The sequence below is a fragment of the Heptranchias perlo genome, chromosome 18 (genome assembly GCF_035084215.1).
Source record: "Heptranchias perlo isolate sHepPer1 chromosome 18, sHepPer1.hap1, whole genome shotgun sequence".
NCBI lineage: Eukaryota > Metazoa > Chordata > Chondrichthyes > Hexanchiformes > Hexanchidae > Heptranchias > Heptranchias perlo.
Genome location: NC_090342.1, coordinates 24,877,635 through 24,936,050, shown reverse-complemented (window position 1 = coordinate 24,936,050; position 58,416 = coordinate 24,877,635). Strand labels below are relative to the sequence as shown.

Sequence of the window (58,416 nt, the reverse complement as noted above, 5' to 3'; positions counted from 1 at the left end):
AACTATTATTCTTTGTCAGATGTAACATATCAGAAACTAAGTTGCACTCAAAAACAACCAAGTTTTGTAATATGGAATTTTTTGTGAAATTCCTCTATTCTTTCATTATGCTTCAACTGGGCATGATTTTACAGATAAAAAACATGCAAAATGAAAATGTAATATTTGTTGTGACTCTAACTGGCAAGTCAGATTTCTATCTTTTGAATGCTTAATAATGCTAGGAAATTGCCAGTCATCTGGTCATCTGACTAACTACATCAATACAATGACGTGATAAAAAGTCTTAATCTGTATGCTTACTAGAATATTGTATTAAACATTACATTGTAACAAACATAATACTAAATTAAAAAGTGCTGAAAATATGTAGATCAGTCAGAATCTGAAACAGAAAGATAGGTTAATATTCTGTGGGGCCCTTCATCACATTTCTAGCATTTTCAGTTTCTCTATATACAAAACTATCTGTGTATACTCTATAATGCCTTTAAACATGTGATATTTTGTCATGTGATATTTTGTAATGTGATTGTGGTTGGAATTATAAATTTAATCTGTATTTAAATGCATTTGGAAGAAAATGTATGAACGTGAATAGTCTTAGTCAGGCCTTTACGTAGATACTGGTCAATGAACCCATTTGCACAGCTAGAAAAGTGGAATAACCTATTAATCACCAATGAATAGTACTTCTCCCGATGACCAAGTCAGATTTGCCATATGAAGAATTACAGGAGCTAACCCCCAACCCATTAATTCAAGCTGCAAAACATTGGTACACTGATGCACTACGTTACTAATTAACACCATATATATCGGAATATGATGAGCAAAGTGAAGTTACAAAATTGTTTACTTTTTATACTTGGAGGGAGTTAAACATGTCCAACATTGGTTATGATCATTGTCAAAATATTATCTGGGCTGAGTGGCTATTGGATATTGAAACAGCATTCAACCATATCTACAGTATGTTTTGAAATAGAAAGTATCTTTTTATCTGATGAACAAGTCAGATTTTTTAAAATTAGCTTGACTAGTAGATCTTATCTCTCATACAGGTCATTCATATGCAGATATGAATATAATGGGGCAGAACTTACTCAGGTCGGGACGCCGTTCCTCAATGGCGTCCTCTCTCTCCACCGCCGAATCGATGAAGCAAGTTCACGAGTGCGTAAAACCTGAAATCGTGAACTTGCTCCCATTGGTTCGCCGGTGGCTTGACAGCTGTGAATTAACTGCAATTACTGAAATCATTCAAAAACCGTAAACTTACCATCTGCCCAGCTAAAACGAAAATACTTATGCCAGCAGAAGGTGTGCTGAAAAATACCAGGTCTACAATACTTTTTAAAAGCGCGAAGAGTAATAATGACTGCAAAACAACTCAAAATTAAATTTTAAAAATGTGGAATGCCATATCAGTTCTTATTGTAATTTTTTTGATCATATCATTAAAAAATATTTAATTAAAAAGTTCAAAAACAATTTTTTAACTTTTAACTTCTGTCTCTTTAATTAAGTTCAATTATTTGCTTGGCTTTTTATTAAAAAAAAAGTTAAATTTTTTATTTACACTGACTTACAGAAGTTTATTTTAAGTGAATGATTTCGACTTGCCTGCTTGTTGGCGTGACTTCTCTTCCTGACAGATTCTGTGGGCGTGTCTTCCATTCTCTCAGACATTTCCCATGTGAATCAACCCACGCTGTTCAGAGGCTTGGTTGATGTTGCGCTTTTTTCAGAACTTCAAAATCACGCAGGTCTACCCCACGGATCCGCAATAAGTAAATTCGTACATCTTACTTGCAGGAGCTGCTGCGACCATTGCCACACCAATGTGAACAAGTTCCGGCTCAATAATAAAGATTTGGAGCCCAGAGGAATAATCCCACTATTCTTGACGATCCGGATTCTTTCCCCTCAGTCTGGTTCAGTAAAAACTGAAGTCGAATACATTTTAAAGTTCAACACAACTTTAATAGCAGGGTTCTTAGTCTGCAGCATTGATTTGGACTCCTGATAGAGTCCCTCTATGCTGGCAGAGCAAGAACAAAAACATACAGAAATCCACACGTTTTTATACAAATCAATAGGGGTTGGAACATACTTAACGAGGGTCAACACCAATCATAAGCCGGGCATAGGTTGCCATGCGAGGTTACATTATTTCCGGCCAATCATAAATCGTCCATGTGCTGATCATGCTGCTGTTAGACATCAAAGGGGATACTTCCTCACCTTCCAACTTGGAATGTTCTTCCCTGTCCCTTCTGTTCCTTATCTCCCAACCTGGAATGTCTTTCAACTTTGGCTAAGCTCGTTACCTATATTGATCTGCCATAAACATGGAGACATTCAGACCAGTCCTTGAATCACATCAAAGACTCTACATTGCTAAGACCATGCAAACCTGCTGACTACGCAAACATATGGCCCAGCAGGAGGCCAGGCCACCTGTACCAATCTCAGTTACTAACTAATTAACCCTTTCTAACCATTTTGCATTCTGCTTCTTTGCCACGTAGGCATTTTAATATTTTACCGAAAACTGACCACGTAGGGATTCTCATTCTTACTAATAGATGAGATTAGTCCATATAACTGATAGTATCTACTGATAAGCACCCACATTCTTGAAAACATGCAAAGTTTTGGGAGTATGGGCACTAGACAAACTTGTTCAGATCATATGAGTTCTTCACGTGCTACTTTGCACACCCAATTCACAGTGGGTCGGATTCTGCGACTGGTGCTTTTAGTGAACAAGAACTGTGCTATTGGAAAGCACAAGCCTCATTTCCAATGTACAAATTAGATCCCATGCTGAATTTCACACATTTTACTTGAACTGTGCTTCCAGCGTTCTGCTCATCCATGTAAAATGGCCACATGACTTATCCATAGGCCTGGCCTGTTTTTGGTTGTTTTCTTAAAGCTAAAATATTGTTTGGATAGTTTGAGTTTGAAACTTGTTTTCTGTCATTTTGCAAAACAGTATACTGATGCATTTTGTACTCAGCAATTTTTTTGCCTGTACCTTGTATCATTTTGTGCAGAAACCTTCAGGAGGGCAATTTCATGAGAAGCCATGATATGCAGGTGCAATGACACCACATGACGTATGTGTGCATCTATGAATACATCCAAACCTGTATTTCCAGACCCCAATAATTGTACGTGGGCGTGTTGAAGGAGACCTGTCTTCATTGTCTCTTCTTCATTACAGAAGCTGTGACAGGACTGTGCCATCTTGTCCAGATTGACCTTTGAGAACTAGGATGGCTCTTCCAGGAACTGTAAAAGTCAAAACTGCATTAAGCTTCTGTGCTACAGGATCCTTCCAAGCTATCACAGGAGATATCTGCCAAATTAGCCAGTCTGTTGTCCGTACATGCATGAAGCAAGTGGCAGACGCCATGTTTAACCAAGGAAAAACCTTCACATATTTCCCTTTGGAAAGGAGGCAGCAGCAAGAGATGGTGCAGAAGCGTTTTCATATGTAAGACTTTCCAAGTATCCAGAGCATTATAGCTAGCACTCATGTGACCAGTACATATCCCTCTTTGTGCAAAGGCATCACAATGCAGCATGCATATTTCCTCCACATCAGAACACCACCTTGAACACCTATGTGTTTCAGTGCAAGCTATTTGTGTGCCCCATTAGAAGTGTGCCCTACACCTTTGTGCAATGAAAGAATCTTGATTAAAAAAATGAAAGGTTTTCTCCATGCTTTGCATGCGATATCCCTGAAAGTACAACAGCTCACCATATATGTTTGTGCTGTGCCTTCTTTGCCCCAATAGTAATAATGTATGGAAAAGTGAAAACATTTACTTTAGCCTTCCTGTCACCAGAAAACTCCTTCATCATTTGCACCCAGGTGCCTCCGTTCATGCAGCTTGCACTTTAGCTTTTACAGGAGGATATCCTTCTGCTCCAAACAGGTCCAACCTCCTTTGTTACATTTCCTGCAGGAGGATCTCTGTAAATGTGGGAGTTTGTCCCACACATCTCCTTTGAAACATCTGTGTAGTCAAATGTTTGTGCAGCAATCACTAAGTGTGCTGTGAACAAACAGCAGTTTGGTATTGCAAAGCTCCCATCTCCTTCAATGATGAGCAATAGTCTTGTGTCAGCCTTGGCTCAGTGCCTTCAGATAGAAGGTCATGGGTTCAAGCCCCACTCCAGGACATAAGCACATAATCTCAGCTGAAACTTCAGTGCAAAAATGAGGGAGTGCTCTCCTGTCGGCGGTACCGTCTTTCAGATTAGATGTTAAACTAAGGCCTCATCTGCCCTTTCAGGTCGATGTAAAAGATCCCATGGCACTATTTGAAGACCCAGTGAGTTCTTCCAAAGTCCTGGCTAACATTTATCCCTCAAGCAACATCACTAAAACGTTTGTTATTTATACCTTTGCTGTACATGGGATGCGTAAATTGACTGCCGCATTTTCTTACATTACAATAGTGACTAAACTTCAAAAGTGCTTCGCAATATCCTAAGGTATTCAAAAGCATTATATAAATGCAAGGTCTTTTTTTCTTTCTTAAGAGCTGCTGCCTGGCCAGATATCCTACCCACAGCCATTTTCATGCAACCAATTCCCTACATCAATTGTTCCTGCATAGGAAACCTATTATAATAAGCAGAAGGGCTAACCTCACAAAATCCAACAAGGTCAGCGCCTCTAGCCAAGCTGTTCCAGTACAGCTACAACACTGGCATCTACCCGACAATGTGGAAAATTGCCCAGGTATGTCCTGTCCACAAAAAGCAGGACAAATCCAATCCGGCCAATTATCGCCCCATCAGTCTACTCTCAATCATCAGCAAAGTGATGGAGGTGTCATCGACAGTGCTATCAAGCGGCACTTACGCACCAATAACCTGCTCACTGATGCTCAGTTTGGGTTCCGCCAGGGCCACTCGGCTCCAGACCTCATTACAGCCTTGGTCCAAACATGGACAAAAGAGCTGAGGTGAGAGTGACTGCCCTTGACATCAAGGCAGCATTTGATCGAATGTGACACCAAGGAGCACTAGTAAAATTGAAGTCAATGGGAATCAGAGGGAAAACTCTCCAGTGGCTGGAGTCATACCTAGCACAAAGGAAGATGGTAGTGGTTGTTGGAGGCCAATCATCTCAGCCCCAGGGCATTGCTGCAGAAGTTCCTCAGGGCAGTGTCCTAGGCCCAACCATCTTCAGCTGCTTCATCAATGACCTTCCCTCCATCATAAGGTCAGAAATGGGGATGTTCGCTGATGATTGCACAGTGTTCAGTTCCATTCGCAACCCCTCAAATAATGAAGCAGTCCAAGTCCGCATGCAGCAAGACCTGGACAACATCCAGGCTTGGACTCGTAAGTGGCAAGTAACATTCGCGCCAGACAAGTGCCAGGCAATGACCATCTCCAACAAGAGAGAGTCTAACCACCTCCCCTTGACATTCAACGGCATTACCATCACCGAATCCCCCACCATCAACATCCTGGGGGTCACCATTGACCAGAGACTTAACTGGACCAGCCATATAAATACTGTGGCTACAAGAGCAGGTCAGAGGCTGGGTATTCTCTGGCGAGTGACTCACCTCCTGACTTCCCAAAGCCTTTTCACCATCCACAAGGCACAAGTCAGGAGTGTGATGGAATACTCTCCACTTGCCTGGATGAGTGCAGCTCCAACGGCACACAAGAAGCTCGACACCATCCAGGACAAAGCAGCCCGCTTGATTGGCACCCCTTCCACCACCCTAAACATTCACTCCCTTCACCACCGGCGCACTGTGGCTGCAGTGTGTACCATCCACAGGATGCACTGCAGCAACTCGCCAAGGCTTCTTCGACAGCACCTCCCAAACCGCGACCTCTACCATCTAGAAGGACAAGAGCAGCAGGCACATGGGAGCAACATCACCTGCACGTTCCCCTCCAAGTCACACACCATCCCGACTTGGAAATATATCGCCGTTCCTTCATCGTCGCTGGGCCAAAATCCTGGAACTCCCTTCCTAACAGCACTGTGGGAGAACCTTCACCACACGGACTGCAGCTGTTCAAGAAGGCGGCTCACCACCAACTTCTCAAGGGCAATTAGGGATGGGCAATAAATGCCGGCCTCGCCAGCGACGCCCACATCCCATGAACGAATTTTTAAAAAAGCCCTCCACACAACTGTGTCTGTGCTGTGGATGAGTACAGCCCCAATTTGGCCAATATTGCAAAATTGGAGTTATGGATTGAGAGTCTCCTCTCTCTTTATTGGTGATTACAGAATCTAAGTGAAATTAGCTTGGGCCGTCTCAAACTATTTCTCAGTAAATGGGAATCTCCAGTATAAAACGTCCCACCATCTTATTCAAACTGGGCAGATTTAGTGAGCTGACTTCAACAGTGAATGGAAATATAGCACTGGACAAATAGAAGGTGTCGTTTTAAGCTGGAAATAATACATTATTAAGGCAAGCCAGGAATAGATATAAGTCCCAAAATGACATTGTGTAATGTTGGATGCCGACACTGGAGGACTAATTTAGCAACCTGGCAAAAGGCCAGTTCAGATAGTGACTAGAATCAGGCTGACAGCAAGTTAGGCTTGCCTTGCTGGATTGCAAGGTCAACCCACAGACTCATTTTAATAGTCTCCCTGCACGTTCATGATTGATTGAGTTCTATTATGATGTAATGGAGAGGATTGATGACAGTAGTTCGGTTGGTGGTGTGCATATGGATTTTCAAAAGGCGTTTGATAAAGTGCCACTTGTTAGCAAAAGTGAAGCCCATGGGATTAAAGGGGCAGTGGCTGCATGGATACAAAATTGGCTAAGGGACAGAAAGCAGAGAGTAGTGGTGAATGGTTGTTTTCCAGACTGGAGAGAAGTGTACAATGGTGTTCCCGAGGGGTTGGTGTTGGGACCATTGCTCTTTTTGATATAGATTAATGACCTGGACTTTAGTATACAGGGCATAATTTCAAAGTTTGCAGATGACATGAAACTCAGAAATGTAGTAAGCAGTGAGAAGGATAGTAACAGACTTCAGGAGGACATAGACAGACTGGTGAAATGGGCAGACATATAGCAGATGAAATTTAACGCAGCGAAGTCTGAAGTAATTCATTTTGGTAGGAAGAATGAGGTGAGGCAATTTAAACTAAATGGTACAATTTTAAAGGGGGTGCAGGAACAGAGAGAAAGGGAAGGAATGGAGAAAAATACATTAACTTACCACCCCAGGTGACAGCAGTTAAATTGGTAGAAAAACTGCCTGGGAGTTATTCGTGCTGCTTTCGAAAACAGCTTAGGGTCACTACCAGAAATGTCATCATGATCTGAAAATCAGTCAAAAAGGTGAGATATAATAGGTATTTCTCTAGGGCCCAACATTCTAGATTCCCCCTTATAGCTTGTCCTTCATTCAGATAAAAAAGTATCCTGTTATATACTCCTTTCACTTGCCGTAGCTTTCCTCAGCAAACTTTCGTTAATATTAGCCATCTCCTTGGTAGTCTCCTTGAATTAGGATTAAGGTCCCTTTGTCATTTCACATAATAGGGCCTTTGAATTGTATCCTTGAGTCCAGTTTGCCTGCACCATCAGCTTTGTTATCAATAGGTAATCTTTTTAGCTGGTTGCGTTTCTCTATTACCTGCAAAATTCCAAGCCAGTGAGCTGGTTCAGCAAAATTTAAATTTCATTGATTTAGCCACTCCTTCTCACTGGTACTGTTCTGACAGATAAGAACATCAGAGGACTGGGAAGTGGGAACCTCTTGGTCCCAGGATGCAATAGCAGCAGAGTCTCATGCCCAAGAGGCAGAAGCAGGAGACTCCCATGCCCAGGAAGCAGGAGCAGAGGAATCCCAGGCCAGGAAGGCAGGAGAAGGAAAGTCCTAGGCCCAGTAAGTGGGAGCAGAAGAGTTCCAGTGCTGCAAAATGGGAGCAATGGAGCATAGGGATCACTAATCGTTAACAACAAAGTCTTGCGTCCAGAAACAAGAAACAGCAAGGTCTTGGGCTTGGGCTTGGAAAATGGGATGGGTGAGTTTATGGGACAGTAATTTTTTTACTGTTTATTTTGTTAGTTACCATATCAATATGGTTACTGTAGGAAAGGCTTCAATTACCCATCTGAGTAGAAACTCATCACTTCAGTCACATTGGAGAGATGTCATTCACTGGCTCTGGTTGTGGGAAGCGTTCATTTATTTATCCGTCCTGCTGAGAAACCTACAAGTTCACACTGGACGAATACTAATGCACAAATGTTTAGTATGTTCATCTATTGCTATTTTGGAAGAAGCTTTAACTTACTTAAAAAAATAGCTTATCTCCGAGGAGCTGGAGTATTGCTATTTAATAATGACAGGGACTTTGTACAATGTATTATATTACAGTTGAACTCCTATGGCATTTCTCATGAGCAGAAAATATTGTCATTTAGAAATGGATGTCGCCAAATGTGAGATACTGGCAAGCAGTGTGGTGAGTCCATCGCTGCAGCACAATTCCCATCCATGCCCTGAAATTCCACAAGTTACTATACTGGCATTTATGCCAGGATTGCACCCACCAGAGTATGCAGGGTCAAGAGAAGGGCATTTTACTTGCCTGGAACTGGTGGGAACCCATGCAACTAGGAGCACATCTCAGGCACCCCTCTCATCCCACAAGCCAGAAAGTCCGGCTCATTCTGGGGGGCGACGGGGGGGGGGGGGGGGGGGGTGGTGCCATACCTCCTAAAAGACGTAGCAGTGCCCCTAGCGCGGGCCAAAGTTATATAAATAATTTCACCTTCAATCTTTGGGAGCCCAGGCCACAAATACCAACCTGTACCCCTTCCACGGCTATAGGGGCCTACTTCTGTCCTTCAGGAAGCCAGTATGCCTCTTCTCACTCGGCATACCAACCACCAAATTTCCTCTAGGTCCCTGTGAGACCGAGAACAGAGGAACTCCCAATGTGGGCTATCCCCACTCTCAACCCTATCTGCTCTGACACAGGTGCCCTTTTAAGGGGTGGTCAGAGGTTCTGTCCTTTACCAGGCCCCATACATACTGGCAGCACAGGCCATAACCTGGCGTATCTGGGTCCTGGCCTGTTTCCCGGTCCTTTGCTTGAACTTCTGCCAGAATTGTGATGGGAGTGCAGTGGAAGGGCTGTGGAATTTTAGACACCCAATTTCTATCTGCTCCAAAATTACTGTTCAATCGTTGAAGATGTTGTGCATTATTGGACCTAAGCCATGAGGTACCCTTGTGGTTTTTCCTGGATAATTGCTGGTTAATGAGAAAGCCCACCAAATTCCAGCCTTCATGCAGATGCACTGTGCTCCTACTTATCTGAAACAGATGTTGCAGCTGTGCCAGGTTCTCACCCATAGGGGCTCTTCAAGGAACTTATTTTATTGTTTTTCTGCTGCCACAAAGTCCACTACAGCGGCCATTGTTTTCAGTGCTTCCCTGGCACTTAATGAATAAGAGAATGCCTGCCAGAGATAGCACAAATGCATTTTGTTCAGATCCAAAGGAATGCCAGCTATCACATCTACAAGCCCAGGCACAGCTACGTGGCAACGATTGAAGAGCAGTGTCTCTGGAGGCTGACGTTTAGCAAGCAGGTAATTACAGAACTGTGCCATCTGCTTCTGGAAGACCCGCAGACAAGCTAATGCACAGGGATGGCATTGTAAATGGCCAGCCAAGTTTTTTTGCCTCCACCCCCTTCCAGGCTAGCTCTCAGGCCATCAGCAATATCAGCCAATTTGTTGTCCATCAACACAGTAAACAGGTGGCTGATGCTTTATTCAGGAGAGTAAATGCCCTTCATCTCTTGACCATCAACAGTAGCATGACAGGAGGGACATTCCACCAGTCTACTGGCTTTCCTGAAATGCTGTGGTGATTGTTGGCATCCAGTGACCATCAGGTCCCTAGCCATAACTACGATGGGCTGCACGCACAGAAAGTGATTCTGCTCCATTAACATGAAAGCGTATGTCCGACAGCATCCCGATTGCTGTGGCTAGGTCCTAGCTGGTTTTTGGCACATCTACTGTCACTTGCACATGGATACTATATGGACTGGATGCAGCACTGCTTGAGAGATAGCAAGCTCATCCATTCCTACACCAGCCATGTCACTATATCTGGCCACTCCCTCAGCATGTTCGCTGATCTACATATAACCATACCTTAGAGCATGATTGAGCTCTGTGAATCCCTGCCCTGAGGTTCTCTTAATCCAATCACCAGACACATTAAAGCCAGGTAAAAGAGTCCCTTTTAGATTTGAGCCAACGCCTCCATAGGGATATTCTGAACATTCATGAGAGATATTCTCACTGTACTTGGGACCTCTGCTACTGAGGGCACATCCACGTGCCATTCTTGGACTTCTTCCACAGCACTGCTCTGGAATTCCTACCTCCTGTTGTTCTTGATCAGTTTAAATGCCACTGCACACCATGATGGGTTCAGAATCGGAGTAGCAACAAGAGGTAGGAGTCCAACAGCAACACAGTGGAGGGAGGCCAAGAACAGCGCTGATTTTTATCGGCAAAAGTGGAATGCTCATTAAGCATTGATATCCGCTTCAAATGCAGATGATTGGCCTATATGCAGCTTTGAAATGCATCATGCACCACATGCAAGACTTTTAATTATATAGATGGGTTTTGTTTGCGGATTTCTCCCGTTACTGTCGCAACTATGGGTTGTTAATCTATCAACAATAATCTCCGCTTGATTCTAACCCAAGTGGTTATAAAATAGCAAGTTTAATAAATTGACTTACAACAGAATTAACGTAAGAACATAAGAAATAGGAGCAGGAGTAGGCCAATCGGCCCCTCGAGCCTGCTCCGCCATTCAATAAGATCATGGCTGATCTGATCCTAACCTCAAATCTAAATTCATGTCCAATTTCCTGCCCGCTCCCCGTAACCCCTAATTCCCTTTACTTCTAGGAAACTGTCTATTTCTGTTTTAAATTTATTTAATGATGTAGCTTCCACAGCTTCCTGGGGCAACAAATTCCACAGACCTACTATCCTCTGAGTGAAGAAGTTTCTCCTCATCTCAGTTTTGAAAGAGCAGCCCCTTATTCTAAGATTATGCCCCCTAGTTCTAGTTTCACCCATCCTTGGGAACATCCTTACCGCATCCACCCGATCAAGCCCCTTCACAATCTTATATGTTTCAATAAGATCGCCTCTCATTCTTCTGAACTCCAATGAGTAGAGTCCCAATCTACTCAACCTCTCCTCATATGTCCACCCCCTCATCCCCAGGATTAACTGAGTGAACCTTCTTTGTACTGCCTCGAGAGCAAGTATGTCTTTTCTTAAGTATGGACACCAAAACTGTATGCAGTATTCCAGGTGCGGTCTCACCAATACCTTATATAACGGCAGCAATACCTCCCTGTTTTTATATTCTATCCCCCTAGCAATAAAAGCCAACATTCCGTTGGCCTTCTTGATCACCTGCTGCACCTGCATACTAACTTTTTGACTTTCTTGCACTAGGACCCCCAGATCTCTTTGTACTGCAGTACTTTCCAGTTTCTCGCCATTAAGATAATAACTTGCTCTCTGATTGTTCCTGCCAAAGTGCAGGTAGTATGCAGGTAGAGCAAGCAATTAGGAAGGCAAATAGCATGTTGGCCTTTATTGCAAGGGGGTTGGAGTACAAGAGTAAGGAAGTCTTACTACAGATGTACAGGGCATTGGTGAGACCTCACCTGGAGTACTGCAGTTTTGATCTCCTTATCTAAGGAAGGATATACTTGCCATTAGAGGCGATGCAATGAAGGTTCACTAAATTGATTTGTGGGATGTCCTATGAAGAGAGGTTGAGTAGAATGGGCCTATACTCTCTGGAGTTTAGAAGAATGAGAGGTGATCGCATTGAAACATAAAAGATTATGAGGGGGCTTGACAGGGTAGATGCGGAGAGTTTAGAAAGAGGGGATATAATTGCAGGATATGGGGTCGGCCATTCAAGACCGAGATGAGGAGGAATTTCTTCACTCAGAGGGTTGTGAATCTTTGGAATTCTCTACCCCAGAGGGCTGTGGATGCTGAGTCATTGAATATATTCAAGGCTGAGATGGATAGATTTTAGGACTCTAGAGGAATCAAGGGATCGGGTGGGAAAGTAGAGTTGAGGTTGAAGATCAGCCACGATCTGATTGAATGGCGGAGCAGGCCCAAGGGGGCCTCCTCCTGCTCCTATTTCTTATGTTCATCTCATATTTCCGCGTACTAGTCGCCTCACAAGCAACATGTGATTCCATGGCACACCTATGTGCAATAAGATTCAAAATATATAAGAGCAATTGCTCTGTTTTAAAAGTGGTTCCAATAGCTCACCAGTCCTTTATAATCAGATTCTTCATCCTGGTTTCTTTCGCCAATTGATGGCAACATATATTTGTATCTTTCATGTCCACTATAGCCATTCTTAAGCTTTCAGGTTATCTTCTCAAAAGATCAGGGGGAGGGGGGGGGGGGGCGGGTGCTGGCGTCTGGAGGTTTTTGCTTATCTCGCCCCTGCATGATCCCGATGTCTTGGGTAGTGGCTAGGCTATCAAATACAGTTTTCTCATTGTTCAGTATAGGCAAGGACACATATCTCCAAGAGAAAGCCATCAATTTACTATTCTCAACTACACTTTCCTGACTTTCACTAGATCGTACATTTATATCAGATTAATATCTTCTGGTAAATCATGCCCAGGTGGTTTATTTACCCAACATCACCCAGGGCGATGACTATTGTGAAATTCCCATTTGGTGGTGTAATTTCTCTGTTTCGATCTTACATTCTCAATCACTTCCTCTCATCCAATTTTACACATCCCATTATATTACCAATTCATCTCATTCATGACCCCTGGAGGAACTTTACTTTCCAATACAATATTTACAGTCTGGTTCGATATCTCAATTTTTTTTTTGTTTATTTTACTTAAATTCTTCTTGGACAGTTTTTCATTATTGCAATTTGAGAGCAGTATTGTTGGACTGACAAAATACTTCCCTCCTTGATACACAGCATTGGACAGGAACCATTTAGAATGGACTCTTAATCAGGTCTTCAAACTGAAACATTAATTCTGTTTCTTTCTCCACACATGCTGCCTCACTTGCTGAGCTTCTCCAGCATTTTCTGTTTTTATTTCAGATTTCCAGCATCTGCAGTATTTTGCTTTTGATAGACTGGACTCTCTATATTTTAAAATATAATTTGATTATCCCCTTAAACTACAGGTAAATTTTCCCTTCGAGTGCTTGAACAGCAACTCATATCAATTCCAGAAATAAATTATGTCCAGGCTTTGTGGTTTTACAGTAGAGACAGACGTGCTCGTAATTACTTTTGGCAAAACATTTTCAAAAGAGGAAAAGCAACTTGGTCAAGGCTGATGATTGCTTTTCCTTCTCTATGTAATTTTGAATTTTTGATAGGGCTTTAGTCTTAGTCCAAAACATCACCATGCTGTGACATTTGATATCTGCCAATGTCTGCAGATAAGATCTTAAATTCTTAACACCACTGGATCATTTCCTGCACCAACATTTCTCCAGCAAAGGTTGCTCCGTAATTTTGTGAAGCCATTTTTGTGTCATAGAACTACTCTTGGTAATCCTGCATCATCAACACCCATGCGGTCCCGAAAACCATAGTCCCCTGCTTTAAGAAGAAACACAGACAATCCATTGTGGCTCTTCTTGAGAGCCCAAGGGGTTAAAAACAACAAACAATTCATTAATTTTCTTCTGTCACCCTTTATCCCGGGACCAGAGAGAACTCCACACACGTTTCTGTGAATGAATCTAATTACCTCACTCCAGGAAGAATAGTCAGCAAAGGGAGCATAAAATTATGCCCAATATTTCCTTCTATCACGTGAGCAAATACCCACTTACATTAAGAAACTTATTTTAAATAAATGCAAAGGTTGAAAAATAAACTGACGCAGCATGCGTCAACGCAGCGTTCAGGTAAATTTTAAAAAAAACTGTGTCAGGGAAGATAATATTTTAGTACATTCATCTTATTTTTAGTTAGTCCAACATTTCCAGATTGTTGTCATAGAATCAGGAGATTAAGTTTCATTTCTACCATTTTTAATTGAAGGACACATTAGCCTTCATAGCTAAACAAAATCTTTGTAACATTACACAAGAGAATACAAAGCAAACGTTGCGAAAAGAAAGCACTAACACAGGCTTTTAAAACAAAGAACACAGTCCGCAGCTAGTAACATTCTACTGATTTTTACATAATTGCTTTACAGCCTCTGCTGTGAAAGGGCTCATTTTAACTCTTCGTCCCCCTGCACAATTTCTTTCCCTCTTCTCTTTTGCTTAGAACATAAACTACCTGTGTACTCACCATGGTTATTTCTTTCACTGTCTTTCCATCTCCCACACTGTCTCTCAACACTAGTTATTCTCAAACCCTTAGAAACTCAGGCCCACCGAGGGACACCATTATGTTAGTGGATTTCTCCCATTACTGTCGCAACTATAGGTTGTTAATCCATCAACAATAACCTCCGCTTGATTCTAATCCAAGTGGTTATAAAATAGCAAGTTTAATAGACTGACTTACAACAGAATTGCACTACAACTGTCTTCAATGTTACATTCAACAGTTATCATATTTCCTATTCTGTCAAAGGCATGCGTTACCCTAACCTTGATTTCTCCACGTATGTGTGGACTGTTGAGCATAAACCATCTGGTGCACTTGCCATGGTTTATTCTCCCACAGGCCTGAGGTGTAGCTACCTCACTCGGTCAGAACCACATCCTCCCCATGGGTTGTTAGTCTTTCAACAATAACGCACTGATGTCTACTTCAAACGCGGATGATTGGCCTATATGCGGCTTTGAAATGCATCATGCACCAGATGCAAAACTTAATTATATAGATAGGTTTTGTTTGCAGATTTCTCCCATTACTGTCGCAACTATGGGTTGTTAATCCATCAATAATAACTTCTGCTTGATTCTAGCCCAAGTAGCTATAAAATAGCAAGTTTAATAGATTGACTTACAACAGAGTTGCATTACAGCGGTCTTCAACATTACATTCAACAGTATTATAGTTATAATACAACTGTCTACAGATTACATTAAAAGACAAGCAATCAATACAACCTGATGGACTTCCCACCATACCCTCTTGAGAGCTCTAACTTTTGGGAGGGAGCATGCCCTAAGTTTCATAAGTACTGCTGGTCCTATCTCATTGTCATAAGTCCTCCCACCATGCTGACACCACATTAGCAACTCAAGATAAGCTGTTTCAAGTAATGTAGCTAATGACTTCAACCTCCATCTCGGTTTACAAGCTATTATGTTCCTGAGGAACGCATAATCTTATCTGAGTACAGAACCCCACCCATCACCACATAATTCAGCCTTGCACAGCCCCACCAATGTAGGTTTCATAGCAACATCTCTTGTAAAGCACCTTCTGACATTAATGTTATCTATTCTGTAGTCTTTTGATGTTCTGCTGTGTCAGCTTTCCTTGTTCTCACAGAGATGCTGAACTTTTGCCCTATTTTCTATGCTTGTTTTATACCACATTCTTACCTGTATTCACGGGTCAACACCTCCACAGCATGATAGATGGGTTAACACCTCCACGGTGTGATAGATGATGTTAACACCTCCACAGCATGATAGATGATGTTAACACCTCCACGGTGTGATAGATGATGTTAACACCTCCACAGCATGATAGATGATGTTAACACCTCCACGGTGTGATAGATGATGTTAACACCTCCACGGTGTGATAGATGATGTTAACACCTCCACAGCATGATAGATGATGTTAACACCTCCACAGCATGATAGATGATGTTAACACCTCCACAGCATGATAGATGATGTTAACACCTCCACGGTGTATCTTTACCTACCTGAAGGTCAACAGAAAGTAAGTTTGTGATTGTTTTTCAATGCCAACCTTTACCTTGCTTACCTTAGGTCAGAAGGTTAGCAGTTTGGAGACTGATAACCCCTCCCCTCCCCTCCCCTCAGCCAACCCCAGGTTAGCGCCTGCGCTGTCATTAGGTACCCGGGATGGGGCACGCGCCTATTTCGGTAAAACAGAATTGAATTTGACTGGCTCGCAGGCAGCTACTCCAACTGCCCATTGGCTGAATTGCTCGCTGAGCAACGGCGATTGGTGCTTTTAACGAGACAATTGATTGGCCGGCGGATATCACGGAATATGATTGGTCGAAGGTTTGTCCCGGTCGAATGCGATTGACGATTCCGCGCATTCTGATTTGTCCGTGTTAACGATTCGCTTCAGTGTAGCGGAAGTGCTTTGAAACATTGCAAGAGGGCGAGGAATACTTTGAGCAAAGTAATTGATACAATTTATACTGTCACAAGCGGCTCATTCTCCAAACTCCTTAGTGGCAAGAAATGGATTTAGAAAACAAAGTGAAAAAGGTAAGAGCATTGAGCATTTTGCTTTATCTCGTCAATAAAAGCGCCCGGAACCTCTGCCTTATCTGATCAAGAAAGGGGCAACACCCAGTTGATAATTTTGCATTACTTTACCTATTTAATAAAACATGCACTTGTCTTGGTTAAATATTTATATGCTCTAAATACTGACGAGAAAATGTATTAGAGAAGTTGCTAATGAATGGATGGGGGCGCATGGAGTGATAGGAAAGTCCTCCAGGACATTGAAAGGAATGTTGTAGCCTTGAGCAGCACATTCTTCTACACGAGGCGAACAGATATAAGACTTGCAACAGATCTACTGTAAAACGGAAGAGACTGGAATACGACACTTGAGGTAACTGCAATTACCCTCGACGGTGATGAACCGTCTCCTGCTGGGTTAAGGTTACATCTATTTGTTAGTCACTCACTTCCTGTTTGAGTGTCAGTTTGGCTCAGTGGTAGTATAACTCTCGCCTGAGACACTGGATTATGGGTTCAAGCCACACTCAAGGGTTTAATCATATAATCTAGGTTAATACTTCAGTGCTGCACTGGGGGAGTGCTACATGGTCGGAGGTGCAGTCTCTCAGATTAGACATCATATCAAGATGCTTGCTCAGATGGGGGAAAAAAACTTGCATTTAATATAGTGCCTTTGGGCAGCCTCAGGACGCCCCAAAGTGCTTTACAGCCAATGGAACACTTTTGAAGTGTAGTCACTGTTGTAATGTAAGAAATGAACAGCCAATTAGTGCACAGCAAGGTCCCACAAATAGTAATGTGATACTGAACAGATAATCTGTTTGTTTATTTTAGGGTGCTGGTTGAGGGATAGATATTGACCAGGACACCAGGGAGAACTCCCCTGCTCTTCTTCGAAATAGTGCTATGGGATCTTTTATGTCCACTTGATAGGGCAAATGGAGCCTCGGTTTAACAACTCATCTGAAAGACCGTGCACAGAAAGTACAGCACTGGAGTGTCAGCCTAGATTTTGTGCTCAAGTCCCTGGAATGGGACTTTAACACACAACCTTTTGACTCTTAGGCAAGAGAGCTACAACTGACCCACAGCTAATACCTCAGGTGGAGTTACAAGATTCCCTGGCACTATTTAAAGAATAGCAGGGGAGTTCTCCCGGTATCCTGGCCAACATTTATCTGTCAATCAGCACCAACAAAACTGATTCACTGGTCATTTATCTCATTGCTGTTTGTTACATAACGACACTGACTACATGTCAAAACTAATTCATTGGCTGTGAAGCATTTTGGGATGTTCTGAGGATATGAAAGGTGCTATATAAAAGCAGATTATTTTTCTGCCAGACAAACCAAATTATTAGTGTCTCATTTTAATATGCTAACTGTCAAATAACAAAGGGAAAAACATTATTAGCTAGTTAGTTGAAGGTTTAAGAATAAAATTTAGGAAAGGAAAAACAAAACAGGAAACTGGAGATATTTGGAAGTTAACTCTATCTGAAGTAATTTTGTTCATTTAATTTGGATATTTCGCTAGCAGTTTCCTGGATGTTGAGAATCGCTGTACCTTATATTTTGAATATAATATAAATAAGTTATTAGTTTTTAAACATTTTCTTAGTATCAGAACCTATATTTCAGAGAAATTCTTAAGTGTGAAGACACCTAATTGTTATGTAACAGTTATAATTTTTCTACATAGTATCATCAGGATATTGTTGTGCTGCTGCATCATCTTACTTTTAATTGTTTCAAAATTCAGTGAGAGTAAATTAAAATGTGCTTTATTCAGCTTGATTCTTTACAATGTAGTTTTTGTTTTTATTACAGGTGTGTCTTCAAAAAGTATGAAACCTAGTCTCTAATTGGGAGGTGTCTAAAGCATAATGAAGTATCACATTACCTAAAAGTGGAAACAGAGTGGAAAGGAAATTGTTAATCTTACAGATGTTAATTGCATTAGGATGCATTAGAGCATACGTACACCATTCACACCTGTGAATGTAGTTTGGTAGATATGTGACCTACTGAAACTTCTGTCAACAAAGATGAAATATATCAATCTGTTCTAATCCTCCTTCCCAGCCCAATAATTAGTCTGATTTATTTTAAGAAACATTAGCTTTAATATACATTATTGTCCAATGTTGGATATCAAAAGTTCATCAAACCTCCCTCTTCAAAAAAGGAGCTGTCACAATGATTGGTATTTTTGACTTGCTTAATCGAGGAATACTGTTCTATCTACACCAGAATCTAATTGTAACAATAAATTAAGACCTTTCATGTTCTTTGATTTAAAACTTAGACTCAGGATAATTGTTTCAAAGGATTGATGAGAGGGGTCAAATTTTGAAGATGAAAATCTTTTAATACTCTTTACTGGCTAAAGTTCTGAAACAATATTTTAGTTTGTAACAATACTGAATTTTTCTGAATTTTTAAAAGTTATTGTATATGTTTAACTGAAAACAAAGCAAGAAAGAACTTGCATTTATTTAGTGCATCTCATCAATCCTTTGAAACAATTATTCTGAGTCTAAATTTTAAAGCAAAAAACAGGAAATGTCTTTTATTATTAGAATTAGATTCTGGAGTAGACAGAACAGTATTCTATTAAATACAAGTCAAAAATACTGATCATTGTGACAAGATTCTCAACCATCCCACCAAACCTTGTCAGGGGGTAAATTCCATCTTTTAAGAGTGTCCAATGTGCACTGTTCAATGTGCACTGTCCAATGCACAATGATGCAGATGTCTTGAAATGAATTTGTGTGTTTGTACCTCTGGGCACTTTCTTGTTTTACAATGATCTTTGGGATCTTTAGCCCTAGCTTAGCAGAAGCTCTGGTACTGAAAATTTGCAGCTGGGCCACAAAACGAACATTAAAATATGATTCAGTAGGTGTTGTGTCATTCATGGGCCTTGGCACATGTAAACATACGTGCAGAGCATTCGACTGGTCAGGATAGTTGTAATTTGAGCCAGGCCATATGAACAAGGTTACTATCAGAAGTGATACTGTAGCTACTGTCTGAGATCAGTAGCTGCAGTCAGTATAAAGTATGCTGCATACTATGTAGCATGGTAATCTGACCGTAAGAGAGCCACACAGCTAGCCATTTTAGAATTGTCTGCTGCCAACTATTGCTGGATACATATACCTTAAATAGTTTTCTGTCATTACTATTGCAGTGTTTTCAGTTTGACATACGCCTAAGTGGCTTTAATGTTCAAGCTAGTTTTCCCCTCCCCCAACACCAGGGGTTTGTTAAATTGTTAGTTCTTGTGAAGAAAAACCTACTGACAAATAAGGAATTATTTTGGTTGTGTTCCAGCACGCCTATGACCAATGTTTACTTTAATCTGATAACAGATATTTTTCCAGTCTTTTTTTCTTAAATGTGACGGTTATTGAAAAGAGTAATAACGTGACAGAAAATAATGAGAAGCCAGATGGTTTGGTTCCACATTGTATTCAGAAATACATCAATCTCAAAAGAAAAATGGATGGATTGAGTTGGAGATTTTTATGTTTTAACTTGGCTTAAATTTAAAATGACCCTAAAAGGGAAAAAAAAACCCTGATTGAATTGCAGACTTCCAGACTAGTTTGCTGGACAATTTAGAAACGTTTCTTTTTGTCAAATAAACTTCTCTTTTTAGTGGTCAGATGCCTGAAAAAAAAGACATATTTGCATGATCTCATTCAAAAGAGGCCAGCTGTGACAGATCAGTAAAAATAATGTTTTTTTTTCTTCTTGAAGTATGTAAAAGTAAAGCATCATATCGGTTGAGGAATAATACTATAGTAGATACAGTTGATATTCAGTATTTCTGCAGCATATATTTCCTTTTAATAGAAGTGGTGGCACGAGGGAATATGAGTCCTCATTAAATGGAAAGGAGTTCACATTTTACTCATTGACACTGATCAAAAATAAGTTAACTGGTCATTCATCTCATTGTTGTTGTGCTCACAATGACTGCCACATTATAACGGTAACTGTACAATATAATTCACTGTATATGAAACTCTTTAGGATGTTCCTTTTTCACAAGGTGCTTGTGATGAAGGCGGCCATTCGGTCCATCTTAATTAATCCATCCAGAATGACCCTACAGTCACCAATTGCTGCATCTAATTGTTTCTCATATGATTCTGGGATTTCTACCTCCACCATTTTGCCCAGAAGTTCATTCAAAGTGTTGATCACTCTGTGTGAAGAAATTACTGATACTAGTCCTAATTTTTTTTAAAAACTAATTTGAACCTCTACTCATGTCATACTCCCACATTTTAATGTGAAGTGGTGTTCTGGATTAGCCTTTTCAAAATCATTTACTATCTTCTATACCTCTAAGATCAAGATCTCTTGGATGCCACTTTTCCAGGGTGAGAAGCCCAAGGCCAAAACTTTCAACCTTGGCAGAGGCGTAAAATAGGCAGTAGTGGATCGGCCACCTGTTATATACCCTGGCTGTGTTTCCTTTTCATTGAAGTCAATGGTAAAGGGGTGGTTAATGGGCGGCCGATCTGCTACCGCCAGATATATGCCCCTGCCAAAGTTGAAAGTTTTGACCCAAGTCTCTCCAGCCTTTCCTTGTAACCCAAACCCCTGGCACTAGGGTTCATCCTCATGGCTCTTATCTGCACTGTTTCCAGTGCTTTAATGTCTCCTTTTTTGAAAACCAGAACTGGACACCGTACTCAAGATACAGTCTGACTAGATGATTGTACAGTTTGCTCACAACTTCTTCTGACCTGTATTCTACTATTTTGGCTGTGTAGTTTAACAATGGCTTTGTTGATTGCTGCTCTGTATTGGTTGGACGTGTTCAGCGTCGTGTCAACGAAGACTCCTAGGTCTCCTTCAACTTTATCCTTTCATGGAGAATGTATATTGTCCATTTTTTCCTTCCTGTGTGCAGTTCTTTACATTTGTCAGCATTAAATTTTGTCTGCCATTGTTCAACCTGTTTTTTTTATTCGTTCATGGGATGTGGGCGTCGCTGGCAAGGCCAGCATTGCCCATCCCTAATTGCCCTCGAGAAGGTGGTGGTGAGCCGCCGCCTTGAACCATTGCAGTCCATATGGTGTTAGGTAGGGAGTTCCAGGATTTTGACCCAGTGACGATGAAAGAACGGCCATATATTTCCAAGTCAGAATGGTGTGTGACTTGGAGGGGAACGTGCAGGTGGTAGTGTTCCCATGTGCTTGCTACCCTTGTCCTTTTGGTGGTAGAGGTCATGAGTTTGGGAGGTGCTGTCGAAGAAGCCTTGGCAAGTTGCTGCAGTGCATCCTGTGGATGGTACACACTGCAGCCACGGTGCACCGATGGTGAAGGGAGTGAATGATTAGGCTGGTGGATGGGGTGCCAATCAAGCTCACTACAGAATAACTCATTCTGTAATTTCTGGGTTGCCTTCTTTGATTCTACTGCCTGTCCTGGTATGGTATCAACAAGAACACCAACTTACATTTATATAGCACCTTTAACATTGAAAAATGTCCCAAGGAACTTCAGAGGTGCAATCAGAGGCTGACCACTTTGCCTTGAGTTTCTGATTCTAAGTTGATATAAATTAGAAACAGTAGTGGATCCAAGACTGGGGCACCCTGGTCAGTACTTCCCTTCCTCCGCCCGCCCCCCCCCCCCACCCCCCCAATTACTCTTCGAATCAGTACCCATTGTTTCCACCCTTCAACCAATTTCTTATTCATTCCCAAATTTTACCCTGAATCTGCACAGCTTTGAGCTTAAGTAGTAAACTTCTTAGTAGAACTTTATCAAGTGCGTTTGGAAGTGTAAGCACACAATGTTGGATTGTCACTTCCTCAAAAAAATCAGAGGTTGATCAGGCACGGTCTTCCCCATCAAAACCCACGTTGACTGCTGTTTTGTACAGATAATCAAGTTTACTCCTGATAATTGATTGCACTGTTTTACACTTCGTAATATGGTGCTACATAATTTCTTCTTCGTCACATAAAGTGTGTTTTTTTTTCCATAGATGACCCTGGGACATGAGCAGGGAGCTGGGGCCCCATGTCTGAAGTGCAAGGATAAATGTGAAGGATTTGAACTCCATTTTTGGAGGTAGTGTATATTTAATAAATGATTTGAAATGCTCCTCCCCTTTCCTTTGCTTGGAAGATCCAGTGCTTTCAGTATGTTAAGTTTCAACTCTTATTTAATTTTTCATCTTTTTAAGGGGTTTAAAGTAACTGCTTCTTTCAACCCTGCTCCCACCTTCTGTCAACTGTGAGGGAAGATGCTTGGTCTGCAGATTTATTTGTAGGTTTTTGAAGAATTTATTTTATGGATTCATGAAAGAAATTGTTTTAAATACTTTTCCCTCTATATTAAGTTATCTTAAATGAGGAGAAACTACATTAGTATTAAGATTGATGTGATATTATTGATAAGATCCCCTTTACTGTGTCTCAAGGCCTTGTATTATTAGTCAATTGAAACTATCAAACTATTCCTTCCAACCTCCATTCCCCTCTTCCTGCCCCCTTTTTTAAAAAGAGAATACAGTCAAATCCTTATTCTGTGCAGTGGAATTTTGTTGGACTTGAAAAAGTCTTTTCCTTTTTAAATAGCTCTTTATTAATGAGGTTACATATTTTTGTTATGACAACAATATTAATTAAACCAGTAAGCATTGACTAAAGAACATCAAAATGCCTCATTTATATCAAAATGGCATGTATGTAGATTTAACCTAACTGTAAAATCCAGTGTGTCAGTCATTTTACTGGTGTCTAAGTGACTCGAGCATAACTTTTATATACCATATTTTTATAATATTTTGTTGTAAATGCAATGACTTTATTACTTGTGGCACGTTTTACTCAAGCCTTTGTTTGAATTATTCTCTTTGAATAAAGTTCTCATAACGTTCCTCTTTTGATTTGAATGTTTTCAAAATCGCACTTAACATCACTTCACTATAAACTTCTACAGCAAAAACAGATGAAGTTATTGGTTGCTACAAGTGGTTCACAATAAAACTGATCACATGGTTTCCTAACCAGTTGAATCCTAAGTAGACCCTTTGGAAGAAATAAATTATGTTGAATATTTATAATGGAAAAAATGTCATTCCCTCCCCCTTTCAATTTTAAAAATTATTAGATGTGTTTTTTTGAACTGAAGTGTCTGACCTCTTGATCAAGGGCATTATCTTTGCAGTATTTTCTGAAGCTGGACACAGCACCATATTTCTTCATTTAGCCTCTGCTCCAACTGCCTGTTGTTTTCATTGGAGAGGCAACAATGGTATTTGGAAGCAGTGCTGAATATTTTTGTGGCCAGCCTTGGAAAAATCACAAAGATGCCACTCCTGTGTAGGAAGCCAGCCACAGTATGACATTTTTTACTTTCTTCTAATGAGATACTTTTCCTCATGAAATACTTTGGTTTGTAAATCATAGAATTATAGAATGTTACAGCACAGAAACAGACCGTTCTAATCATCAAATTTCGGCCAGGGTTTTTATCCATATGAGCCACCTAGTTTAATCACACGCCTGCTGACTTCCCACATACCCATTAATATTCTTTTTCAAGCAACTATCTAATTCTCTATTTTTTAAAAAAAAACTCTAAGGACACTGCCTTCACAACAGTTCGCTAATTTCCACAGGGGCTTATTCCCATACACTGAGCTACCTTAGCCCTGGCCCCTAACATTGAGTGACCTGTGCACTGGGATGTACCTGATGTACAAGTTTGCTTAATGGCAGTTGTGGGACCCAACTGGTTCCTCACCTAGATCCCCATCAAACTGCTGGTACAATTATTACGATTGGCCCCTTTATAAAGGGGACCAATAGTACCGCTGTCTAGAAATCTTTCTGGCCACTGCTGCTTTTTCTGCCCCCTCATTTCTTCTGACAGGTGCCCAAGTTATGCCCATAATGGTGTAAGTGCCTCCCCCCAATCCTGAATACTCCAGTGGAGCCAGGAGCAGAGGGTACCAGTGCCTGCTGCACGGCAAGTTAGGTGGAATGGGCCAATAGATTTTTGGGGCCAATGTCCTCAAAAAGGGCTTCTGCTTTTAACACTCCTTGTATAGAAAAAGTCCAAATGTATAAAATCATGGAAACATTGGTACAAAAGGAAGCCAATCAGCCCTTCAGGCATGATGGGACCTCTGCTGGCAGTGGACTAAACTGGCAGCCAGTGGGCACGCTCCCACATGAGCACTCCTATAGGTTCCAGGACCAAGGCAATATTAATGACATTTATTGAAGTGAGTCCCAACTTTTTTTATTGTGGTGAGGGGGGGGAAAAAAACTGCATAGATTTTTTTTTAAAAAAAACTCGGTAATCTAACTTCCATTTTATTGTCCCAGACTCCAAGACTACACTTGACGATAAATTTTGCTAATACTGGCGTAAGCTTCGTTGGCCAGAATCGCATATTGGGAATTTGGGTGCAGAAGTCAGCAAGCCACGCAGGATTTTCCATCCATTAAAATAAATAGACAGACAACCCGATATGGCCCACTGATCTCCATGCACCTATTCCCAAAATGCGTTCCCAGCAGGTGAAACTCTATGCCAGGAGTGCACATTTGTAGAATTTACCCTTTTAGTGTTTTGAACATGTACTCTGACAGTATCCAGCTCCATCTCTACACCACCTCTCTCAACCCCCACCCCTGTTTGTGTTGTCAGACTTCTTGTCTGGCATCCAATCTTGGATGAGCTGCAATTTCCTTCAATTATACATTTGAAAGACTGTAGCCATTGTCTTCGGCCCCCGTCACAAACTCTGTTTCCTCGCAACTGATTCCATCCCCCTGCCCTGCCACTATCTCAGGTTGATCTAGACGGTTTGCAACCTCAGCATCATATTTGACCCCAAACTCTTTGACCTCATATCATCACCATCACAAAGACCGCCTATCTCCATCTTCACAACATTGCCCATCTTCACAACATTGCCCATCTCCACCCCTGCCCCGGCCCATCTGTTGTTGAAACCCTCATCCATGCCTATGTCACCTCCAGACACGACTATTCCAATGCTCGCCTGGCCGGCCTCCCAACTTCCACCCTCCGTAAATTTCACCTCATCCAAAATTCTGTTGCTTCTATTCAATCCTGCACCAAGTCCTACTTGCTAATCAACCCTGTGCTCGCTGATTCTTGTTCTTGTGACTCCCTACATTCCCTGGTAGGAGATTTCCTGGTTGAAGTGTGCATTTTAGGTCCAAATTCCCCTGATTGTTTTGGCTCTACTCTTTATATTGGAACCTCTTGTGTGCCACTGAGATGAACCTTGCAGCCATTGATTTACAGTTCATGAGCGCTACTTTTCTCTTTGTAGTAGTAGATATAGTTGTCTTTTCTTGTGTAATTTCTCCTTGTTTACCATGTTGCTGAGCAGCCAGTTTGGAGGCTAGCATATTTAGAAAGGCTGGTCTTTGATAACTTAGCAGAATTTGTCTTTACTACTATGTCATTTAGAGATGTTCCCCATTTTCACGTGGACTTCTATTGCCGTCTGTCCAGATGTTGAATTTTCATTGAAGACGTTCTATGCTGGCTGCCATATGTTAAAATATCAATTTTTTTTTTCTTTTTAATACTGACTCCATCCCTCTCCCTGGCCAATTCCTGAGGTTGAACCAGACCGTTTGCAACCTTGGCATCCTATTTGACCCCAAGATGAGCTTCCGACCACGTCCGCTCCATCCCCAAGACTGCCTACTTCCACCTCGATAACATCGCCCGTCTCCGCCCTTGCCTCAGCTCATCTGCTGCTGAAACCCTTAGCCATGCCTTTGATACCTTCAGATTTGACTATTCCAATGCTCTCCTGGCCGGCCTCCCATCTTCCACCCTTCATAAACTTGAGCTCATCCAAAACTCTGCTGCCTGTATCCTAACTTGCACCAAGTCCCGTTCACCCATCACCCCTGTGCTCACTGACCTACGTTGGCTCCTGGTCCGGGAACGCCTCAATATTAAAATTCTCATTGTTGTTTTCAAATCCCTTCATGGCCTCGCCCCTCCTTATCTTTGTAACCTCCTCCAGCCCTAAAACCCTCTGAGATCTCTGCGCTCCTCCAATTCTTGCCTCTTGCACATCCCTGATTTTAATCGCTCCACTATTGGCGGCCGTGCGTTCAGCTGCCCTGGCCCTAAGCTCTGGAATTCCTTCCCTAAACCTCTCCGCCTCACTCTCTCTCCTTCCTCCTTTAAGACAGTCCTTAAAACCTGCCTCTTTGACCAAGCTTTTGGTCGTCTGCCCTAATATTTTCTTCTGTGGCTCGTGCCAAATTTTGTTTGATAAAGTTCCTGTGAAGCGCCTTAGGACATTTTACTACATTAAGGGCACTATATAAATGCAAGTTGTTGTTGATAATGATTTTGGATTTGACCGTGGTATTTTAAATTGCCTTAATTATACTCTATTAAACTGACTTTCCTGCAGCAGTTCTTCTTGCTACTTCCCTATATGAACAGTGAAGTTGATGTGCTGTGCCACCCACGAAGCTAGACAACCAATGCTGGAACTGAGTATAATTCAGCGAAGTAATGTAGCGAATTGCACCCACGCACCTTGCTGATTTTATATCCATAAGTGGGAAACCTCTGAAAGCTGTGTTGTGTTACTGAAGTCTGTGGTGATTGTAAACCACTTCTGCACATATATGTCTGTGAAAGGCCAAGTTAATGTGACAGCATGTCTGCCTCAGGTAGACGTAAGGTTGTTTCGAACTCTATTACAGTCAGACATAAGTTTACATTTGGGTGGCAATTCATGACTAGAACACCTGAAATGAATAGAATTTGATGACTTGGTGCCATTGTTATTCAGATTAATTAGAAATATTGAGCATCATAACCTGCCAAAAATTCGCCAATAACATGGGCTTATCAAGAAACCGAGGTAAAGAGAAATCGTTTATAATTTAATAATCAAACAGTAGAACAATTATTTCACTATTATGCAACATCTTTAACAAATGTAGCATGTCATTGAGCAAATCATAGACTCCTGCAACACTAGTTTCTGCTTGAATGTCATCAGATTGAAAACTTTTGTTTTATTATTTGACCAAGTCATCAAATTCTATTCATTCTATGTGCACTAGTCATGAATTGCCACGCCTGATGTAAACTTATGTCTGACTGTAATAGAGTTCAAGAAGTCTGGCTCCTAATGTGCTTCTATCACACAACTGAGGCACTTTGTTACAGATTTAAAGTAAACGACTTTGATTGACCTGGAGCCCGGAATTTACAAGCAAGTATAATTGCACTTTGAATAAATCAGTGATTTATAACTAATTAAAACCAAAATCCTATAATGAACTATGTTAAGATTAATGTACACACCTAAATGCACCCTTCTTCAACCCCAGCACACACTTAACTAATATTGTCACTTGCAATTCTTTCCCCTTTGTGTCTTAGTGCTCTTGATCCACTTATAATGTATAATAACTTTAATATTTTTAATGTATAATTTCTCCAACTATATTTTTCATTTAAAGATATCAGTGCTTCTTCTACCTTTTTAACAGTTTATTTCATTTTTTTAATAATGTAACATAATATCTACAGTTCTCTAATTTTGGTTATTCTTTATAGGAAGTTCCCCTTGTTGAATTATATTTTATTTGCCTTTACTTGCTTTAGATCTTTTTCCTTCTCAATGTCATTGCTCAGCTGAAGGGACAGGAACACTTGTTGTGGCCTCTTCTTGCACAGCTTATTAACTGGTTGCCAGGAAATACTCGAGTATGGCCTAAGCAACTTTCTTTTTATAATTTCTCCATCTTTTTGACAACATGGAGAAAATCCATGACGTACTATGTTGGGTATGAAACTGCATGCTGCTGTGCCATGGCAGCATACTCTGCAAGCACCTTTCATAAAATATGTAAGGACAACTCACCATGTCTGCAGCAGTGATTTAGAATAAATAGGATCAGCGATTCTGCATATTTAATGTTGACTTCCAATTTCACAGAAAGATCTGTCGTAATTGTAAGTGTGGCCAAGAAGAGCACGATGTCCTCACCAGTACAGAAGAAGACAAGAAAGTGGGCAAACTTTTCGAGGATACGAAATACACAGGTCTCATTGCAAAACTTAAAACTGACGGCATCCCTGTTTACAAGCGCAATATGGTGACACTTACTAATCCAGTAGCAGCTAAGAAGGATGTGTCATTCAACACCGTTACATATGAGTGGGCCCCACCGGTCCAAAATCAGGCATTGGTAAGTACTTAATAAAGATATGTCATTTAGTGTGTAAATCTATCGGTTCTCAAAGGTGCTATTACAAATCAGTTTTATTCTAAACCTACTTCTAAGTGGGAAAGAAAATTGTCAGACTTGTAAATTCTATTTTTTTTAAATACTCAATTTGTTCAGTTTTGGTTAATAGTTAATAACCAGTAAACCATAGTCAAATTTCCTTTCAGCACTGCAGTGGTAACCATACAAATAATTCTCAAGAAATGTTGGATAAAAATTTATTGTGCACGGAAAAAAAATCTTACCATCTAACTGCATTTGCATACCACAATAATATTCTCTTCAATTTTCGCATGGTGACCTGTATGGTTTGGATTTTTGCCATTCCAGAAGTGCTTACATCACAACAGCTGCACGTTTATCTTGTTGTTTTATCTAGTGCTGGAAAATTATCTTTTAAAAATGCTAATAGAAGGTTTAATGAGTTAGCCCAGGGAGAATGCCCAGTTGGGAAACTGCATCAATTTGTCCTTGGACAGCACCGTTAGATGTTCTGTGTATTCCCTTAGAGGCAAATATGGGAAAGACTTGTCTTGCCTGAGTCACAAACTTGGAAGGCTATTATAATTCAACTCATTCCTTTCTCCGAAGGCTGTGCGGTACATGGAACTGCTACCAAAGGAGAAACAGCCAGTGGCTGGCTCAGAGGGAGCTCAGTATCGAAAGAAGCAGTTGGCCAAGCAGTTGCCTGCACATGATCAAGACCCTTCAAAGTGCCATGAGTTGTCTGTTAATGAGGTGAAACAGATGGAGCAGTTTGTGAAGAAATACAAGAATGAGGCTCTTGGTGTTGGTGACATCAAACTCCCAGATGAGATGGAAGCACAGTCTAAAGAACAAAGCAAAAGGGATATTGGTGAAAGGAGTACAACAGCTGCTGTTGGATCAGTGGCTGGACAAGTGGGTACAAAATATGTAAGTATTAAAGCTATGTCAGTAAGGCGGAGCTTAACTTTAATGAATGTTACCTTTTCAGACTTGCACAATTTTTTAAAGCGACAGAAACCTAATCAAATTATTCTTTTAAGTTTGTAATTATAAATGACATCACTAGTTCCTGGCTCTGCTAATTGGCTGTAATTAATAACTCGAATGAAAGTCTGTGCTCTATAAGATAATGAGTCTGGACTATTTTTATCTTCGCTGTAAAGATGTAAATCTTCTGAATGGATGTGGTATTAAAATTCATGCTTTTAGGAACCTAATACATTTTGAAAATAGTAGCATTTATATTAAGAGTATTACAATTTTATGTGAATTATGCTTTATGGATCAGTATATAAATTGATCTGCCCTAATATTTTGCACATACAGGTTTGTAAATAATTTGCTTTATGTTTTTAGGACTGTTCTCTTATTGCCTCAGAGGAATGGCAAAAAAAACTTGGTCCAAAGTAGATTAATTTCTTTTGACTTCTAGTTTTTCTTACATTCAGCATTGCTTTATTAATGTATATTATGGGTTTCATACCTAGAGTCTAAAACAAATACATACTGTGACTCTCCTCAAATGTTTAAACATCCTTATAACCACCACTTTGATGACACTCCTTTTTATATGTGTAATGAAATGAGCTTGGGTGTCACTATGGAAGAGTAATCTTACTTCAAGGTTCAACTGGTATTGCAACTTCTGAGAGAAAATCTTGAGTTTATTTACCCTCATCTGAAGCTGGAGATGAGATTAATGGCGGCAATCTCTCCCAAGCCACAGTGACTGTTGGTCAAGATGGTCCATACAGTTGATATCTGGTGATAGCCTAACTGAAAGATTAATAATTGTGATGTAATCACTAAAGGTGATTTCTGTTTTCCTGTTAGCTACATTAAATCACAAAATTTGCATCCTGATGTATGTCATGTAATTGACATAGACATTTGCTTAAAAAAACCCTAACTACTAGTGGGATGACCAGAAAAGCAATATGAATCTTGGGACTGAAAAGGTAGTTCTCGTTCCATTGTTTGGTGGCTGTATCTTCACATTGGTACTGCTTCTACCTTTATTCAGCTACAAATTCTAAATGTAAGTGTTGCCTTTGTAATAATCAGTGCACTTCAAAAGTAATTCATTGTTCACTAAGTGCCTTGGGATGTCCTGAGGATACAGTAAGGCACTATATAAATGCAAGTTCTCGTTCTAATTGTTTTCTTTCTTTCACTTTTTTTCTTTTTTCTCATATATATCCCTCTTTCTCTCTGCGCAGTCGAAAGAATAAACAAGCTGATGCTGATTACATTATCACTAAAATAATGCATTTTACTCTCTAAACACTAAGGGCTCTAGAAAACATTAACTGAACATTTGTTACTCCGTTGCTGCTGCTCTCAGTGCTGCTGTTCAATAAACCCCCTCCCTCCCACGTTGTTCAATACAAACGGATTACTGCAAAATAACTCTTCAGCAAAAAGGGGAAAGTTCTACACTAACCTGGGAGTGGGAGGGGATCTTTTTGCACATAAATACAGCACATGTGTGGGCCACCCATTGAGAGTCATCATGCTGGGTGGCTATTATCAGAGTGTCTAAACAGCACTACTTCTTAAAAATTGTAATAGTTACAAAGAATTATGACAAAAACCTTTAATTTTATTTGTAGTGCTGATAACATTGGGAATACTAGCTTGAAGTTGTGGAAAGGGACTGAGGGAGTTGAACTATCATTGTATAGAGATAAGGGCATTAGTTGTGGGATGGCTCAGCTGGTTCTGGTGGGGGATCGTGGAAGGGGGATGTAGCGTCAGCTGGCAGCAGCCTGCGAGATAGGGGATCTCGGGGTGAGAGGGGCCGAGGGCTAGAGCCTGGGGCCTGGGGGGAGAAAGAGAAATCAGTGGTCAAGGGCAGGAGCCTGGGAGGAAGAGAGATCGGGGGCCGGAGCCTGTGTGGGGTTGTGGGGGGTAAGAGATCGCGGCAGGTTTGCTTGAGGGGCCAGGGGAAGCACTTCTGCTCCTGCTCCAAAAGCAGTGCTGGAAAAGCACTTACCTGCTGGATCCGGCCGTTCCCGCCTCCCTTATAGCTGCCTGGTTTCCTAAGCCCTGGGAAACCCAACCCGCAGCCTTATTAACATATTTAAATTATTGACCCCCACCCCTGCGAACAGGCTAGTCGCTCATCCCCCAATCCATTCCGGTTAAACCGGAAGTAGGTGCATCCGCAGCGGGTTGGGGTCAAGTTTCACATTTTTAAAAATGTAACCACTGCCCAGGCTGGAGGGTTAAAATTCCCCCCAAAGTGTGTCTGTTCGCTTTCCATTTGGTGTGGGAAGGCGTGGCACTGAGAATGGACATGTTTGGTGACCAATGGCAGCATGGGGGCGGGGCAGTTGGAGGGAGGAGGGCACGTGATGAAAGCTCCCGGAATACATCCAACCACCGTTGGCAACCCTAACACACAAAGATAATGGGATCTAAGCTTGTTTTTCTCCTAGGAAGGAGGATTGGATTCTCCTAGTGATTTTCATGTATAGGCTGTTGTAAATCTGTTACACACCGGTCCAGAAATTCAGACATGCCCATTTTTAGGCTTGCAGGAAGTGCAGGGTATATACCCTGTGCCAGAATGATGAGGCCCGAGTTTCCCCAGAGATTGAGCCTATGACCTCATTATAATGGAGCAGATGTGGCTTCAGAACCCACCAGCAGAGACTAGTGAAAAATCGGGTTGCTGCTAGTGGGTCCAGGTTCAGGTCGGGGGGCACGGCAAAATGGATCCGGGAGGGGGTGGGGAAGTTTCCTGCTCCTCCCGTCTTCATGTGCAGGTAAGTTACTTGCCTTCTTTGTTGCAAGCGATGGTGCCAGCTGCCTCAGGGCAAACCAATGTTGGAGTGGGGACCTCAAACAGGCATTGGCATTAGGCCCCTATATGCATTTGCAAAGGGCCTAACGCCTGCTTTAGGCGTGGGTAAAGGACGCCTCTTGTTTGTCCTTACACAACATGGCAGGCACGGCACGGCACTTCCAGCTGGAAGTGTGCACATTCTTCCTGCCTTTTAGGGACTTTGTAGACTGCTTAGAGCTTGAAAAGCAGGCACAATGCGGCCCAATTTCAAGGCCATAATTTCTACTCTCGCATATTCTTATGTTTGTTTTAACTGAAATTAAAAGCCTCAAAATATAAGATGTAGGGGTGAAAGTTGACTGCGCAGAGTGCTTCCTTATGTCTTCTAAACTCTCTTTCTTTAACGTAGATTTTATTTTAAAGTTGCAGCTGTGGAAGGAGAATTGAGTCAGCAAATTGGATTTGGTTATGTCTCCTTTTATAGTTGTAAAATCAGATTCAAAGCCAATAGGAATGGATTCTGCAGCAAGAATGTTATATTTGTATAGATTAAAAAAATAATTCCACTGCCTTTTTCACGTATTTAAAAAAAAGACTGGGATTAATTTTGAGTGAGAGCTACACTACGAGATCATCTCTTTTAGCTCTCAATCAAACACTAGTTTCAAGAACATTGTGAATTAAATGTGGGTTTTTTCCCCGCAATTCTACATATTAATTTGCATTGAAAATTGTATCAGAAGTGATGTTCATTGAACTGCAGTCCTGTTTGGTTTGCGATATGATTCAAGTCCGAGCACTGATTGAAAAGCTGAAATGGGCCAATGGATGACAGATGTTTTACCTGGTGCCGTGAAAATGTATTCAAGATTGAGTAACATGCTTCACATGTTGGAAAATACAGCAATCTCTCTTCGGTTGTTTTCGGGGAGGGGGGGGCAAGGAAAAGAGGGGAAATAAGCTTCTGCTCAGCAGTGGCTTTCTCCCCTGCTTTGCCACCTAGTTGCAGTGGTAATGGTTGACCTATTCCTCTTCCTCCCTTACTACTTCAGCACTGACAGTTTTCCACATTTAATGTTTATTCCAAAGTGCCACACTCTAGATGAAATAATCAGAATTTAAAGTCCAACTGCCCCATGAATCATCTGCTATTTCAAACAGTCCAGTATTATTGTTAATAAAACATGGTGATTTTTTGGCTGTTCATGAAGCTGACAGACATAAAACTCTTATCATTTCATTCCTAATTGGTCACTGGACTAGTCTTATCCCTGGTATTTTAAAAACAAATTTGGTGCCACAATTCACATATTCAATAAGAAAACAAATGCTTTACACTTCACCTACCATGATTATAAGATAAAATGCAACTGGGAAAATCAAAAGGAAGCCTTGACCTTGGAACAAACTTTTCAGCCAGAAGCCTTCCATCTTTCCAGACTCTGTTTTTTAAAAAAAAAGGCAAAACAACATTTTATGAAGCTTTATAATGGCATTTTTGAGCTTTCAAATTCCACACAAGGTGCAAGAACCGTATCCCAATAAATGATGGACACACAAGGTGTTTTCTGTGAGATAACAGTTTTGTAGCCTTTTGGAAAAGAAAAAGGGGTAGACTTTGGTATGTGTTGCACCTGTTTTATGGGTGCGAAACAGGCTCAAACCAGACCAATTTAGCGGTAGGATGCCCAGCGCCCTATCTGCACAGGAGTTGGTCCCACTGCTAAATCCATGGGGTCCTTTCTTTAAGTGTCCCTGGCAGAGATCTATAAAAGGAGTTAGGCTCCTTAAATATGCAATTTAGGTACCTGACGCCTGTTTAGGACCCCTTTTAAAATTTGTCGGCAATGAGCAGGGTAGGCATTGAGCCTGCCACACTCAGGATTCTTGAGTGTCCCCTGTGGCTGCCAATGACAGGTAAGTGTAAACTGTTTTATATGAAAAAAAATACTTCCTGAGGAGCCAGGATTTGTGAGCGCTGAAAACAGGCCCAAACTAATTTCTAGGCCTCAAAACCTTGGCGACATTATGGCAACAATTGCTGATGCAGAAACTAAAAAAAAAATGTAATAAGTTACTATACAAATACGTGTCTCAAATGTGCCAAAGCACTTGACATACAATTAATTGCGGCCATTGCTGTATGTAGAAGCCATTTTGTACCTGAGATAAATAGCCAGTTAATCTGCTTTTGGTGGCGGAAGTGGGAGGAATATTGGTCAGGATATCAGGAGAACTCCCAGCTCTTCCTTCAATAGTACTGCATTCAGACTCTGGAAATGGAAAGAAACGAGCAAAAGAAAAGTAAACAAACCCATTCTTTTTAACTATTATAATTCTTAAGAAGTAGTGCTGGTTAGATTTTGTGGGTGGTCCACACATGATGTATTTATGTGCAAATAAATTCCCCTCCCAATGTAAGGAGTCGTACAACACCAGGTTATAGTCCAACAGCTTTATTTGAAATCACAAGCTTTCGGAGCTTTCCTCCTTCGTCAGGTGAGTGCAGGGCTCCATAAAGGCACAGCATATATAGTCAGAGAACAATGCCTGGTGATTACAGATAATCTTTCCAACTGCCCGTTATCACACCTCGGCAGAGAGATATTCACAGCAATCAAAGGAGTGGATGGTGTTCAGACAGGGGAACATTACATCCAAGACTACTGAATAAACAAGCGGTCATATCACCAAGACAGAGAGAGAGAAACACCCGAAAGGCAGAGAGAGAGAGAATGACCAGTTGTATTAAAAACAGATAACTTTTTTTTCGCTGGTGGGGTTACATGTAGCGTGACATGAACCCAAGATCCCGGTTGAGGCCGTCCTCGTGGGTGCGGAACTTGGCTATCAATTTCTGCTCGACTATTTTGCGTTGTCGTGTGTCTCAAAGGCCGCCTTGCAGAACGCTTACCCGAAGATCGGAGGCCGAATGTCCTTGACTGCTGAAGTGTTCCCCGACTGGGAGGGAACCCTCCTGTCTGGCGATTGTTGCGCGGTGTCCGTTCATCTGTTGTCGCAGTGTCTGCATGGTCTCACCGATGTACCATGCTCCGGGGCATCCTTTCCTACAACGTATGAGGTAGACAACGTTGGCCGAGTCACAGGAGTATGAACCATGTACCTGGTGGGTGGTGTCCTCTCGTGTGATGTTGGTATCTGTGTCAATGATCTGGCATGTCTTGCAGGGATTGCCGTGGCAGGGTTGTGTGGTGTTGTGGACGCTGTTCTCCTGAAAGCTGGGTAATTTGCTGCGAACAATGGTCTGTTTGAGGTTGGGTGGCCGTTTGAAGGCGAGTAGTGGAGGCGTGGGGATGGCCTTAGCGAGGTGTTCGTCGTCATCGATGACATGTTGGAGGCTGCGAAGAACATGGCGTAGTTTCTCCGCTCCGGGGAAGTACTGGACGACGAAGGGTACCCTGTTGGTTGTGTCCCGTGTTTGTCTTCTGAGGAGGTCTATGCGATTTTTCGCTGTGGCCCGTCGGAACTGTCGATCGACGAGTCGAGCATCATATCCCGTTCTTACGAGGGCGTCTTTCAGCGTCTGTAGGTGTCCGTCGCGTTCCTCCTCGTCTGAGCAGATCCTGTGTATTCGCAGGGCCTGTCCATAGGGGATGGCCTCTTTGACATGGTTAGGGTGGAAGCTGGAAAAGTGGAGCATCGTGAGGTTGTCCGTGGGCTTGCGGTAGAGTAAGGTGCTGAGGTGCCCATCTTTGATGGAGATTCGTGTGTCCAAGAATGAAACCGATTCTGAGGAGTAGTCCATGGTGAGTTTGATGGTGGGTTGGAACTTGTTGATGTTATCGTGTAGTCTCTTCAGTGATTCTTCGCCGTGGGTCCATAGGAAGAAAATGTCGTCAATGTATCTGATGTATAGCGTTGGTTGGAGGTCCTGTGCAGTGAAGAAGTCGTGCTCGAACTTGTGCATGAAAATGTTGGCGTATTGGGGTGTGAATTTGGTCCCCATGGCTGTTCCGTGTGTTTGGGTAAAGAACTGGTTATCGAAGGTAAAGACATTGTGATCCAGGATGAAGCGGATGAGCTGTAGGATGGCGTCTGGAGATTGGCTGTTGTTGGTGTTGAGTACTGAGGCTGTTGCAGCGATGCCGTCATCGTGGGGGATACTGGTGTAGAGTGCCGAGACGTCCATCGTGGTGAGAAGTGTTCCTGGTTCAACTGGTCCATGGGTGCTGAGTTTTTGTAGGAAGTCTGTAGTGTCGCGACAGAAGCTGGGGGTTCCCTGTACGATGGGTTTCAGGATGCCCTCGACGTATCCAGAGAGGTTCTCAAACAGGGTTCCATTGCCTGATACGATAGGACGTCCGGGTGTGTTGGCTTTGTGTATCTTTGGGAGGCAGTAGAAGTCTCCCACGCGGGGAGTACATGGGATGAGAGCGCATAGGATGCTTTGAAGGTCTGGATCGAAGGTCTTGATCAGTTTGTTGAGCTGGTGGGTGTGTTCTTTGGTTGGATCTGCGGGTAACCGTCTGTAGTGTTCCTGGTTGTCCAGTTGTTGGTATGCTTCTTTGCAATAGTCCGTTCTGTTCTGTATGACGATGGCTCCTCCTTTGTCCGCTGGTTTGATGACGATGTTGCGGTTGGTCTTGAGAGCGTCGATGGCGTTGAGTTGTGCTCGGGTGACATTCTGGACTGTCTTGTGAGTGCGGCTGATGAATCTGGCATTGACGCATCTCCTGACAGCTTCAGCATACATGTCAAGCTTAGGGCAGCGACCCTCCGGAGGAGTCCAGTTTGACTCTTTCTTCTTCGGTTGCTGCACCGCGGATCCCTCTGTCTGCTGTTCCGGATCGTTGATTGTCTCATTGGGTTTGCTGCTGAAATCTTGGGATTTGTGGAAGAATTCCCGGAGCCTCATTCTCCTGATGAATTCCTCTGTGTCCGCCGCGAGACCGATGGGGTCCATTTTGGTGGTGGGGCAGAAATTGAGCCCTCGGCTGAGAACTTCAATTTCGTCTGGTTGAAGGGTGTGGTAGGACAAATTGACGATAGACTTCCCTGTGGTTGCAACCGTGGTACCGGGAGGCTTGGTTGGTGCTGGTGGTGATGCCGAGTTTCTCAAGCTTCCTGCTCTTGGTTTTCATGTAGGTAGCATAGTTCAGTTGCCTCGTCTGTTTGGCGGTGTCTCGTAGCTGGTCTGCTGTGTCCTGAGTACAGGTTGAGAGTATGGACTCTATCTTGGTTTCGAGGTTGCGACGTCTGCTGTAGAGTTGGTGTACGAGATGGTTGCGGAGTGTGCGAGAGGAACGACGGCAGGTACACTCACCTGACGAAGGAGGAAAGCTCCGAAAGCTTGTGATTTCAAATAAAGCTGTTGGACTATAACCTGGTGTTGTACGACTCCTTACATTTGTCCACCCCAGTCCATCACCGGCATCTCCACATCATCACTCCCAGGTTAGTGAGAACTATCCCCTTTATGCTGAAGTTATTTTGCAGTAATCCCTTCCTGTTGAGGTGGCAGAAGACAAAATGGACTTTTGCAGACCAATGCAACATATGATCTTTTTCCTAAAGGGAGAATTTCCCCCTCCCTAAATAAAAAGTGTATGGCAAGATACTGTATAGTTCCTACATAAGGGGGTAGATTTTGATTTTGTGCGATAGTTTAAAACGGGTGATTACGAATCAGCAGCTCGTTTTACGTGTCTCCCGATTTTTATTTCCATTGACTCACTGTTGCCCGTTTCACACTATCACACAATCACAACGACCCCCATTGAGTTGTTGAGCCGGTGGGATGAAAGGGTGCAGATCTACATGTAGCTCCCAATATGCTCCATTTAAAAAATATGGATCAGTCATTTACAAAGTTGGTGAAATATTTTGAAATTATTAATTTGACAAGTTAGAGAGCACAGGTGGATCACTTTGTAAGTGATTCTGTTTCCTCCAGCGATAAACATTTAACTCCTTGAAATTGCTTTTGCATGTGGTTTTCTGAGTGTGGCTTAAATCTTCTGTTTGCCCAAATATTTACTTTAATAAAACCTGAAGGAGCCATCCATATTGTTTTCACAAGATTACGTGTGGAGGAGGAACAAGGGAAACAATTACCACCATGTACTTGTAATTTAAATAGTTTTGTTTCTGAACTATAATTTTCTTGGGAGGGAAAGAATAGTGAGCAAGAAATACTGTTGATAAAAAGCTGAACCTAATGGAACACTCATGAAATAAGTAGAATCCAGAAGCTCACAAGGTAAAATAAAGCACATATTTATTGATTCGACAGTGAACTTTTCTCCCCAGTCCTAAACCGGTGGCTGAATGAAAGCACTGGATTTTTTTTTATTTGGAATTCAGGAAATCTCTCTTATGCAGAACCTCTTAGGAGTTCTGATTTGGTTTGAATCCAGTGAAGCATTTTTGAGCTGTTGAAGTAGCCAAGAGCTTTGCCAGATACACAAACTGTTCTCAACATGCCCATTTTTAGCAGGGCCTGAAATACCCATCCAGTGTGTCATGATGTTTGTGTAATGCTGTCATCTAACTCTGTAAAGCGCGATGCAGTGAAAACCAATGCAACTAAAAGCTGATTCTCGTGCTGATCTGTTAAGAATGTTTGAAGGCTTTTAAAATTTTTTAAGTTGAACCATGTAAGACTTGAAATGGTATTGATGCGGGGGTCATTGTGTAACTAGAAAGAAAGAACTTGCATTTATATAGAGCCTTTCATGCCTTCAGAATGTCCCAAAGTGCTTCACAGCCATTGAAGTAATTTTGTAGTGTAATGTAGGGAAATGCAGCAGCCAATTTGTGCACAGCAAGATCCCACAGATAGCAATGAAATAAATAACCAGATAATTTGGTTTAGTGATGTTGGCCAGGACTGGGAGAACTCCCCTGCGCTTCTTCAAATAGTGCCATGGGATCTTTTAGGTCCACCTGAGAGGGCAGTTGGAGCCTTCGTTTAACGTCTCTTCCAAAATATAGTACCTCTGACAGCGCAGCTTAGTACCGCACTGAAGTGTTAGCCTTGATTTATATATTCAAGTCTCTAGAGTGGGACTTGAACCCACAACCTTCTCACTGAGGTGAGGGTGCTACAAAGCTGACACTAGGATATAAGTTGAGTGGTTTGATGGAACTGTGTGTTGGGGAAATCAAAGCAAGCGAGAAAATTTGGGAGCGGAGTCGATGATATGTAAGCTCATTGGAGGTTATAAACTCTCAAAACAAAGTTGGAGCAATTCTCATCATGGGCACACAGATGATATCAGCTTTACATTCAATGGGAAGAAACAAGTGGCTTTGTTGTGGTTACTGAGTGTGATGTAGGTGTGGGAACAGCTGGTTAAGAACAGATTGAAGGAGAGAATTTTTACGTTCCGGAAGTTTGTCAAGGGTATTCCTAACATTTATTTGGCTTCTGTATAAAATTATGTGTCTTTTGATGCAACAAAGCTTCCTGTTCAGTAATGGGCAGAAATGTCATAAGATTAATGCCTCTAATGTTTATAAATAGATGGGGATTTTAAAAATCACAATTAAAACTGGCACAACATTGAAGTGTTTGTCATGCACTGTATGTCAAAAAGTAAAGTTTAGCAACAAACAGTGCTCTAACCTGCCACTATCATGTTACCCTCACAATTTCTAAATATTCACTTCGGGGCATGCTCACTCAAATTGGATGATGATTTAATGTAAACTGAATTCATGAGAAAAGATCATTTAATTTGAATATAATTAAATTACCACCAGAAACCTAAAATAAAACCATGAGATGGCTAAATTTACTTTTAATAATCTGGGTTACCAAACTTTTCCTCTTGTTTTGAATTCATTGTGTGTGCACGCTCCCTCATTCTCTCTTGTGGTAACTTTGGATCAGAGGTTGATAGCTTTAATGACTATCATGCCAAAGTTTGTGTTCTGCCATTAAAGTTTGGAAGGGAATGAAAAGTGTTGTAGATTCCCCAATTCCTTTCATGGTGAGAGTCATTGACACTTCTGCAAGGTTCTTCCTCCTTCTTCATCTTTACCTTTAGTGTGGGTGTTCCCCTGGATAGAATTCAAAGTTCTCTTAACCAAGCCTTCAAGATTTAATTGCTTGGAGATTAGAGGCTTTATAACACCACATAGCTCTGAAGATAAGGATGCAGGCTTCAGGATGAACAGCCAGAATGCTAACCATGGCACCGTGGAGCAGGAGGCAGTCCAAGGGAGGGATGGGGGAGTAGAATAGAAAGTTTGTAGTCATAGGGGATTCTATAATTAGGGGGATAGATAGAGTCCTCTGCAGTTGCGAACGGGAGTCCAGGAAGGTGTGTTGTCTACCTGGTGCAAGGGTAAAGGACATCTCTGAGCAACTGGAGAAGAACTTGGAAAGGGAGGGGGAAGATACAGTTGTCCTCGTCCATGTTGGGATCAATGACATAGGGAAGAAAAGGGAAGAGGTCCTGCTAAAAGTTAGGAACTGAATTTAAAAAGCAGGACCTCATAGGTGGTAATCTCGAGATTACTGCCTAAGTCATGTGTTAATTGGCAAAGGGATAGGCAGATCAGGAAGGTGAACGTGTGGCTGAAAGAGTGGTGTGGGAAGGAGGGGTTCCATTTCATGGGACATTGGCACCTGTTCTGGGACAGGAAGGAACTGTACCACTGGGAAGGGGTCCATCTGAACCGGAATGAGACCAGTGTCCTAACGGAAAGGATAAATAGGACTGTCAATAGGACTTTAAACTAGTAAGACGGGGGGAGGGATCTGGTGAAGATAACAAGTCTGAAGAAAAAATAAATAGGAAATGAGAGTAGAGGTCAGACCAAGTTAAGGAATAAATGGTCAGCGAACAAATACAATTATAGAACATAAATACAAAATGACAGTTAAAAACAAAGGGAGGGGAACAATTACTAAAATCAATTCAAATTGCCTGCACAGCAATGTGCACACCATCCAAAACATAGTGGTGGAACTGGAGGCAATAATTCATAGTGAGGAGCCAGATGTGGTAGGGATAACTGAAACATGGCTACATAAGGAACAGGACTGACAATTAAATATTGCAGGATATAATGTATTTACAAAGGAATGGGAAGGAAGAAAGGGGGTGGGGTAGCTGTACTAATTAGAAACACTATAATGGCAATAGAAAAAAGGGACATAAGTAACATTAAGATAGAATCAGAATCCATATGGATTGAGACAAAGGATAAGAAGGGATTGATCACGTTAATAGGTATATTCTACACACCACCTAATAGTGGAAGGGAAGTGGAGGAAAAAATCTATAAAATGAGTTAAAAAACCAGCGAATAATAATCATGGGAGATTTCAACTACCCCCAAATAAACTGGCAAGAAGAGGTAGGGAATGGAGTTTTTAACTCAGTATGTGAGAAGCCCAACAAGAGAGGAATCACTGCTGGATCTAGTAATGGGAAATGAACCAAAGCAGATAAGAGAACATAGGGGAACATCTAAGCAATAGCGATCATAACATAATAAGTTTTAAAATAATGATTGAGAAAGACATAAGTACAACAAAGACCAAAATAATAGATTGGAAAAAAGCTAATTTTGAGGGGATGAGAAAGGAACTAGGGAAGGTAAACTGGAAAAAAATTTTGACAGACAAAGAAATAGTACAGCCATGGGTAATATTTAAAATGGTGATCAATAGAGTTCAGGAGAAATATGTTCCTCTAAAAAGCAAGAACTAGCCAACAATGAAACACCATGGATGAATAAAGAGATAAGGGTAAAATTGAAACTAAAGAAAAAGGCATACACTAAGTATATAGACAATAAAGGAGAGGATGACAAAAGGGAATATTAAGAGGTTAGGAAAGTAGTCAAAAAAAATTAAGAAAGCAAAAGGAACTACGAGATTAAATTATCAAGGAATATAAAAAGAAATAGTAAAGTGTTCTACAGACACATAAATAACAAAAGAAAAATCAGGATAGGAATAGGGCCACTAGGGATTGCACAAGATAAACACACAGGTAACGACAGTGAAATGGCAGAAATATTGAATAGTTACTTTGCTTCTGTATTTACTAAAAAGACTAACAAGGTGGGCAGGACATTAGAAGAGGAGATCAAAAAAGATATTAAAACATTTAAGATAGAAAGGGGGGAGATAATTGATAAAGTAATCAGACATAGAGAGGATAAGATCCCTGGTCCAGATGGATTGCATCCGCGAATGTTAAAAGAAGTTATGGAGGAGATAGCAGAGACACTATTACATATATATAAAAATTCACTAGAAAAGGGAATAGTGCCAGAGGACTGGCGAACAGCTAATGTTATTCCTATATTTAAAAAGAGAGCTAGAACAAGTCCAGGGAATTATAGACAAATTAGCTAAATGTCGGTGATAGGAAAGATAATGGAATCTTTACTCAAAGATGTAATAGAAAAACATCTAGAGAACAAAAATATAATAAAGAATAGTCAGCATGGATTTCAGAAGGGAAATTCATGCTTGGCCAACCTTACTGAATTCTTTGAAGAAGTAACACAAAGAATAGACAAGGATAATGGAGTCGATGTAATATATTTGGATTTTCAAAAGGCCTTCGATAAGGTACTGCATTGTAGACACATGACAACGGTCAAAGCATGTGGAGTCAGGGGCAGGTAGTAGAATGGATAGCAAGTTAGCTACAAAACAGAAAACAGAGAGTAGGGGTTAAAGGTAGTTGCTTAGACTGGCAAAAGGTGGGAAGTGGTGTACCACAAGGATCGGTGCTGGGATCATTGTTCACAATTTACATTAATGATTTGGGAATTGGAAATACAATTTCAAAATTTGCGGACGACATCAAATTGGAAGGTGTAGTTAATACAAAGGAAGAATGCATCAAAATGCAAGAAGACATTAATAAACTTGCAGAATAGGTGTGTAATTGGAAAATAAATTTCAATATAGATAAGTATGAGGGGGGTGCATCTCGGCAGGAAAAATAAGGAGACCACATACTGCTTGGATATTAAGAGTCTACGCGGGATAAAGGAGCAAAGGGATCTAGGGGTACAGGTACACAAATCACTAAAAGTAGCGACGCAGCGTAATAAGGCCATAAAAAAGGCTAATCAAGCACAAGGGTTCATTTCTGGAGGGATAGAATTGATAAGCAAAGGAGTTACGTTAAACTTGTATAGAACCTTGGTTAGATCACACTTGGAGTATTGTGCACAGTTCTGATATAGAGGCATTGGAGAGGGTGCAAAAAAGATTCACAAGAATGATACCAGAACTGAGAGGATATCCTTATCAGGAAAGGCTGAACAAGCTGGGGCTCTTTTCTCTTTAAAAAAGGCTGAGGGGTGACCTGATAGGGTCTTTAAGATAATGATAGGGTTTGATAGGGTAAATGTAGAGAAAATGTTTCCACTTGTGGGGGAGTCCAAAACCAGAGGTCATAAATATAAAATAGTTGCTAATAAATCCAATAGGGAATTCAGGAGAAACTTTGTTACCCCAAAGAGTGGTAAGAATGTGGAACACGCTACCACAAGGAGTAGTTGAGGCAAGTAATATAGATGCATTTAAGAGGAAGCTAGATAAGAACATGAGGGAAAAAGGAATAGAAGGGTATCCTGATACGGGTTAGATGAAGTAGGGGGGGGGAGGAGGCCCGTAAACACCGGCATAGACCAGTTGGGCCGAATGGCCTGTTTCTGTGCAGTAGTTTCGATGTAACACGAAAATCACCACTTGCACATTCCACACTTGCAGAAACCAGCCGTACCAGTAGACAGTAAGTAGAAAGCAAGTGCTAATTGATGGAGGCTTTTAGAGGCATCTGTTGAATATCAGGTGCTTATCTCGGACACCAACCTTCGTCATGTTCAGTCCTTCAGTGGCCTTTGTCCATGTATTAATGTTTAAAGCAAAAGGTTGGCACCAGACTTCTCCAGTATATTGACACTAAAAATGATTTTTTTTTAGAAAACATGCTTTCTATAGAAGTACAGTGTTTAATCCCTCCCAAAACTCCCAAATGCATACAGTGAAATAGTTTATTTTTTTCTGTGTTGCATATGTACACTAAGTCTCTCCAGCACTTTCCACATTATTCTGAAAATAATAGATTTACAGGTATTCCCTTGGTATATTTCAACAGACTGGTATCCAGTGACTCCATGGCCTTTCCTTTTAGTTGTATTAGATGATACAATTTATATGTAAATGCTGTGGAATTATATGGAGGTATTTCTCAAGTGTTTTTAGTATTTGACTAATCTACAGTATAGACAAAACTGAGGATTGAATCACAACACAACAAACACGAGAGTAGATAGAAAATTTAATGGAAAGTTAAACACCTAAAGAAGGGAAGTAATTAAGATACTTTTTCATGTTTTTTCCTTATTCATATGCAAAAATAGAGTTGTACGGGAAAATGGGTTTGATGGACCAAATAAACTTTTTTCTGCCAGTATTTTTCTTGTAGAATTGTGTGCGGTGTGGTATTCACCCTGTTGCCAATCCAATTGCCCTAATTCAATTTCAGCCTTTGCAAGCTATATTTACCCCAGATTCTATGCCCCGAATAGAGAGCAAATTTACAGACTTAAATTTCAAACACACTAAGGGCAATTGTCAGTAGTTACAACCAATGGCCAGCAGAGGGGGATGCTTCACTTTCTTTCTGACAATACAGCCCGTTCCACTCCAATGAATAGGTGAGAGTGAAATATTTAGTGAGTGGAAACTGAAAGGCCCAAAACTATTTTCTGTCCACGCCCATTATTATTTTAGTCATACAATCTTTGAATTTAATTTCACCCAAATGAAACATTTTGGCATGTTCACAACTTCATCCTGTGTCTCAACAACATGTATTGCAAATCTGACTCGATGTTGCAAGTTCACAATTTAAAAAGATATTCACTTATGTAGTGAATCCTTTATTCACATTTTAAGTACTGCTTTTAAAAGTTCTCTATAGTTATCCTAACGTGATCTAGTCCAAAAGTATTAGGTGACCAATTTTTGGTGGAAACTGGTCATTCCTTTAAACAGGAACTGCCTACTCTGGGATTTGGATGGGTTACATTGTTTCCATTATTTTCTTTGCAGTTAGCCCTTCAACATGGGAAAACAAATTCAGCATTAACACGCTATAGAGATCTTCCAAAATTAGCAAACTGCTTTGTTCCCATACCAGGTTTAACAGCCGTTTAATTTTCTTTCTGAATGGTTTTAATGGGGTGTGGGCTTAGTACAAATGCCTATTTTCTATGCTTAATAAAGGATCCAGATTTGTTAGTGTTTCTGCTGAAATTGCTTTTAAAAATTCGTAATGTGGTAGAAGCACTACAGATTTAGATCTGAAATTATGTATTTTTTAAGAAGTCATTAATGGAACTAACATTTTTTTGCCTTTTGTTCCTGCCCTCGCTTCCTCCTGAAGGTGTTGATTCCTTGATCAGGGAATGATTCCACAATCGCCTCCAGTATGTCACCAAAATGGCCATTCTTCATATTTGAGTCACCAACAACAACTACTTGCATTTATATATCGCCTTTAACGTAGTAAATCGTCCCAAGTCACTTCACAGGAGTGTTACCAAACAAAATTTAACACCAAGTTACATAAGGAGATATTAGCACAGGTGACCAAAAGCTTGGTCAAAGAGGTAGGTTTTAAGAAGCATCTTAAAGGAGGAGAGAGAGGCAGAGAGGTCTAAGGAGGGAATTCCAGAGCTTAGGGCCTAGGCAGCTGAAGGCACGACCGTCAATGGTGGAGCAATTAAAATCGGTGATAGTGAGTGACACACTTGGCAAGTTGCTCCCAGTGGAGGCAATACAATTGATCCTGATGTCCACATGCACTTCTAGCATGGATATTGATAGGGAGCGGAACCTCTGGCCAAATTTTCTTCTAACAGTAATAGATTTAATCAGACTTTTGTAGGTCATGTAGTTTTCCGTAAAAGTTGTCACTGAATTTTTATTGAAACCGTTTACCAATAAATCTGTAACAAAATTATATAGCAGTTTCTCAGACCTTACTACAGTAAGGAAAGACCAGATTAGCCTATCTTGTGGATGTATTGGTGTGATTAATTGTATATCATAATGCTATATTTTCATGTTTGACATTAGATTACTCTTTTCCTACATGTACCTCTGATAAAATATCTATTATTTTGGTTTCCTTGTTGAAATGGAACATTTGCTGATGTGCTCACTAACCCCCTCTCCATCAGCACTTTCAGGATGGCTCTGAATGATCATATTATAAAGATATCTAATGTAGTGAGGAATTTTGTGGATTGTTTAGACTGACCATATTATTACTCCATAATCTGGACTGAATTATACAGTTTACCAGTAATCAACTGCAGAATACTTTCATAAACCTGTAGTAATGATGTAATAATTATTGATTCTCACAGAATTCTATATACTGATTGCCATTGTCAGCACAACTGATCAACAACAGGACAAAGCTCACACCCAACCTTTTAACACCTAAGATGTGATTAACACCTGTGAGAACACCTTTTTTGTAGCTTCTGATTTGCTTGACTGCCACTGAGTTGTTTTGTCAAGCAGTCTGAGTGCCCTGTATTACTCTGAGTGACTCTACATGAATTACTGTCTTTTAAGTTCTACAAGGTAACTGTTGTTATGTAAAAGAAAAAAAAGAGGAAACTTGCATTTATATAGTAGCTTTCGCATCCTCGGGATGTCCCAAAGCGCTTCCCCGCCAATTACCTTTTGATGCATAGTCACTATTAGTCCATAGGTAAATGCGTCAGCTAATTTGTGCACAATAAGGTCCCACAAGCAGCAATAAGATAAATGATCGGTTAATCTGAACTGGTGATTTGGTTGAGGAATAAATGTTGTCCAGGACACTGGGAGAACTCCTTGCTGTTCTTTGAATAGTACCATAGGATCTTTTACATCCACCTAAACAGACAGATAAGGCTTGAGTTTAACGTCTCAGCCAAAAGACTGTGCCTGTCCATATAGCACTTCAGTACGGTACTGCAGCTTGAACTCATGACCTTCTGCCTCAGAGGTGAGAGTGCTACCACTGATGCAAGCTGGCAACAAAATGCTTCTTTTTTCTGTGGCTGTAATTCAAAATTCTGATTTATTGTAATTTTTTTTGTTTTAACACCAATTTTTCAAGGGCTGTACAGTGGCTCCATTGGTAAAGCACCATGTGTTGTGCACTAAACCATAAAGATAAGGAGAATCTTGGGTTGAATCCTAGATCTTGTTAAGCTAGCTTATCTCAGTTGGGCAGCGGTAGAGGAGCTAAAACTAGCCTTGGTGCCCTTGGGATAGGGAGGGAGTAAGAAAACTAGCCAGGATTCCTGCTTCTGATCTCTCTCCAGTGATCTCTGTTCGAATGATCATGTGTATGCATGTCTGGTGAGGACAGAATTGGGCTCTGCTGTAATTTTCCCCCTTCTGCCCCTCTTCTCTCCCATTGTGATTGACAACACTTGCTGTCTTGTTCCAGATATGAAGTATGACCATGTGGGCAAAGTACTGGACCATATATTTATAAAGGATTAAAAAGTACTCAATGCGTTCAACCTGTAATGTTCTATCTGGGATTTGATAATTAACTCCTCCAGTCATTCTTATTCTTTGTAATGTCATCTGAATGCCTTAATTTTGTTTTTATAACATTTTCAGCTATTTGTACTCTGATTATTGAATTGCTGAGTGACTTTTGTTCTTGTTTTAGGCATGCTTCCGTTGTAAACTGAACATGAAGGAGGGCGACCCAGCTGTATACGCGGAGCGGGCTGGTTATGACAAGCTGTGGCATCCCTCTTGTTTTGTCTGCTGTATCTGCAGTGAACTGCTTGTGGATATGATCTACTTTTGGAAGAAGGACAAACTGTACTGTGGCCGTCACTACTGTGACACTGAGAAACCACGTTGTGCTGGCTGTGATGAGGTAGGAAAAAAAAACTTTTGATTAAAACAAGAAAATGTACGATTTCAATATTTCTTTACTATATGCTAGGAACCCAGTTATACATAAAGGATCTACTCTGGGACAGTAGTGTAGTACGGTTTAGCTAATGTACCTTGTAAGAAAAATGCAATGTGTAACTTTAAAACTTCAGAACCCTTTTAATTCTGCCAAACCTCTACAGCTATCAAATCTCAGGATTGTGAAATCCCAAGTACCTTCCTCCAACCTTAGCTACCATCTTACTCTATCTTCACCTTTAGAAAAACGTAAGACATAACAATTGAGAAACATCTTATAATCAAGCTCAATCATTTACAAATTTCGCAGCAAAATATACATGCATACCAAAACGCTACTTAAAATCTCAGGATACAATTCAATAAAAACAATTCTATGCCTTTGCCCCAATAATCTTACATATCATAACACCACATTCACTGACTCACCATGAGCGGTGTAAGACAGATGCACTAAATGTAATGCAGTGTCTATAATAAAAACAGAAAATGCTGGAAACACTCAGCAGGTCAGGCCGCACCTGTAGAGAGAGAAACAGAGTTAACGTGTGTATTGTATATAGACGAGCTGTGTCTACATATGTTTTGTTTGTTAAATCTCACTTCCTCTGTATACACACATTTTTTGCATGTGATTGGCTCAAATTTCATATTCATAAAGCTGCAATAAATCACAAATGAGACATATGGAAACAACAAAGAAAGCATGAGATGTGATAAAATCTCCCAATAAAAGAAACCTGTTGCGGTTTGAGACTTTACCGAGATATTTCTCGTGTTTTGTAACAAAGCTTTATGCAACCATCTTCAGCCAGAAGTGCCGAGTGGATAATCCATCTCAGCCTCCTCCCGATATCCCCACCATCACGGAAGCCAGTCTTCGGCCAATTCGATTCACTCCACGTGATATCAAGAAACGGCTGAGTGCACTGGATACAGCAAAGGCTATGGGCCCCGACAACATCCCAGCTGTAGTGCTGAAGACTTGTGCTCCAGAACTAGCTGCGCCTCTAGCCAAGCTGTTCCAGTACAGCTACAACACTGGCATCCACCCGACAATGTGGAAAATTGCCCAGGTATGTCCTGTCCACAAAAAGCAGGACAAATCCAATCCGGCCAATTACCGCCCCATCAGTCTACTCTCAATCATCAGCAAAGTGATGGAAGGTGTCGTCGACAGTGCTATCAAGCAGCACTTACTCACCAATAACCTGCTCACCGATGCTCAGTTTGGGTTCCGCCAGGACCACTCGGCTCCAGACCTCATTACAGCCTTGGTCCAAACATGGACAAAAGAGCTGAATTCCAGAGGTGAGTTGAGAGTGACTGCCCTTGACATCAAGGCAGCATTTGACCGAGTGTGGCACCAAGGAGCCCTAGTAAAATTGAAGTCAATGGGAATCAGGGGGAAAACTCTCCAGTGGCTGGAGTCATACCTAGCACAAAGGAAGATGGTAGTGGTTGTTGGAGGCCAAGCATCTCAGCCGCAGGGCATTGCTGCAGGAGTTCCTCAGGGCAGTGTCCTAGGCCCAACCATCTTCAGCTGCTTCATCAATGACCTTCCCTCCATCATAAGGTCAGAAATGGGGATGTTCGCTGATGACTGCACAGTGTTCAGTTCCATTCGCAACCCCTCAGATAATGAAGCAGTCCGAGCCTGCATGCAGCAAGACCTGGACAACATCCAGGCTTGGGCTCACAAGTGGCAAGTAACATTCGCGCCAGATAAGTGCCAGGCAATGACCATCTCCAACAAGAGAGAGTCTAACCACCTCCCCTTGACATTCAACGGCATTACCATCGCCGAATCCCCCACCATCAACATCCTGGGGGTCACCATTGACCAGAAACTTAACTGGACCAGCCATATAAATACTGTGGCTACGAGAGCAGGTCAGAGGCTGGGTATTCTGCGGCGAGTGACTCACCTCCTGACTCCCCAAAGCCTTTCCACCATCTACAAGGCACAAGTCAGGAGTGTGATGGAATACTCTCCACTTGCCTGGATGAGTGCAGCTCCAACAACACTCAAGAAGCTCGACACCATCCAAGATAAAGCAGCCCGCTTGATTGGCACCCCATCCACCACCCTAAACATTCACTCCCTTCACCACCGGCGCACTGTGGCTGCAGTGTGCACCATCCACAGGATGCACTGCAGCAACTCGCCAAGGCTTCTTCGACAGCACCTCCCAAACCCGCGACCTCTACCACCTAGAAGGACAAGGGCAGCAGGCGCATGGGAACAACACCACCTGCACGTTCCCCTCCAAGTCACACACCATCCCGACTTGGAAATATATCGCCGTTCCTTCATTGTCGCTGGGTCAAAATCCTGGAACTCCCTTCCTAACAGCACTGTGGGAGAACCGTCACCACACGGACTGCAGCGGTTCAAGAAGGCGGCTCACCACCACCTTCTCAAGGGCAATTAGGGATGGGCAATAAATGCCGGCCTTGCCAGCGACGCCCACATCCCGTGAACGAATTTTAAAAAAACAAAGACTACTTCCTTAAGTGAACCCTTGTTCTCCATCAACCAGAGTGTGACTTTACATACACAATATCTGGAAATATAGTGTTGTCTAGGGGTCGAACAGAAACCCTTATAACTGTATGTAGCTTACTAGCTGTGACCCCTGCCCCTTCATGATCTCCTAGACTTCAGAAAGCAAAGGAATAAATACCTATCAGATTGCGGTTTAGGCTGTAAACTACAGAACAGGCTTATTAAAAGTAGCAGATAAGCAGTCGGAATGGACAATACAGCAAAATGCTCAATTTCTACAAAACTTGTAACTCCCCCTTTCTCCTCTGTTGCAAAAACAACAAAAGATACAGCAATTTGCTAACTCTACTGATAACACTAAACCTGGCCTATAGCCTCTGCTATAACTCGTAGATAGGAGTAATTGTAATGGCTTCCATGACCAGCATCTCTACTGGAGTTGCGGTACAGCGCACAAAGTAGAACTGAGTGTACGCTGCTGCCAGTATGCCTCCCAAATCCTTTAATGTTGAAAATAAAAGGTGCCTTCCATTGTTAAATCAAGGTCATCAGACTAATGAGATAATTCCTTAACTCCCACATGCTACTGCCCCTGCCCAGGTGTGAGACCCAGTCCAGTTGTATGTGTTGAAAGCACTTAGCTTATTTGACAAAACAAGTAGTTCATGTTAAGTGACTTCGATTTGCTTCAAAATTAAAATTTATTTGCATAGGAATAGAGCCTTTAAAGTGATAGTTTGCATACCAGTCATGTGCATCCTTGTGGAAAACCAACTTGTTGGAACAAAATTTAAAGGGAAGGGTCACATCTCAGATACTAAGAAAAAAAATGTAAATGAAGACTGAAATTGTGGTAGATTCCCTATTTCTCAGAGGTACAAATTACATAATTCCATAATATCTCTTGAAAATCCATGTGCTACCATTTTGTGTTCTTTACTAAACTCAGAACTTGAAATAAGGTTTGTAGCATAATAACATTAATTGAACTTGCTACGTATTAGCATTTTCTATACATTAAATGCCTGAAACAATCTTTTTCATCAGATGCGTGTGCTTATATGAGAGGCCTCAGACTGGAACTCATTGTATTTCCCAGAGCTATTACTTTCTGCTGGGAAACCCATCAGATTGCTGCCTACAGCTCCCAGCATGCATTGGTGCCTAGAAAGACTAGCTATTCACAGTGTGTCAGGACTTGATGATTGTAAACCTTGTCCCTTCCTACACTCTTTAGTGTCAATGGAAAATCCACAGGGAAGCCATTGTTACAAACAGTTTAACTAATTTTAAAAATGTGAAAAACAAGTTAAACCAGAAACACGTCAACTTTTTTCTAAGGCAACCCTCCCACAATTATAGTAAATCAGCTGAATATAGACACAGCTGAAGAGGGCAGGAGCAGATTTTTATCTTTTGTATTGTATTCTAAATGGTTATAACAGCTGCCCTTTTTATGTTTACACTGAGCTCAAAACAATTATTGTTCATATACACAGTAGCAAGAAGTAGAAAAAATGTATTATTCAAGCTTGGTGGAAGGTTCTGAATAAAAGTCTTGATTTAAACATGAACATTTAAATAGAACATTCTGTAACACTAAGTACTTAGGTATTTGGTAAAGAAGGAAAGATACAAATGGGCTTAATCTTTTTGTATATTCCTTGACATTCACTATATTAAAACAAAAGACCACAACTTAAACAGATGGACAGTAAAGGCTGCTCCCTCATTTTACATAGAGATTTATTTATGCAACTGTGGTTTATATCTACCTGCAGTTGGGTAAGGAAAACCATATTTACTTACCTATCAATTTATTTATCTTCAATTAACTTATTTTCAAAAAATCAATCAAAAACCTTTGTCTATGGGGGTTCTCTTTCTAAATTGTACCAGTGTAGATGTGTGCCGTTCCTGCTTCAAAATGGCAGCATTGCCTTCCTCTTCCCCTTGCAATAGAGCAACTTCTGAATTACTATGAGCAGCGCCATAAGAGATGCAACCTTCTGTTTTGTAACACCTGTAAAACCCAAGATACTTCCATTTACTTATGACTTTCAGTGCAGGCCTCAGACTGCAGGTGGCACTGTAATGCATGTACTGCCCATCTGCCAGCTGACCTGGTGCCCTACCCTAGTCTTTAAAATGTTTTCTTGGCTCACTGATTTCCAACTTGCCATGTGCAATCCTCTAATATATGCCACATCATTGTCCAGAAATTAAAAGCTTTGTGATACCTGGGGTTCCATTATGCAGTAGTGATATTGCGAAGATATGATGCACATGTTGTATTAATATAACTTTTTAAAAAAGTCTTGTTACACTCTTTCTCTCATTATTTTCCTGGGTCATGTATCGTTTGTGGCTGAGAGCACAGCCAAGGGACCCATTCCAAAGCAAAGCAGCCATTACAAACTGCAAATGAATGGGCAGATAATTGGACATTCCCCATGGGTAGACTCCCATCTACTGCTTTAGAGAGATGTGGAGCAAAAGAGGTGAAACAAGTGAAGGTCAAGTCTGCATTGACCCCTTGTATCACACACCCCTCCTCTTCATTCTTGTTTCAGAGTCCCTCAGATTTTTTTATTGAGCATCTCATGTCACATTATTACTGCTGTTCAATGCATCATGAGGAACAACTGGAAATTTTACATTTGATTCACATAATTCTGACATACTAGTTTGTAACCTACTTTATAAAAATGATTTGTGCCATCTGTACTGTGGCTCCACTTTTCGTGTTCTAACAGTGCCATGTTCCAGTTTCAGAACTTACTCCCCACCCTCTATGCTGCCACAAATGCAGTTTCCAACCTGGTTTTGTAATAAGGTGTGTCTGTATATGAGAATCAAGTTGGTGGTGCCAACCGTGTCCTCCCATTTCTTTGTGTCTCAATAATAAAACACAATAATAGCTTTGTACCTGTATAAATAGACAGATTTACAGAAAGAATGATGGAAACATTGGCATCCTGTGATCAACTCCACATACTGTTACTGGGACTCCCACAGTTTATTAGGGTTGCGCTTTTACAACCTTAATAGAATGTTTTGGATTCTGTAGATCGCACCCCTTTACAACTCGCCCTCAAAAAAAAACTCTTTTGGGGTGCAGTTTTTAAAGGCTTGATATTTGGTACTAGATCAATAAAAAGCCTGTGAAAGCTTATTCATTCCTTATGAAAATTTTGCACTTAGGATTGCTTCCATCTTCCTTGCACAATGGATTACATGAATTAAGCAAATTACTTTTGAACAGACTAGCACTTGCACTGCATCCATTTTGTGATTTTTAATACCTCACAGACAGATTGTGACTTTATATTGTGATTACAATATAGAACTGTATTCTTTGCACTTAACTGTCATTTTCTTTTGATGTTTCCCTCACTCCCTAGCTAATATTCAGCAATGAGTATACCCAAGCTGAAAGCCAGAACTGGCACTTGAAGCATTTCTGCTGTTTCGAATGTGACTGTGTCCTTGCTGGAGAAATTTATGTGATGGTGAATGACAAACCTGTCTGCAAACCATGCTATGTGAAGCTTCATGCTGCGGTAATGTATCTTGCCAGAATGTCTGAGTTTATAACTGGGAGATTGCAAAGCTGCAAATGGCCATATGGAAGATTGATCCAGCCCTTGGGCTTTACTTATTCTGAGAGACTTGAGGGATTTTCATTATAACCTTTACTAAAAATGCAGCTGCCATAACTATTTGTGAACAGATATTTTTGGACCCTCATGTCTTGTAAATGTACTTTTGTTTGTGTGTGTGTATGTATAATTTTTTGGATCCAGTCCTGATTTTGATGCGAAAGTGCAAACAGCCAGCAAAAACAGTAATGCCAAAACACTTTTTAAAATATTCTAGTTGGGTAATTGTCAATATGCAAAGGGTGAGGGCTGCTCTGTTATTGATAAAGTTATGAGTAAAGTGAGGCATTAAATCCTTATGTACCATATCACGTTTAATTGATTTTTTTTTTACCATCTATTTAAAAAATATTATTGGATAATGTCACATTTGTGATTTTTTTTTTGTCTCATGGAAAAAATTTACAAATGAGATATTAAAGTGTTGTTTTATAACACACTGAATTGGTAATAGTCTAAAATACACGAGGTGGGAACTGGAGATAATTTGCGGAAGGGAGCGAGAGTGCAGTCAGGAACTAAATACACAAATCTTGCCCGTTGCGACCAGACATGTTTTGAAAGAATGCCGATGTGAATTCCGTACAAATGTGAATTTCTTTCTCTGCATCATTGTCTGATTTTAGGTGTGCCAGGGTTGTCACAACACCATCGATCCAGAGGCACAGCGCGTTACATATGGTAACTACAACTGGCACGCTGCACCCGACTGCTTCCTGTGCTCCTGCTGCAGCAAGTGCCTGATCGGCGAGAAGTTCATGCCAGTGGAAGGCATGCTGTTCTGCTCAGTGGACTGCAAGAAGAAATTGATGTCTTAAGGAGTGACAAGATTAACGGAAACAAGTTTAAGTGATTACAGCATTCCATTTCTTCAGTTGATACAATCTCTAGATTCTAGTACTGGTTTATAGTGAATTGAGGAATTGCTCTTTTATCACAAAATATAAAAATTTGCTTATGAACAAAAGTTGTATTAAAGGGACAAATAAGTGTTCAACTTATTCGTCTCGTGCAAATCATAACTAAGGAATCTATATACAGCTCATGTATTATAGCAAAATCTCCTCTGTTGCTGAAAATTCACTATTTGTACTTGATGAAAACCATCTGTATGATCTGAAGATCAAAGTTGGAAATCTCATTATAGAAATACCTGAAATTGCATTCCTTTTGATATTTAGGAAATTTCTATCCAGGCAAAAGTGTACCTTATGTGTACTTGGGCTGAAAAATAAAATTCCATTTAATCTGTTTTTCTCTCAATGATTGGTAATTCAGACATCTGTTACTCTGTCAGGCATCATTATAGCTGAGACACAAAGGCCTAGCAGTTCAATCGTGCCCAAAAAACATACGTGCAGGGGGCGGGGTGTGCACACGTGTAGTCCCATGTTAAACTGGTGCTGACAGCTCATTATCATGTCAGGCGTGCAGCCAGCGCTATTCATTGGCTGCAGCCTGTTTGAGGGGGCGGGCAATCGGGCTTTACTGACACCACTTAAAGGCACCCAGCGCCTCTTAGAGAGAGGTGGCACAGCGAGTGGCATTGCTGCAGGAGACGTCACGCAGGGTTTCGTGACGTCTTTTCCCTTCTATCTCTCCGTACATATCCTCTTTTCCCTTCTATCTCTCCGTACATACTATGCATGAAAAATGCAGCAGCTTTCAGCTGCCACTTCTCTCCCTCTGCTCTCCCTGCACGCTAAAAGCTAACCCTTGGCCCTCTCTTTCATTTCATGCGCTGAAAATGTGGATTCCCCTCCGCCATTTTAGGAAGTGAAACCCAGCCTTCCTGAAGATGCATCACTCGATCTGCCCCCAGCAAGCACCAGCTCAGAGACTGGCACCGTGCATACTTTAGTGGGTAGGCTAGAGAAGGGGGTCTTCATGTGATGATATCTCCAGCCATAAGTGTGCAGCTCGTCAGAGGGTGAGATCACATATTAGCTCTGCTGCAGGGGCCTCAGATGCTGATTTGTGGGCCCAGGCCACCGAAGTAGGCTGATGGGCTTACACCAGGAAATGCCAGGCACACTGGGCAGCCTGCCACTGATGTTGCGCGCAATGGCTCAGCATGGAGGAATCCAACTCCAACTTGTGTAGGGGCTTTACACAAAGCATAGAGACCATTCTGTCCAACATGGAGCGAGTGGTCAGCTCCATGAATGTGACAGTGGTGCCCACCATCAGGGATCCTCTTCTGACAACTCTTAACAGCTTCCATGGCAGCCCACACTGCTGGCATGGAAGCTCGTATAGGCTGCCATCTTGGCTTTGAAGGCCAGTGTTGACCGGGGCTTCTGGAACATCACATCAGTCCTGCACCCTATTTTCACCTAGAAAAGTGTTGAAGCACAGTCCCAAGAGAGTGACCTTGGTTCCATGGGCGAGGTACCTGCTGTCCAATCTCGGGATGACAGCATACTTGCTCCCCCGTCACCCACTCCACCAGTGCCTTTATTAATGCCACACAGCCAGCTGACCAGACTGCCCCAACCCATGCAAAGATGCTGCAGTCTGCAGCCAGGCCCTCAAGGCCCAGACCTGATCGAGGACGCCCACCAGGGCCATCTAAATTGTCTTCAATGGAAGCTCAGCAGCCTTCCACCTCCCAAGCTTCAGCCTTTGTAAAAGCACTAGGATAGTAAACGAGTACACAAGGCAAGCACTAAGTGTTGCACATGTGTGCTTTTTAATTATTCCTGTTGAATAATTATTTTTCTGACTTTGGTGTTCATATTTGTAATAAAGTAAGGGCAAGACCCATATGGCTAGGCTGAAGGAAGACAATCGGATGGTGGTTGTCAGGATTGTAGGACCATTGGGGATGGAAGGGATTATATTAAGGATGGGAGGGATGGTTCACACGAAGGTAAATCAGTGTCCGAGCAGTGGGAGGCATTCAAGGGGGAAGATTCAAGGGGTTTAGAGTAAACATGTTCCCATGAAGAAAAAGGGTGGGATTGCCAAATCTAGAGCCACCTGGATGACCAGGAGCATACAGGGTAAGATAAGGCAAAAAAGGGAAGCTTATGTCAGATACAGAGAGCTCAATACTGTAGAAAGCCTAAAGGAGTATAGAAAGTGCAGGGGTGAAATTAAAAAGCAAAGTGCATGAAGAAATATTGGCAATTAAATCAAGGAAAACCCAAAAATGTATTATAAATACATAAAGAGCAAGAGGATAACTAAGGAAAGAGTAGGGCCTATTAAAGGCCAAAAAGATAACCTGTGTGTGGGGGCAGAAGACGTCAGTATGGTTCTTAATCAATACTTTGCGTCTACACAAAAAATGGGGACGATGCAGACATTGTAGTTAAGGGGGAGGAGTGTGAAAAATTGGAAGGGATAAACAAAGTAAGAGAGGAAATATTAAGGGGTTTAGTATCTTTGAAAGTAGATAAATCACCAGGCCTGGATGAAATGTATCCCAGGCTGTTAAGAGAAGCAAGGGAGGAAATAGCGGAGGCTCTGACCTTCATTTTTCACAGGGATAGACCGAGTAATTACAGGCCAGTCAGCCTAACCTTGGTGGTGGGCAAATTATTGGAAAAAATTCCGAGGGACAGTATTAATCGTCATTTAGAAAGGCATGGATTAATCAAGGACAGTCAGCATGATTTGTTTAGGAAAGGTAGTGTCTGACTAACTTGATAGAATTTTTTGAGGAGGTAACAAGGAAGGTCGATAAGGGTAGCAAGTTTGATGTAGTATACGTGGTTTTTAGCAAGGC

At 41.4% G+C, this 58,416-nt stretch overlaps 1 protein-coding gene across 1 annotated transcript; it reads left to right on the top strand.

The window, feature by feature from the left end:
- The first annotated feature begins 16,333 nt into the window (after nucleotides 1–16,333).
- tes (testis derived transcript (3 LIM domains)) lies at nucleotides 16,334–55,934 on the top strand. The gene is made up of 7 exons (XM_067999549.1): nucleotides 16,334–16,499; nucleotides 22,506–22,591; nucleotides 28,494–28,746; nucleotides 29,377–29,700; nucleotides 48,259–48,474; nucleotides 54,426–54,584; nucleotides 55,310–55,934. The coding sequence occupies exons 1-7, from the start codon at nucleotides 16,473–16,475 to the stop codon at nucleotides 55,499–55,501; spliced, it is 1,257 nt and encodes a 418-aa protein (XP_067855650.1). The 5' UTR covers nucleotides 16,334–16,472; the 3' UTR covers nucleotides 55,502–55,934.
- The last annotated feature ends 2,482 nt before the right edge of the window (nucleotides 55,935–58,416 follow it).

Excerpts from the sequence above, each read along its gene's own strand:
- tes (XM_067999549.1), top strand. The coding sequence starts at position 16,473 with ATGGATTTAGAAAACAAAGTGAAAAAG. Across the intron at positions 16,500-22,505 it reads TAGAAAACAAAGTGAAAAAG|ATGACCCTGGGACATGAGCA; the intron begins GTAAGAGCATTG and ends TTTTTTCCATAG. Across the intron at positions 28,747-29,376 it reads CGGTCCAAAATCAGGCATTG|GCTGTGCGGTACATGGAACT; the intron begins GTAAGTACTTAA and ends CTTTCTCCGAAG.